This window comes from Macaca thibetana, chromosome 1 (genome assembly GCF_024542745.1).
Source record: "Macaca thibetana thibetana isolate TM-01 chromosome 1, ASM2454274v1, whole genome shotgun sequence".
Lineage (NCBI taxonomy): Eukaryota > Metazoa > Chordata > Mammalia > Primates > Cercopithecidae > Macaca > Macaca thibetana.
The window spans coordinates 82,357,684-82,418,631 of NC_065578.1; the positions used below are offsets into that span (position 1 = coordinate 82,357,684).

At 36.3% G+C, this 60,948-nt stretch overlaps 1 pseudogene; it reads right to left on the minus strand.

The window, feature by feature from the left end:
• Positions 1-48,244: 48,244 nt before the first annotated feature.
• On the minus strand, positions 48,245-49,070 carry LOC126943837 (60S ribosomal protein L21-like; annotated as a pseudogene).
• Between the last annotated feature and the right edge of the window lie 11,878 nt (positions 49,071-60,948).

The window sequence follows — 60,948 nt, forward strand, 5'->3', positions numbered from 1 at the left end:
TCTCCTTTTATGAGGTGACTGAGTTGTGTCCTGGAAATTCTATTAGATGATAGCCAGTGGACATGGATTCCAGTTTCCCCAAAGAGTAATCTGCCTGTAAAAGGAGGTTTTATGAATTTTCTCCTTTACATGTCTAACTTCTTCACTCTCACATTTTGTTTCCTTTGCCAGTTATTAATTTATTGCTGCCTCTCAACTCCAAATCTACCCTTTATTTCCTGCTCTATGATAACGAAGCTGGACTCTATAAAATTTCTCCCTCCACTAGCTGGCACAATGTTAAGCTTTCTCAGTAAAGGTTGGTGGAGAGAGAAAGAGAGAGAGAGAGAGAGAGGAGAGAGAGACACTCTGAGGAGGCCATGAGTTTTCTCCTGATTTCAGCGTGTCCCTCTAGGCAAGCTACAGCAGCACAGGAAGCTTGTACACACCTGGCAGCTGCCTCTCCATGAGCAGCTTCTCTTGGCACACTCTTCAGGTGGTTTTGAGGCATGGTGCCTCCAGCACAGCACCTTCCATGAATGATTTCCATGCCAGTCCCTATAACAACTTCAGAGTAAAGTGACATTGGCACCCCTCTATGGGGATGACCTCCCTTTGTTCTGCTTGGGGCACCTACACAACCTCAATGAACACATTGAACCAGAGTTGCATCCTCTTCATTAAGGTCTGGACCTTAGCCCTGGTGAGAGGGGTGTGTGTGTGTGTGTGTGATGCAGGAGCAGTGGCCCTCTACTGGAAGACATTCTATGGCACTCTATCTCAGCCTTTGAGATAGCTCCTTCTCCTTATATCTTCTATTCCTATGTTCTTTGTCTAAAGATAGTTATGAGCATTAACTTATAACTGATTAAAACAAAGCAATGATGTAAGGAATTATGTAATAGCTGAAAGTCAATTATAGCAATAGGGATTAGGAGATAAAAGAAGCAGCAGAGTAACAGGATTGAGTCTGAATACACCGATTTAGACCAGAGAAATGATATAAAGAAGTGGGTAAAGAGCAAGTATCTCTTTACTCCTCACTAGCTAGTCTCTTACTCCAATCTCATAGTTAATACTTCTTAATATGAAATCTTCAGATATGGTTTGGATCTGTGTCTCTGCCCAAATCTCATGCTGGATAGTAATCCCCAAGGTTGGAGGTCGGGACTGCTGGGAGGTGATTAGATCATTGGGGCGATTTCTTATGAATGGTTTAGAACCATCCCTTTGGTGCTATTCTTGAGATAGAGTTCTTGTGAGATCTGGTTGTTTAAAGGTCTGTAGCACCTTCCCCCTACTCTGGCCATTTGAAGTCCCACACCCTTTATTTGTCTCCCATCATGATTAGAAGCTTCCTGAGGTTCAACAGAAGAAGCTGTACAGCCCGCCAAACTTCTTTTCTTCCTTTCTTCCTTTTTCCTTCCTTTCTTTCTTCTTTCCTTTCTTCCTTTCTCCCCTCCCCTCCCCTCCCTTTCTTTCTTTCTTTCTTTCTTTCTTTCTTTCTTTCTTTCTTTCTTTCTTTCTTTCTTTCTTTCTTTCTTTCTTTCTTTCTTTCTTTCTTTCTCTCTCTCTCTCTCTCTCTCTCTCTCTCTCTCTCTCTCTCTCTCTCTCTCTCTCTCTCAGAAGGGTCTCACTCTGTTGCCTAGACTGGAGTACAATGGTGTGATTACAGCTCACTGCAGCCTCCATCTCTCTGGGCCTGGCTGATCCTCCCACCTCAGCTCTCAGAGTAGTTGGGACTACATGCGTGCACCAACACACCTGGCTAATTTTTTTAAATATTTCTTGTAGAAACAGGATTTCACCATGTTGCCCAGGCTGGCCTCAAACTCCTGGGCCCAAGTGATCCACCTACTTCAGCCTCCCAAACTGCTGGGATTATAGGAGTGAGCCATTGCATCAGGCCTAAACCTCTTTTCTTTATAAATTACCCAGTCTCCAGCATTTCTTTATAGCTGTGCAAGAACAGACTAATATATCTTCCATGTTCAAATTTCTGGGTAGTTCCTATGTCCTAACTGGGCCCAGATTTATACATCCCCCATTATTTGCATCCAGATCTCTGTCTTAGGGTTTACTTTTAGGGGAATCCAAATTAAAACTGTTGGTTTCAGTAGAGGCATTAGAAAAGACTCTCTCGATGATAATCTGGAGTTGGATTGCCTGCTGATCAGATAGAAACAAGGATCCTATTTCCAGTGAGAACTGGAATATTATCATCCAGGTGTGATGTGGCATCATAATCATATAGATTCTCGTCTCTGGTGAATTGGGATGAGGGACAGGGAAGAGAAAGCTCTGGCTTTTAATAGCTCTAACACACTGGTTCCCAAAGTGTGGTGTCTGAACCACCAGCATTACCATCATGTGAGAACTTGGTAGAAATGACAATTCTCAAACACCATCCCAGACTTGCTGAATCAGAAACTCATGGGTTGAGGTACAGAAATCTGTGTTTTAAAAATCCCTTCAGATGATTCTGACGCATTGTAAAGCTTAACAGTCAATTCTCCCTAACTTAAAAATATGAGAACAAATATAAAAATTGTCCAACAGATTGACTTTTTATAACTGACATAAAAGCCTTGCAGAAAAAGAATGACAGCTTAGGTCAAACAACTGTCTACTCAGGGCTGTAAATGCAGAAAGCTTTCGTGGCAGTGGTTGAGACCCTCTACTGCAGCTGAAGTATAACATGTGCTAAAAATTAGGCCCACCATTTGATTACAAGAAAGGTGCAATTACTAACACATCTAAATTCATAACTCCAGAAAACCTATGCCAAAGTCAGGGCCATAATAGAGAAGTGAGACTTTGGGACCTCAGCTGAGACATTTAACATGTAGATATGCTGTAGAACTTTCAGTCCCTATGTTATGTGTTGAATGTTTGTGTCCTCACCAAATTCATGGGTGAAGCCCAAATCCCCACTGTAATGGCATGTTGAGGTAGGGCCTTTGGGAGACAATTAGGTCATGAGGGAGAGCCCTCATGAATGTGATTAGTGTCCTTAGAAGAAGAGATGGGACAGCTTTCTCTAACTTTCTGCTCTCTGCCATGTAATGATAAAATGAGAAGAGCCTGCAAACCAGGAAGAGTGACCTCACTAGACACTGGATCTTCCAGAGCCTTAATCTTGGACTTACCACTTTCCAGAGCTGTGATAAATAGATGTTTGTTGTTTAAGCCACCCAGTCTATGATATTTTTGTTCTAGAAGTCCAAGCTGACTGCCTACGTCTCTCAAGATTGCAAGAGGAGAGCATTGACCTCCTTGCTTGGAAACCACTCCGAAGTCTCATCTGAGGTCAGTGTGTGACAGAGGATGTTTATCCTCTTCAGGCTCTGTGTACTTGCCTCCCCCTAGTAATTCTGGATCTAGCATCAAGTCTTATCCTGGCCTAACTGGTATGAATTATTCACCAAAAAAGCTGAAGCATTTATAGTATTTAATGACACTTAATAAGATAACATTTATGTTATCGTATGAAGGTGATCCTAGAGTGTGGCACTGAGAAGCATTTGAGATACAAGGCAAGATAGGGAGAATTTCTTAAAAATAGGGCAGACTTCTGTGATTTAGGATTTAATATCCTCACAGGAACATGGAGTGGCTCTTTGAAGTTCAGTGGCACAGATAGCCTATAATAAGTGAGGTAAAATGCCAGAATTACATTGACTGAGAGTTGAGACAGAGAATAGAAGACTTAGACATGGACCTCTAGGCACAGGCACTATGCCTACAGATCTTTGTGTCTTACATCAATGCTCACTAGAGTGCTCACTACAGAAGACCTGCTGGAAAACCAACTGGACAGAATGATTCAGCCAGTACATGTAAGCCAGCTTCTGTCATTAGCCATGTTGGTGCTTGCACAATGGGCCCATGAACAGAATAAATATGGTGGAAGGAGGCTATCTGTGAACCCAAGGGCTTGCCCTTCCTTTCACTAAGCCTGATGAATATCAGAGACCGTCACTGAGTCTTTAATAGTACCTTTAAGGGAACCATTTCTTAAAGACACCAACCAGTTCTTTGGTAGCAAGTTAATTACTTCAAAACTTATGGAGAAAGCAACCTAGACCAGTAAAAGTGTAGTTTGAGAATGAGGGTATCCAAAATATTAGTAGAAGAAGGAAATAATGAGCCCTTATTATTGCCTTGGGATGAAATGCAGCAATAGGAAGTGTACCAAACTTTCTGCACTAACCCTCCTACTGTGGAATATGAAGCTCAGAATACAGAGAGTCCTAAGTGCCAGAACAAGAAATTGGTATTTTATTTCTGGATGAATTTTTTAAAAAAGCACCAGATGATAAGATAATCAGATGTGCAATTTGTATCGATAAACTTCACCCCCCAAAAAAGATATTCCAAAATACACACACATGCACAACAAACATAAGTACATGCATGATAAACATAAGTACATACACACACACAAATGTATGATGGAATGTCAGAGACTAAAATTTAATGAATCAATGTATAAGGTAACCTTTCCTGAATAATTGCAATAATCAAATTTTTTTCTATCTTAAATTTCCTGGAGTATAATAAAATTTACAAATTTTAGGGCTCCTGGCTAAAATAATCCTATGAAAATAATGTTAACATAGTTTGAATGCTTACTATAGTCTAGACTCAGTGCTAATACATTAATAACATTATCATTTGCAGTACTACAAATGTTTCTGTGAGTTAAATAATACTATTTCTATTTTACAGAGAAGAGAACAAAGGCTTAGAGAGGTTAAGGTTTGTGCAAGATCAGTTAGGAAGAAGCAAAGTTACAGATTCAACTCAAGTTCTACTTAACTCTGAAATTCATGCTTCTAACAATGGTGCCACATTAGTCATCAACACTTTTCCCAAAAGAAGTGGGGGAAAAACACAGTACGTTGATAATTTTACTCTAATTTTCTATGTTGTCTTTTGAAGTGGCAAGACTCAGACTATGAGCACTGGTACTTTGATTTGAAAAGGGTCACAAAGGGAAAGCCTTATTTCTGTTATCCTATCTACAGTGTTGCAGGTAATTGCCAATAATCCAAATTGAAGTTCTTGGCTGCTGCAGCTTATACTAATGATTAAATGAAGTATAATAAACACAAATTTAGTAGTCTATAGTGTTTGAGGGATAATGAAAGATATTATATTGCTTGTAAAGCAAAGGATCTACAATACAGTATTGCAAACCAAAATGTTAATTTATTTTTATGAAGAGGTTTAGGCTTAGAAGTAGGAAAATGTTTCAACGAACCATAGGAGAGTTCATTTATAATAAGAGAACTGTCAAGTTTATAGTTAGGCTGCCTATATAATGTAAATCAAGAGTTGAAAAGTATTTTATTTTAAATTGCTTTTTAAGTCTGTTGAACTCCTGTTGGTTTATACACAAGATTTATGCCAACATGTTCTTTCCATCTCCATTTTCTGTGAAGGGAATATTAATCTTTGATTACCTCCATATTCATGGGAGAAGGAATAGTTTTCTGGGGTATGCAGCTAATCTTTGATTGTTCATCCTACCAACAAACACACTTCTACATTTTAAAAGCCTTGCATTTACCTTATGTTAGAACTACAGAGAGCAGAGAGACATGGACTCTGCGGGATATTGGTGGTGGTCAACCATATTCAGACAAGCTGTCTTATCTTCTCTGTTCTCTACTTCTCAAATCTAGGACCATCATATGTAATTCAGGTTGATCAAATTTCCGTCGGCTCTAGTTTTTCTCCTATTATCCCTCAAACAAAAGTCAATCATTGCCTAATTTTCTTTATTTTGTAAAAACTTATTATATTATTGGCAACTATTTAAGTAAAAAAGCATACAACAATAATTCATCTGAATTTGATTACAGTCTGTTCTCTCCAAGACTGGTTGGTACTTCTAACCAAGAAGCATAGTTCATATACTCTTAACTATAGAGAAATTATCTTATTTAAAGCATGATGGTGGCTTTACACAATAAATATTTGTTTTTCAATCATATACATTCCAATTCTGGTAGTGGTTTTTCCTAGACTTTTGTAATCCAAATGCTACTAGTGATTGTGATCCCAATAGCTTAGGGATCAGCTTAGGGATTAGAGTGCTCCCATCAATTAGAACAATACAAATAACGTGATATAGAGAAATCTTGGAGGGCATGTATTTTAGCCAGAAAGACCATTTTCACTACACAATATTTGAGCTTTAAGAAAGAAAGGTTTATTCCCTGACCTCTTTCCCAAAATGGAAGAGAGATACTTTCATTTTCATCTCTGATGTGTAAAGAGTGTGGAAGTTGTCACTCTTGTCCTTACAGCAACAACAAAAAAGATGATCAAACTGAAAATTAACAACTTGTCTTGAACTCGTAGAAACTTGAAGTTGCAAAGCAAAATACCCTAAATCTGGAGACGTATGAATCCAGACAGTAAGAGCCAAGATTTGTCAACGTGAAGTGGAAGCCTCTGGGGCCATAAATTGGTATAAACATTTATATGGCAATTTTAACAATTTGCTGGAGTCTGAGTGTGAACTAGCTTCAGAGTGAGAAACTATTGGAGGCCACAGTGTCGGCAGAAAACACTTCTATAGATTTTACCACTGGAAAACCAGCCCCTTCATCCTTATCCCCAGATTTTCACAGTGCAGATTCAAGAAAATACCCTTCTACTGTTAGCAGCAAAAGAAGATTACTCATCGTGAAGTATACTTAGAGATTTCTCCATAACAAAGGCCTGCTATCAAGTGGGAGCAGGAGACAACTGGTAAATAATGATGTACTTGATTAGCCAATTTTATTCCTCCCTCTTTATATTATGCTAATCTTTTTTTTAGATTCATGGGACCTTATATTTTACTATGCCATATTCAAAAAGGAACTCATGAAACTTCTTCACCAAGCTATGAACTTTGATGTTCATAATAGAAAGATACTAGTAAACAAATGAAGAAACTATTTGGAAAACAACAACAGCAGTGCCATATAGGAACTTCAGTGTGATGGATATAACTAAAATCGGTGAATTTTTAAAAGTAATGGAAGAATTTATAAAATAAATTTTGATAAATGTTTGGAAGAGTAAGGAGTCTGTCTTCTATAGGAAAAAAAAAGCAAGCATTTACATAATTCCGTTTCCAAAGTTCCTAATCTAATCATGAACTTCAGTAACATTTGTCATTTAGTAGTAGAGGGCACAATTAATCAATTAGTTGAATTTTAAAAAATAAAAGTACTAGATTGCTGAAATGTATTTTCAATTTTTGTTTTCAAATGTAAGTGAAAGGAAACCTGTCTGAAAATGATTACATAACATTATATTTTAAAAGTGAAATATTAGAAAACATACTTATTGCCAAATGGTTGAAATGAGGATTCTCTTCTCAAATTAATTCTTAAAGTAATAGGATTTTAATATTATGAGCTTTTTGGGGAAACTAGAAGGAAACACTTCAAGGTCATTATATTCAATAAGTGAAATGGGATCTGAAAAGTGAAATCAGAAAACTTCATTGTAAATTAAATAATCTTAAAGCCTGAGGATCAATCTTAGTCTGGGAGTCAAATTCAAAAAACTATAGCAATTCAATCAAAGAAAATCTATAAAGTTTTCAGATTCTGCGGGCAAGGAAGCCAACATTTGGATCACAAATGCTGTCTAATGAGTCTGTATCAGGGATGTGTCAAGCCAGGTAAAAAATCTTACTGGTCCAGATTAAATACACTCTCTAAAATACACACGCATACACATGTGTGCACGCAGTGAAGACAATATTCATTTACCAAAAATCTTTATGTTATGGGGCTTATGCCTGTGATTATCAAGTATTTTCTTAGGAATTTTGTGAATTGCTGTAAGTCAGAGGTCAGCATCCTTTTTCTGTAAAGCTTTGTGGACCATGTGCCTGTGGTTTCTGTCAAAGCAGCCATAGACAATGCATGAACAAGCAAAGTGTGTCTGTGGCAATAAAGCTTTTATTTATAGACACTGAAATTTGAATTTTATGTAATTCTCATGTTTTATAAAATATTTTTTTCTTTTGACTTTTTTCAACTTTTAACAAATATACAAACCATTCTTAGTGTGACAGCCACACGAAAGCTGGAGTTGGACCAGATTTGACATACAGGGAAATTTTGTAGACCACTATACTCTACCACCTTTCTTATCAGAGCTGTATGTTTGTGTGTGTATGTGTGTGTGTGTGTGTATGACCACTGTAATGCACTATATTGCTATGGTTGCTATTGTCCTGTATTCACCGTCCATTGATTTTAGACTCTTTTATGTGGATGAGCAAGATTCAGTTATTTGGCATCAATAAGAAGAAAAATAGGAGGAGTTTACTGTATGAGCCCACGAATGGTTCATTCCCTGCTCCAATATTGTCTTTTCTCTCATACAGAAAACTCTTAAACCAAGACCTCACTTGAGAAACAAATATATATTGCTAACTTGGAAGAGTTAGAAGGAAGTGTATTTTAGCATTATTCTTTAGTGTTACAGTTGCCACAGAATATTTCACTTCTCCTTTTTTTCTGATGTTGCCTCTGATGTCTGGCATAGAATGAGAGGTTTCTACATAAGACTCAGGAGACATATCAGAGACTTAGACCTGATTGAGTTGACTTAATCAAAGTGTCTGGTTATCTAGATTCACATACATAGGAACTTCTTAAGGGCATAAAAGTAAGCCTCATTTGATACTTTAACCTAAAATGCCATTGTTAAATTGTGTGGTTTTTTATTAAGTATTTTACTAAAAATAAGGTTCAGAAATGCTCTTCACTTCCTTGAAATTATCACTGCCTTCTTCTGAATTGTGACAGCGATCCCTGTAGGGATATGTGGTAAAATTATCAAGTTTTTACATAGAATGAAAATCTGACCATAAGGGGTGCACACATGCTTGGTGATGCATGGGAAATCTAGTGTTAATTAGAGCTCATTTTTCAACTCCTTCTAGGATTCCTAGATAGTAAAGTAATAATGATACAAATAACATCATTTAACATAAAAATAATGTTTTATTTGGATTGTAGTTGGCAACAATATACCTTAAAATATTAAAATGTTACATGTTTACAGGGGTGGGGGGAAATATGAGAAAGAAGGAGACTATAACTAGGAAAAATAATTTTAAAATGTGCACTCCTGTGGGACAAAAGGTAATGAGATTTCCTGTGATAGATTGTATTATTGCTAAGAAAATAAAGTTTGCTATCCCTTCCTGGGAATATTATACATTCCATTTCCATTTATGTCAGGCTAGGCCACAAAACTTACTTTGCCCAATGAAAGGTTAGAATCTGAGAAGATGTAAGAACCAATGCATGGATAACAAAACATTTTTTTCCTTTTCCTGCTAAGATGACAAGCAATAGTAGCCAGAATCCTGGAGTGAATAGACATGGAGCAGAGCTGCATTTTCTTCTCAACTGACAGGTCATGTGGGTAAGAAATGAACCTACTTTTGTTGTAAGCCAATACAATTTTGGGGTTATTACTGCAGCCTAACTTACCCTTTACTTAGTGATAGACTTTCTACAAGGTGCAACAGGTTTCATCCCTGTTTTTAAAGCAACAACTAGATGATCAATGTTCTAAATACTACATAAGGGGTTTTTTGAAAGGATCCCTTGGTTAAACAGTTAATAGTATCCGCACTCTACAAGGGTACAGTCAATAGTTTCTTTAGTTGAGGCTAGAAAATCTTGGCTACAATGGACAAATAAGGTCTGTCCTGTCCATGTGACAATGTAAAGTTGTAACAATAAAGAAAACAATATACACTACAGAATGAAAAGTGCATATAGCTAAATGATCAAGGTATTTAAAACATAATCATATAAACTAGAACATGATGTAGCAAGGTTCAGATATTAATTTTTTATTTTCCTCACTAAACAATTCATGATGTTTTTTGTTTGGTTCGCTTTTTATTTGTTATTACAGCTTGGGTTTCTCCCAGTCTTTCATTGTTTGGGTTCTGTAGATATTCTTCATGATGTTGTATACCATTTTTTTCTATAAGTTTCTATTCCAATATATAACTTTTTTTTTCTTTGCGGAAAATTCTGCATCTTTCTATTTAGAATTGCTCAAAGTGAACTTTAAATTTAATGATTATCATCTATATTGAAGGTTGTTTTCTTTTCAAATGTTCTTAAAATTACCAGATGCTGGTTCTTGTCACTAAGAAATAGCTTCTCTTGTCATGAAGTGAAGCTCTGCTTAATAATAAAAGTGATGATGATAACAATGATGATAATGACTGCCATTTATATTGACCCACTGTCTCAGGAAGTAGAAAATATTTGGTATTTTATAAAAATTATCTCATTTAGGCCTCACAAAAGTCATACAAAATAGTTGCTATTTTCACTTTAAATTTAAGTAAACTGACATGAAAATTTGCTTGCCCAGTGTCCCAAAACAAGTTTCAAAGTCCCTTGTTCTTCTGCTAAGCTACATTATCTTCTCACACTATTCTGTGCATCTGTCAGTCATCTATCTCTCTATTGCATCCTGTGCTCTAGCAATGGAAAATCTCTAATGAGAATGCTTCTTTAAAGCAAAATGTAATTATTGCTTGGCATCTGAGTGGAAAAAGATTACTTCTACTGAGTAGTAATATGCTCATCGAGATAAGACCGTTAAACACCTTCCTGATTATATCAACCTTAATTTTATTATGTCATGCCCAGTATAATACAAGAGGAACCACACTCATCAACAGGCTTAGAGAAATGACGAAGAAGCGGGAATAAAGCCAGCCAGAGTTAAGGTCTGGCCTCCAGGGAGAGGTAGCAACTCAGCTCTCTCTTAGTCAGCTGTTTTTAATAGGATTATTTCTGATGGGTGGGGTAGAGGATCTGTAAGCAAAGTGAGATGAGTAATAGAGCAATGCTTCTATCACCATTAAACTGGGTTGAAGGAAATCCCAAGCTATTGGCTAGTGTTATGTAGATCCGGGTATAATTTGTTGAGAAAGGGGGAAAAGTATATGCCAGAATAGGTGAGGCTCCAACCAAAAGAATAGAGCAGAGCCCCAAGGGCAGCAGCATAAATTGAACATCACTTAGTAAACAACATAGGGTCATTGGTGACAAATAAAGCTCAGTAGACATGTGAAAGCCAAATGACCCACACTCTGTGCACCCACCAGGATGAGAACTATTAGACTAACTTCAGGTCATGAATGACTCCTAAAATCATTGGTTAGCAAAGATTCAAGGTTTATGGTGGGACGTAACTATAGGATAAAGATTTTGATTAGAAATCCCAGATCTGCCTTTCACACACTGTGATCATGGGCAAGTTACTTAATTACTCTAGGTCTCAATTTCCTCAATTTCAAAATGGTGATAATATTAGTACACACCTCATGAATTTCTTCTTTTTATTATTGTATAATAAACTGTTTGCTATTGAGTAAAGAAAAAAATACTAATAGATAACAATTGGTTTAAATTACTTGCACTAACCCTTTAAACACTAAGAAACTCTGTAGAAGTTAAATTACTAGAGGGCATTTCCTGGAACTACAATGAGCTCAGAGGAGCCATTAGAATTCTTTTTCTAACCCTCTATTCCCACCATCACCACTACAGTTAAGTCTAATATTACCGTCTGTCAATTGGATATATTTACATACATAGTGTGCCTTGAATAACCTTACTCTCATACTTGCATCTCCTTTCACTGGTCTAATATTGTTCATAGGGACACATGCTCATATGCATCAAAGTTTAGAACCACTATTTCTTCCACTTCTATGTCTAATTTATTTCCAAGTCTTACTCATTCTACCTCTATATTATTTCTCATATCTTTTCTCTTTTGTTTATTTAACTATTGGACCCCCTAATTACCATTTGGGTAGTCTGTTATAACATGTTATTTGTTTGACTTCTTTTTATCTAAATTACTTCCCTATGATCCATCCTGTGTGCCATCTTTATCTTATAAAAGCACATAAAATCAAGCATTTTCCTTACCTAAATATTATCAATGGTTCTTCATTTCCTGTTGAATAAAGTATGTATGCTACCCTGTATTCATGGTCTTTCTTAAATTGGCCTCAATATATGGTTCATTCTAATCTTATTCTTATTACTCTCTTTCTTGCATTATATTTCTGGGCTAACTATTCTATGTATTTTGAACACAGTTTCTCATGCATTTTTACCTTTGACTTTATTCATGCTGTTTTTTTCTCTCACCAAATGTGAAATATTCATAAAATCTTATTCATTCTTTAAAATTCAATTGAAATACTTTTATTACTATATTTCTTAATGGCCCTCATTGCTTTTACTTTGAATTATAGCTGAGTATGTTGTATAGATTGAATTGTGTCCTCATCTATTTCCCCAGTTCATGTGTTGAAGCCATAGCCCCCAGTGTGACTATATCTGGAGACAGGGTCTTTAGGAGATAATTTAGATTAATTGAGAAATGAGATTATCTGATAGGACTGTGGCCTTATAGGAAGGGAAAGATCTCTCTCCCTCTCGATCTCTCTCTCTCTCTCTCTCTCTCTCTCTGCTATATGAGAACATGGTAAGAAGGCAGCTGTCTGCAAGCCCAGGAGAGACCCCTCACCAGAAACTGAATCCCACCAGAATCATTAACTTGAATTTTCCAGCCTCCACACTGTGAGAAAATGAATTTTGTTGTTTAAACCACCCAGCATATGGTATTTTGTTATGGCAGCCCAAGCAGACTCATACACATGTCCATGGCCTAATAACTTAAACTGTAAGCTCCTAAATGAGAATTCCTGCACCTTAATAACCTTTGTATTTTTCAATTTGTATATCATAATTTACTGTGCAAATTCTGTTTGATAAATGTTAAATTAATAAAAAATGAATAAAGAAATATATAAATCCAGGACATGGAAAATGAAATGCCTTCTGAAAAAAATGGGTAATTACAGGAAGAAATGCTTCAAGGATGATTTTTTTAAGGCCACAGCTGCATATTGTTTTATTTACTGGCTTGAGTATTTATCACATAAACTATTCTCCACATTTAGGAATAGTTTTAAATAATTATGTAAAAGCACACATTGTTTTGTTTTTTTATCTGATAGAAATCTTTTCCTTTCCAGACACCCACACACTAAGGATGAAAAGTCTTATAAAACTGAAGATCAAAACTTCAACAATTTCAGAGGAAATTCAAAACTTTTTGGGGAAACAAGTGCAGTTTCTCTGCAGCTAAATTTTTGCCAAGTATATATCGGTATTTGTGATCTGGATAGTTGGAGTGTTTTTGTTTGGAAAACACTGAAGTTATTATGAATTTAGGAATGAGTAGGAAGGAAGTGTGCTGAATTAGCATATGCATGTTAACATCTGCTGGAGAGACTACTGAGAATGCTCAAAATATCACACCCTTACAAGGGTGAAGGAAAGGAAAGGAAATGAAAGAAAATGGAGATATAGGAAAAGGAGAAATGCAAGCCTTGAATCATCTATAGCTTTTTGAAGCAAAGTTCTGTATTTTTCTCAGTTGTTCTCTACAGAGCTAACCTCACTACTTGAATTCAACAAATCCTAAATAACAATAATTATAATACTATAATTTGTTATTATGTAGTTTGTCTTCAAGATATAGTCAACCTAAACACAATAATTAGGGGAATATTAGCAACTTTATATTTAAGTATTACCATATTTAAAGAACACAAATGACATGGCTAAGGTAATCATTTCTAACCATTCCCATCACCATTTATCTCAAAGAGAAGAAAGACCTATCTTAGTTTGTGCTGCTATAACAGAATATCACCAACTAGGTAATTTACAGAGATCGGAAATTTATTTATCACAGTTCTGGAGGCCGGGAAGTCCAAGATCAGGGCACTGGCATTAGTATCTGGTAAGGGGCCCATTCCCTCCTTCTCAGATCGTGCCTTGTGACTATGTCCTACAGCAGAGGCAAATGCTGTGTCCTTACATGGTGGAAGATGGAAGGGCAAGAAAGAATTAACTTTCTGTGAATTCTCATTTATAAGGACACTAATGATTTCATGGAGGCCCTCAATCACTTCCCCAAAGGTTAGACCTCTTAATACCACTACAATGAGGATTGAGTTTCAACAAGAATTTTGAACACACAAATTCAAACCATAGCAAGTCCTTTGTAATTTCACACAATGTAAGAATCTTAGACATAGTGCGATAGGACAAAGAAAGCTATTGGTTCTGCTACCTTTTGACACATTAGGAAAAAGTGTATTGTTATTTGAGTGTTACATTTAAATGAACTACTACTGAGAAGTGCTCTTTCACAGCCTCGTTTATTTATGAAATGATTACTTATTAAGCTTTTGCAATATGTGGGGCATAAGACAGCAGACAAGACAGGTAAGCTTTTTACCTTCATGCAGCTTACATTTAAATAAGAAAAAGAGAAAGGAAGGAAGAAAGAGAGGAGATATTTGGAGATTGTGATACATACTGTCAAGCAAATCAACAGTGAATGTGACAGAGTATTATTGCAATGGTTGAGAGCCAAGGTTCTACTATAGAAAGAGTGGTCAGAGAAGTCAAGAGTATCATTTGGGACCTAAAGTGTGAGAAGTAGCCAGCCAGGCACAGAGCAAGAGTAGGGGAAAAAACATTGCCGACACAGAAAAACAAATTAGAGACTCTGTAAAAGGAAATATGCTGGAATGTATGACATGAAAGGAGGCCAGTGTGGCTGTAGCATGCAGAAAAAGGCTGACAGTGACATGAGACAGAGCTGGAGAGGTAGGCAGGAGGTAGCATGTGTAAGACCTTACAGGTCTAAGAATTAGGTTGATTTTTTTTCCTGAGTTCAATGGAAAATGATGTAACTACCTTAAGCAAGGTAGCAATCATTATAACCACTCTAGCTGCTGTGAAGAAAATGGAATAGAAGTAGAAAAGAGTGAACATATGAATACAGAGGCTTTTGCAGTAACTCAGCAGCAAGATGATGAGGGTTTAGGATTGAAGGTAGAGATGAAGAAAATGAAAGTATTTAAGACATTTTATAGACATACAAGTAACAGCAATTGCTGATGGATTATACAGAGCACAGAGGTAAAGAAGAGATAGAAATTAAGCATAACTCTTAGGTTTTTAGTTGAAAGAATTAGGTGTATGATGGCCCCACTTTCTGAGATAGAAAAGACTAGGGATTAATTTTTATTGTCCTCCTAAATATGTGAAGCTTACTATCCATTAGCCAATGAGACATAAAGTCAGTAAGAAAATTAAGCTTTTGGTGCTACAAAACTCAAACTCAGAAGATAGATACAGGCTGAAGATACAAATTCAGAATTTTCTTAGATGGTTCTTCCATTTAATGACAGAATAGAGGCAGAAATGTTTGTCAAAAGGATTATGGATGGTCAGTAAAGTAAAACTTCAAGAAAACAAAGGAATTATGCATTCCATAATTCCAAAAAGAGAACATGAAAAGTAGCATGTGGTCCAGCATGTCAACAATTGGCCAAAAGTAGCATGCAATACGACAAAGAGGTTTTTATCAACTTGCAATTTATTTTGATTAGCCAGCATAATTAGAATATAAGTTCTAAATTAACACTTGGTTTTCTAGGATATCTAACTGGCTTTTTAAATTCCAATTCGAAATGATAGAATTCTGCAATTCTTATTAATTAATTTGTTCATTTGATCAATAACAGGTGTTACACTCTTTGCTGGACACTGTTGGAAATACTTTGTCCTCTCCTAATTTTTTTTATTGCAACCAAAACTTCATCTCTATAATTTAAGACCAATCTGTTTTAGAATAGTCTAATTCCAACTTATATAATAAATTCTAGACCAATTACTTTTAGATCCCAATTCCATTTAAATTTCCTTTCGCAATGATAAAAATTATCCCGGCCACCTACCATTTCCCAAGAGTGTAGCATTTCATAAACTTCTATTTCTCCTACCATTGATATGGCCATGAAATCACAATTAGACTGGAACAGACTTAGGAAAATAGAATCATTAAATTAGAACTTAATGAAAGTCAGGCGATTTTTTCTCACCTAAATGCGTAACGGAAAGGAGCTTCTCTGAAAGAAGAAAAAGACAGGTGATCATATGAAAACATAAAACAACAACCAAAAACAAACAAACAAAAAAACTAATGACCTGATTAGACATATTATTCTAATTTCTTGTTTTAGTGGTTTCATTTTTCTATCATTTTTTTTCATGGAGATTAGGAGATTGGACTAAGGCCATTGCAGAGAAACAACAGTAGAATCTCCTGTGGTGGCATTGAGCCAAACGTCTCATATTATGAGTTTTGGCACAAGGTGTTACTTTGAAAGTGCAGACCTCTTTCTATGTATATCAGGCAAATCCACACTGCATTCTTTATAAGGCATGGTCTTTATTAGTGCTTGGTCTTTTACATTATACATGGTTCACATATTGGCACAGCTTCTCAAGGGTTTTACTAAGTGAAATTCTACATGTTATTTGCAGGCACGGTGTTTATTAGTGACATAATTATCCATCCCAGACCCAAATTATAGAAATTGGAAATTTTAAAGTTCTGCGTTTTACACATTATGAAAAGAAAAAAAAGATCCTCTGGTGGCCTGTTCGTGAAAATGTTATGCATATGATATATTGATCTTTAGTTCAAAAATACTTACTGTGCAGATCTTAATAGAAAATCTAGGGTTTTACCTTCATAGTGATATTTGTCACTTAATTGGGTGAGAAAAATAATATGAAAGCATTCTCACATGAGGGTCATAGTACAATAACTGAAGGAGACACAGAAGAGGACAATAAAAGTGAAAAATCCCATATGATGAACTGTTCAGATGTGTCAGTGGGAAAGAATAAGTTCTTTAAATGCTTATTTTAGTATTATTGCTATTTTGTTATTAATATTAATAAATATTAATATTTAAGTGGAGGCTACTTTTGGAAATCAATAACTTGATTTTCATTATCATTTAAAGAACATAAGGCCATTTATTGATTTAAGGTGACTGAATTTAAGTTTGGGCCTTCCTTCCTTGCCCCTTTAGCCTTGATGAGTGATACCGGGATAAATAGGATTACATAGCATTGCCTCAAAGTAAAAAGAACAGGTGGAAGCTGTGGTTGTGTTTTCTTCTTTTTTCCCCCAAGAGCAGTTTGAACTTCTGCTTGTTAGCAAATTACAGCCTCTTGTATTCGCTTTCCAAAATAGAAATGGAAAACTGAGATAAAAAGAAATAACAACAAAACACATAATACCACTATTACCAACACCAACACAAGCTTACTTTCTATCATCTATTGGCTGTTTTCAACGAGAAAGATGAAAATCCCACCATTTTAATGTGTGAGGATCCTCAGTGGTTTAGGGTGAGAACTAGAGATCTTAAAATCTTTTATTTTTGTCTTTATAAAGAATTCTGTTATTAATAAAACAAATTATTTTTTATGTTGTTTGCTCTACTGCCATTTTACGGGCACTATTGCTTGTTTGTGGGCAGAGGTGTAGTTGACTGTCTTAAAAACAGTGGGCTGGAGCAGTAGTTCCTAAATTTTAATGCGCATATGAATCACTTGGGAATGTTGTTAAAATGTAGATTCCAACTTGGTTGGTGTAGGGTGGAGCCTGAGATTCTGCACTTCTACCAAGTCCCAAGGTAGTAAGATATTGCTGGCCCACGAACCACACTTTGAGTAGCAAGGGGTTGGAAAACTGGAGGGAGACACCTCTGACTTATCTTTCTGAGCAAGACACATATATAGTGTATCCATAGAAAGGAAGTTTTAAAATTCCTTTTTTTAGGTTTAAATATAATGGAACTTATTCTGTGGTTTTATCTGGATTAGTCAAAAACTTTATTGAGAAAGGTAGGTTCCGGAATATGATACATGGAGTGGACTAACATGACATTCCTTTTCCTTGTATAAATTTTACATTGCCAAGAGTAATCACAAGTTTGTAGTTGTTCCTAGAATAAATTTATTTTTTAAAGTAGGAAAGCTTTTGGCTATGTCTGTTTCTAAATTGCTGTAATTTGTGGTGTCTTTATTAACCAATAGCATTCCTGTTACAAGATGTGTATTTTGAGGCTTCCCAAAGGATTAACCTGATCACATAACAAGAGTGTAAACACTTGTGGCTGACCGCTGATCCTTTTAACATTGATCTAACTCCTTTGGCAAGTTAGAAGCAAAAGAAGTAAGCCAGTGGTTTTCTACAAAAGTTGAATTAGTTGTAGCCATGGTGGGGATCAGAATCATCTGGAGAACTTTTAAAAATTATACAATTCTCCCTCCCCAACTCACATGCCTTTTCAAATATTAAGATCTCGTGGTGGGAACATGGCTATTTTAATTTGAAAAAAATGACCCAGGTGGTTCCGATTTGCCTCCTCCATCCCGCCCAAATTAAGAACTGCTGAAATAAATTAATGACATACTTTTAGTCTCACCTTTCATTCCGAATTTTAAAGTCGAAGCCATAAAATGTCTAAACTGTTTTGTGTACTTTTATTTTTTCAAACAGTTATATAATATAAAGGTTCTGAGTTAAAATGTTCTCACAAGACCAAGTTGCTACAGCAAACTTACATGGCGGCATATTCCATTGCACAGGCCAGGGGTTCTCAATCCTGGCTGTAACCCTGGAATAACATGGGAAATGTTTTAAAACACCAGGCATAAGCCCCACCCCAGACCAATTAAGTCAAACTCTGAGGCATAGAGTTTGACATCATTATTTTTCAAGCTCCCCAGGTAATTCTTACACGCAGTCAGAGTTGAGAACCACTGATACGGGCCAAAGACCCAGAAACCCTTTGTCTGTAGAGCAATCTAGAATAAGTTCTTTTTATGTTAAGTAAAAAAATTGAGTTTCAGAATATTCAATCAATAACAGGAACTTCCATTCTTCTCATGGAATTATTCAAGACTTTTTATTCCTGAGTATATGGGATCCTTTGGAATACTAAGAAACAGATCATCATACATTTTACCTTTTCTGAAAATAAGCGGCAATTATAATATCAAGCAATATGTATTCACTAATCTCAATATATATCTCAAGGTATGTAGAAGTGAATGAATTCAGTTTAATAAATTTAGTGCTAATGGCATTTGAGTATATAGTATGTACATTATTAGGTCCTTTCACTTAAGGATCTGCACTTTTTGTTGTTTGTTTTGTTTGCAATCCAATTGTATGTTAAAAAAAAATAAACAAAACCCAAAACTATCTTACAGAGGAAATTAATCCCTTGAGGACAGTGAAGAAATAACTTTGAGATCACCTTCCCATCCTTCTGATTTCTTCAATGAAAGCTTAAATGGATTTTTAAAAAATATACAGTTTAGATTACAGGAAGTGAAATTCGCCCTTTTTAGTGTGCAGTACTGAGAGATAATTCTCCATGGGTCACTCACATTTTTGCATTTGTTGTGAGCAGAGGCACTGACTGTCCTTTCTTCTGGACTATCTTTTAAGGATGTTTGTTTAGCAAGTAGCCTTGGAAGATTGTTCCCCACTGAAATAAGCAGGCATTTTATGAGTCACCAAGTAAAGTTTCCTGAGACTATATGGGCAGATTATTTTTTGTCTTGTTTTGTTTTGTTTGAGATGAAGTCTCGCTCTGTCCTCCAGGTTGGAGTTCAGTGGCGCTATCTCGGCTCACTGCAACCTCCATATATGGGCAGATTCTTAATGTCAGTTTCCTAGCAGTCAAAGAAAAAAATATTGCTTCAGCTTTCTACCACCAAAATGAGGCCCTGCACCTTACTGAACTGTTTGACTATTAGGGACAGTGTATTTCTACCTGGGGCATTCTACTGGGTCTATTATATTGTCTAAGCCACAAATCAGCATGTTTTGTGTGGGGTCCAAATTAACAGATTGTCTAGGAAGTTGTGGTACACTCTACATTTGGGGCCCCACACTCAAAAAAAAAAAAAAAAAAAAAAAAAAAAAAAAAAACAACCCTTAGGAACAATCATAATAGGAAATTCAAATTCAAATTCAAAGTATGATATTCTGGAACCCTCTTTTCTCAATGAAGATTTTTATTAACCCAAATAAAGCCACAAAATAAGTTCCTTTACATTGAAAGTCTCTGTGACTTGGCTTTGTCACGTATCCTATCAGAGGAAAAAATCCTCTCTTTAGGGGAGCTTCTTATGGTTTGGACTCATTGCTTCTGTGATACAGCTACCACCCTTTCTGAGAAGCAAGTATTGGCTCGCTCCTGGGGTCTTGCCAAAACTGAACTCCTGGCCCACGGATGACTTGTAACGCTACTGCTGGGTGTTTCCATTTGAGTGTGTGTCAACTCAGACTCAGTAACTACCAGGATGGGAAGTTACTGAGTTATCAACCAGCCTTGCTTTTCCCATGCTAATGATATTTTTTAAGAACTCCCCTGACCTCAGAGGTATCTTGGCTTTACAAGAATAGCTCACAGTTATCCGTCTGTGGGAAACTTTATCTCCACTCTTTTTATGTAAAGAAAAGTTGGCCCCAAAGGGTCCTCGATTCACAGATGTTCCCTAAAAGCTTTGACTGGGTTCATTGATAGTTTAGCTAAGCTAAAGCTTAATGTTATCCATTGGACTACTATAGCCATTCAACTTCAGTATCCGCTATACAGAATGAAAAATGGATGGGATCGGTCCATTCAGTGGGCAAAACTCAATGCTCTTCTCACAGCTCTGGCTACTACTCCTTTGATGAACTGCTATATTTTTACTGACTTTTTGCCAATGGACTAGCAATTGTAGAAAACCACAAACTGGCAAATTGAAGATAGCCCTTTTTGGAGCTGTGAATAATGGATATAAATAATGGCAAGGGTGCAATTCTTCACTCATGTAGATGCCCATGGTAAGATCTCATTCTCTGAGAAGACTGAGTAGAATCAAACCTGAACACTCCCAATTGTCACCATTGTTGCCCAGATCCATCATGCTACTAGACACAGCACCATACCTGTTATTATAGACTAGGAACAAAGTAAGGGACTCTCTATCTCTGATGCAGAAGTTACGAATCCATGTCAGAAGCTGTGAATCCTGCCAAAGTTGACCAGTGTTTTAGTAGTGAAGGAGGCCACAACACATGAGGCATGGCTTTTATTCATTCCTGGAAAACTGACTCAGTTGAAACTTTTACTAACTGTTCTGGGCTAAAGTGTTGCCTCACTGCTGTCAATGCCTTTTCAGGTCATGGTGTTGCTCTTCCAGTCCAATCAGCCAACTCTGGCCACACTGCCATGGTTCTTTGATCCTAATCTGTGTCATGTTTTCAGCTGTCTGCTGTTAGAGAGCTGCTGGTCAAGGTATTCAATGGGCTCCCATTCTCTGTAACATCCACAGGCACCTGGTCAGTTTGAGCATTGAAAGGATCTCCCCAAAAATCAACATAGGAAAATTTCCAACTCTACTCTTCTCACCTCTTCCTTAATAAGGCAGTTTGGTCACTGAATGTGGCTGTCTCTGAAAGAGATCATTCCCTTTGGCTGCTTGCTGGGTAATAATCAAGATGAAAGGAGTGGCAACTATATAGATCATCTAGGATTCTGCCTTGACCATTCCTAGGCATGATTCTTCTTTCATTCCCTTGATAGCAGGGTTTTGAAAGCCTGGTTCTTAACTCTCTTGGTGGCAGCCTAGCCAAAAGATGGTCTAGGTAATTCAAATTTAATTTTGGATCAGCTACTTACATTCTCTTGTTTGATTGACATGATTCTGTATCATAAGGATAATAACAACTTTGCTGATGACCTTTCTCTCCAACTTCCCTTACAGTAGCCGACATATACCCAAAGTGGGGGACATGATGGGTCTTTGTCATTTTTGTAAAATTGTCCTGCCTCATTTACACATAAACCTTCTGAAAAAAGGTCTGCATGAAAATAGAAGATGATTGCCTAAAGACACAATGATGACTGCAGGAATAGGAAACACCAATTTTTGTGTAGTGGAGGGAAAGCCAAACCTTGGCACCTGCTATGGTTTAAATGTCTTTCCCAAAACTCATGTTGAGATTTGATTGCTTTGTGACAGTATTAAGTTGAGAGGTGATTATGTTATACAGTCTATGCCTTCATGAATGGATTAATGGATTATTGCTGTTAATTTGGGAGTGAGTTATTTATCACAAGACTAGGTCTGTTATAAAAGGTAGTTCTGCCCCCTTTCTTTCTCTCTGTCTTGTGTACTCACTTGGCCTTCTGCCTTCTGCCTTCTGCCTTCTGCCATGGAATAACACAGCCTGAAGGCCCTCACAAGAAGCCTAGTCTCCAGAACCATGAGCCAAATAAATCTCTTTTCCTTGTATATTCTGTATTCCTTGTATATTCCTCTTGTATTCCTTGTATATTCTGTTATGACAACAGAAAATAAGACAGCACCTATGGAGAGAATGCCTCAGACTCAAAGAGTTATGGGAGAAGAAGCTATATTAATGATTTTTTTTTCCAAACATAAGGACTAGTTTCAATTATTCACACTGAACTGCAAATACTAAAGTTTACTAGCCAGCCAGTCATGAGGCTAATTTGGAGGCAATGCCAACCCATGCCTTCTATATTAGTCACGGTTCTCTAGAGGGACAGAACTAACGTATGTATGTATATCTATATAGATAGAGATATAAAGATATACGTATATATAAAGACATATATGTATTCATAAAGAGGAGTTTATTAACTAGTATTACCTCACACGATCACAAGATCCTATAATAGGCGGTCTCCAAGCTGAGGAGCAAGGAAGCCAGTCCAAATTCTACAGCTGAAAAAACTTGGAGTCTGATGTTTGAGGGCAGGAAGCATCCAGCACAGGAGAAAGATGTAGGCTGGGGGTCTAGGCCAGTCTAGCCTTTTCATGTTTTTCTGCCTGCTTTATATTCACTGGCAGCTGATTAGATGGTGCCCACCCAGATAAAGGGTGGGTCTGCCTTCCGCAGCCCACTGACTCAAATGTTGATTTCCTTTGGCAACACCCTCACAGAAAAATATGGTATTTGGTAAGTTTAAAATTACAAATTAACCTATCAACACAACAGCAAATATCTAGTTTAGGTAAATACAGTAAGTATTTTATTGGAAAGATTAGATGGGCATAGTAGACAATTAAAATCGCCAGATTTAGCAAATAAAAATATATGATGCTGTGTTTAGTTTGATTTTCAGATAAAAAACAAATATTGTTTTTGGTATAAGTATGCCTAAATTATGTCATGGGACATACTCATATTAAATAATTTATTTGTGGGTTACCTGAAATTCCAATTTAACACAGCATTCTGTATTTTATCTAGTAACATTACACTCAATTAATGTTCTTTATAATCCCTACAATTGTTCTCAGTTCTAATCTTTAAAAACCTTAGGTATTTCCTCACCCCCTATTTCATGCCAAAGGAATAGCACAAATCCAAGGGAACCTCCTTAGAAACTTGGGGAATCTCTAACACCAAAGCCCTGGAATTAGTCCCACCCATCTGGGATATCCTGAAACTAAAGCCAAGCCAAAGTGAAGGGATTGTTTTGTGGTTCTGTGTTCATAACAATTTTAATCAGCAGCTACGTTCCTTGTGAGGCCTTGGAACAATCTTCTGACCTTAATGGAGACAAAAATTTTTCTTTAAAATTTATTGCCTCTTAAGACCCATACTTTACTCTAAAGGGACTGCCCAATACCTGGCATTGCTACCCTGTAGTCAATAAAACCAAGATCAAGGTCATCAGCTCGTGTTTCTTTTACTCCATAGTGAATCTCTAAATCAGTGGCTCTCACATTTAGCTGCATTAGAATTACCTGGAGCATTTGATAAACACAGAGTGCCCGGCCCCACCCCGAGGTTCTGATTCAGTAGGTCTGGGGAAAGGCTCAAAGTTCTCTGACGACACTGACACTGCTGGTCTAGGGACCACATTTTGAGAATTACTTGTCTAATTTAGAATTCCTAAAAGGACAATAAACATTACAGTTGATTAACTGAGTGTGCTATTCATTTGGTATCTCTCAAAAGTGAGAAAGTGTTGGAGACAAATTAAGTTTATAATATTGACCATGTGACATTTTAGTCTTTAAATTCTTTCTGAATCATTAAAGAGAGATTGCAATATGTGAAGTCTAAAGCTTAAAGTTTTTCCTGTTCTAATTTTTTGAAAATTGATAATATATGTTGGTATACATGATACCTCTCATGTCTAAAAATGCCAAATAATAAGGACATGCTATATTTTATAAAGCTGATTTTAAGAACATATTCCCAGTACACATAAAATTATATTTAGATGTGGACTATTAGCATTTGTAAAAATATACAAGAATAAAGAACAAAATCCTTCAAGTACAGTACGAGATTTTTTTATACTTACAGTACTATTGAAGGAAAGAGGATGGGAAGAGGACAACATTCAATGAGTAAAATTATAAGCAATTCAGTTTTTGTTATTTCTCTAAATAACATACTTCCTCTTAGGCATTGAAGACATTTTAATAACTTTAACTTCGCTTTTTCTGTGAAGTGGCTAATCAGCAAGCACTTCCAAGTGTAATTTAATGAAACGTGAAAAAGTAGTTAAAGAATTTATTAAGCCCAGTATTTTAAAATCTTCAAAAAAAAATCTATGTTGGACCAGCTGGCTCAAATAAGTACAGCTAACACATCAATTTCAGCAAATACGTATCAATGAATTTTGAAATTAGAATATAAAAATGTCAGCACTTAAAAATTTTAATCACAGAGTGTCACTTGCAACTCAAATTGACAGAATGAATGGCAGCATAGAGACTGGTTTTACAGAATATAAAAAAAGAGAACCCCTGTAAGCACTTAGAGTTTGTATCACCACTTAAGATGCTATTGCTGTACCCTTCAGCCCATTATCTAATGATACACCAACTGACATATAGAAAATTACATTAAGAAGGCTGGCATGTTTTAGAAGAAGCCTGTATATAATAATCAGTCCTCAGATCTCAAACCAAAATAAAGCGTTAAAAATAGTAGGTAATGTACAAACTTCTTAATAAGGCTTTAAATTTTGGGAAATCCTAAGTAAGTGTATCTTCATTTTTCATTAGCAGTACTTATCCTTAGATTAAATAATGCACATTCTTAATTTATTAATAATTATGATAAGTATTTATGAAGCTCCTACTATGTTTCAGGTCTTATTCTAAGTAGTTGGCATATTTAATCTCACTTTTTCCTCAAAAAAATATAAAATGAATCAAGGCAAAATTTTCAGATATGTGCAAGGTAGAAGGCATTCTTGGCCATGCACTTGAATTTATAAACACTCCTTTCTAACCTCTGTCAATAAATACAGACTTATCACATAACTGATTTAAAAAAATGCGGAACAACCACAGCATATGCAGTATATTTCCACAACTCACCTACACCACAATACCAATTGGTTAATCCTTCTCCATCCTAAAGTTTAAACAAGAGACACATAATGATCCTATGTATTATTGTAATTCAGCTCTTCTCTTGGGATGCCAAAACAGTGAGGTGAGACAAGGTCTATGCTTTTCCTTCCAACATCCCTGTTCTCCACCACCTCCAAAGGCCTACCCAAATCAGAGATGCCCAACTTTTTATTTTTTCTCTTTTATGATTAGTGTGCTGTTTTAGTGAGAAAAGAAGAAAAGCCAGAGGTTGAGTCTGCTTTGGATTCACTTTTAGAATGATTTTTATCTAGGAAAAAGCATGTCTGCACAAATGGATGCCTAGTTCATGGGAACTATATATTGCAGTTTAGGGCTATAATCTTGGAATAATATTAATTTGTAAACATTATCTTTGGCACATATATTTGCCTTTGTGGGGTGAAGTTGATGGCGTTAAGATAGTACTGGAGTATCCCAAGTTCTTTTAACCAAATACAATTTTAATATCAACCTTTTAATGCTTTGCTAAAAGCTGTACAAGAGAATTAAAATATCCCAAAGCTGTCTTGGATTGCATCCAAAAACGGGTTAGCTACCTTAGATATAAAAATATATCACTGTCACATAATCACATATGTTGGAGGGTAAGGACAAAACTATTACATGACATTCAATATTGTTATGTTGGGAAAAACAGAAATAGAATCTTCTCAGAGGGTCGTTGGCTCCTTTACCATTAACTCTCACCTCATTACTTGGTGTTCATATTTAGCAATTAAAAGTTCTGATTTTCTGATCTTGAGATGAGAGTGCCCTGGAACCAGAAAATAATGTAATCTAAAATACAAAATCTCACCAAAAATAAGTACAACTTTCCTAGATATAGATTATAATATTTCATTTTTTAACAAAGAATAACCATTTAAGCAAAATAGTAAAAACATTATTTTTTTTTAATATTAACATTTAAAGTGATATTTCTTTAGGTACAATTGCACACTTAAATATTCTTATTTATTTTCAATTATCTCTATCTATGTCTTTTGTTATTGCCCAATTTAAGCAATATACTTCTCTTTAATTGATACTCTATCTTATCTTGCAACCTAGTTTTTCTGTCCTTTCATATTAGGGTACTTTTACCTTAAAAACTCAAATATTTGCTCTACTTGAATTTAGAAAATTATTCCAGCAACTACTCCTTAAATAGCTTAAGTAATTATCACTAGATCTTACCTTCATCTTTTCCATGAGAGAAAAGAGAGTGACAGTTCTCAAATTTGGAAAGTGATTCTAGTCTTCATGCTTATCCTATTACTTGCAAGCCAGTCAAAAGGAAGTGCAGTGGATGAAACAAGGAGAAATTCATGGGGCCTAAACGACTGACATTTACCAAGCATCTTACCAAATGTAACTTCAACAACTCTCTACCGTTACATAAGATTTACTTGTTTTCATTCATAGAGTGATTGGACAAAAAGTTGAAACAAGTTCATATCCTAAGCATGATGAATAAGCCATGGCAGCTTCCACAAACTTGAAGGTCAAATGGGCCAGCACAAACGAGTTCAGGCTTTTTTGAAGTGGGTGGTTTGACCCTCTTTATTGTGGAAGCAAAGCAAACAGCCCCAAACCATCAGGTAAGTGAAGCTGGAATACTTGGTATGGTAGGCACTAGGGCTATTTATGTATAATACAGACCTTCTCCTCCAGGCAAATGAGAGATTGTACTTCTCTTCCTTCTTTGAAATTAGGCATGGTCATGAGGTCTGCTCTGGCCTGTGAAAAAATGGGTGGAAGTGATGCATGTCTCACCTAGGTGGAAGCCACAAGAGCCAATGTGAGATGTGCCATGCAACCTTCCACTAAGCACACAATTGCGGCAGTATGGATTGAGCTGAAGCATCTATGAGATGGAGGTCCCTTGGATTGCTATAATGAACAGAGTCCTATTGCTGACCTGTTTTGTTCACATAGCCCGAGTAGAAAATCTATTTATTGTGTCAGATCATTGAGCTTTTGGACTTGTTACCACAGCAAAACCTAGCCTACCCTGACAGATACACAAGCCACCCTCTATTTAGGAAAAGTCACGTTAGGTCACTTAATAGATTTTCCATTTATCTTTGAAGCTCAACATATACCACAAAGTTGCAGAGAAACATATTTGACCCTGAGGAAACCATACAGTTGGTGACCTGAGTAACTGGAGGTGAACAGGGAGTAATTTTCCACTTTACTAATTTCATTTCAAAACAACACAACTCTTAGTAATGCGTTAACCATAGCTTAGCAACCCAGCAACTTTTACAAATTACTAGTAAAAGAATTCTTTAGGAAATGATTTCTGAATATTCCCTATGTCTCTTATACAGAGGAAGTTTACTTAACAAAATTTATACAAGAATTGTAAGTAGAGATTTAAATTGCTTTCACATAGAAAAAAAAATCAGCTTCTTCTGTGGTTATCAAGACTGAGAAGCAGGGATTGCAGATAAGAAAGTTATCATATAACCAGAATGATGCTTTGATTTAGAAAAGAAAGAGAACACATTTTCCAGTGTCTGGCACTATTCAGTTCATTCACCGAGACCATGAAACACAGTTCAATCCTTCGACCTCAGTTTCTTCTTTATGAAAGGGGCAATGGTGCTCACTATAAGAGGACTATAACAGTTCATTGCCATTATTATTGTTGTTGGCTGAGAGATAGGTGTAAGAAAATTTACCAGTCAAAGCTTTAAAATATGGGAGTTGAATGCTTTGTGATTTAGATATTTTTCTTCTTCTTATCTTTCTGTCAAACCCTATCCACTGAAGTTTTGAATGCTTAACTTACGTGATTATTAAAATACTGAAGTCCAGCACAAACAACTCTATCATAATGCAAATCCAGTTTCTATTATCATCTAATAAAATTGTGTGTTAGAGAGAGCAGTATTTGAAGATTTTCCCTTAAAAAAGCACTTGGGCCTGAGCTCTAATAACACAACCCAGATTCCCCATGGTTACAAGCCAAATAGGGGTCTGTGCTTTCATCAGGTACCTCCTTTCTCTTCCTCTCTCTTCTTTCGTATGTTACATTCTGGAGTGATAGTCCTTCATGAAGAAATAAGGGAATGGTGTAGTGTGCCTGCTTTCTCAATAAGTGTGAGGGGATTGTGAAAAGTGGAGATTTTTAAAATATTCTTTTTGACTTTTACATTCAGGGGGTACATGCACAGATTTGTTACATGGTTACATTGTGTGTTGCTGTGGTTTGGTGTACAAATGATTTCGTCACCCAGGTAGTGAGCATAGTACTTGAAAGGTACCTGATAGTTTTGCTACTAAATAGTAGGAAACATTCTCTCCCTCCTCCCACCTGCAATGTTTGGTTTTCAGTTCCTGCATTTATTTGCCTATGATAATCGGCTCCAGCTGCATTCATGTTGCTGCAAAGAACATGATTTCATTTTTTCCTGGATGCATAGTATTCCATGGTGTATATGTACCACATTTTCTTTAGCCATCCACCACTGATGGGCATCTAGGTTGATTCCATGTCTTTGCTATTGTGAATAATGCTGCGATGACCATGTGTGCACGTGCCTGTTTGGTAGAATGATTTCTATTCCTTTGGGTACATACCCAGTGATGGGATTGGTAGATTGTGGCACTTCTGCTTTAAGTTTTTCGAGAATCTCCAAACTGCTTTCCATAGTGGCTGAACTCACTTACATTGCTGCTAAATGGCTTCATTGCATTTGAATCCACATCACTGACTGGACCCTAAGTATTTTTAAGTGTCGGGCCAAAGACAGTCTGCTCAGGCTCCTCTCTATCTTAACAAATCCTTGAATTAAAAATGTTGTGCCTAACAGCAAACTTTTCTTGGGCTATTTTAAGGACCATAAAGGAAAAGAAAACTAAACATTTTTGAGTCTACTATGTGTTGGGTGCTTTTCTAACAGTATCACATTTGACCCTACCAATTCATTGAGTTGGATATTATTAATCCAATTTTTCAAACGAGAAAACTGCTTTTTTGGAGAAGTAGAAAAAAATTCACCAAATTTATCTGTTGTTAGTTCTCTCTTATGTCCAGACTCATGATCTCTCTATGATACCATACAGCTTTCTTTAAGGAAATTACAATTTAAATAAGTCAAGCAATTTACCCTACCTCTACAAACCTCAGTTATGTCCTTTGGAACATAATGATAATTATAATTCATAAAATCGGGGAAAAGTAAATAGAGGAACAAACAGGATTAATTGTACAATGAAAAATGCACATAGGCTGTTCTGTAAGATAAGAGTAAAGGAATATGATAGGAGTGTTTGTGTAGAAATGAAGTAGGATGGAAACTTCAAGGTGAAGTGTGGTCAAGTTCCTTTTACTCTAGAATTTCAGAATTTTGTATTTTACTATATGATAAATGATGAATGATTGATTAGTTATTAGGTGAGGTACAAGGTAGTAGACAAATATGAAACCTGAACATTATCTGTATAATGTATTTTGACATGATTATTTCTTCAAGGATCTGCTGTTATCACTAGCGGACTTATTGCCCAGAATGTGGACCAATGGTTAGAAGACTTCACATTGGAATCCTGGGTCTGCCATTAAATAATAAGGAATAAGCACTACCTCATAAGCTCTTACTCTCATCATTTATAAAGTGATGATTTAAAAATAAGTCTTTCCTATGTTGTGATTCTAAGGATGCAATGTAATAAAGCATTTAAGATCATAGGACTTTGGGGGCAAAAGAAACTGGCCTACATAGTCCTCTTTTAGTTATGTTTTAGCTCTTTTATCTGAGAAAAAATAAAATCTCTTTAAATCTCAGTTTCAATAACTGGAGAATAGGGAAAATAATAATTCATTCCTCATACGGTTGTTGAGAGCATTAACAATAGATGAAATTCTGCATATATATAATTCAAGGCTTGGCATACAGATTGTTTTAAAAAAATATGTAATTATAGTGAGTAATACACTCATAGGCATTCCACAAGGAGACATCCAAGTGTGGTGTCAGTCTTTCTAAGTTTGACAAACAAGTAAGCTGTTTAAAGCCTTTTACCCTCTAGAATGAGAGGTTGGGATTACTGTGGACTACAAAGATGTGTGGCAAACAATATTTTATATTCTTCTTGGATGTTCTCCTCTTCTCAATTGCCCAGAATATAAATTCATATTTTGGGGGGACTGTTTGTGTTTTGACTATTAAAAACATAAGCTGATTTAGGGCATGCAGTGAGGAGTACTGAAGGCAAAAAACCCATGATGAGACCCCTTTCAACAGCCTCTCATCTAGGGAAAAAGGCACACGCTGCGTGTCAGCCCAGCCCACCCTGGGAGAGGAAAAGATTACTAGTGGAGTAGTAATGTTAAAGAGAATAAAACGTGAGTGTTTTTTTTTTTGGGGGGAGGGACCATTAACACTTTTCAAAAATACACAAAACCAACTTGAAGTTCAATTAAGGGCTGCAAAAGGGAGAAGAGTGTGCTGTATCTTCAGCATCTGGACCCGAACCCGAACTAGTACATGAAGTAATACATATCTGTCACTGACAGCTTTCTTGGCTATTTTTAATTCAGTCTAATTAGTCATGTCTTCTCCTGCAAGTATAAGAATCAGTCAGAATGTGGATAAGAGTTGTGAAACTACCTTTTGGAGAACTCCTTTGCATATTATTGTAGAAGACAACCATAAAGTCCTATAAATGATAGTCCCCATAAATGTCAACCCAGATAATTTGACTGATGTCAAGAAGCAGAGGTTGGATGAGCTGTCATAGATATTGGGGTTGAATATAGCACATGACATCAAAATCATGGCTTTGTAAACATTTCCCTCTTTGCATGCAGATTTAATTATCTTGCACCCCAGAGAAGAGCAAAACTGGGACCAGCATCATTTCAAAGGAAAGAAAAATGTGTTCCTATTTTTACAGCCTTGTAAAAGCAAGGAAATGTCTGAAGAGAAGAAAAAATAGTTTCGAAGAAGAATGCAATATGCCCCAACCCAAACTTATTCAAGATGTCATTCCTGGATAGAATTCTACACTCTCAGCATTAGACAGACTGCTTAAGCCAAGGCGGGTTCTACATAGACTGTCATCTGAACATGATATTGATGGATCGTTTTTACAAACAGGCTGGACTGCAATGAAAAGCCTTGTGAATGTGCTAAGACCACTTTAAGAAGTCACTGGAGACCAAAGTGCCTGAAGGAGAGGATCTAAGCCAAGTCCTATGAACAGTTCATAATATATGAATAATGAAGCACTTCAGGAAAAAAAAAAACATATATATATAAGATGAAGATATTCCCAAAGACATTTCTTGTGTCACTAATATTTTCGAGAACCCTCCTAGCTGCAACCTTATTAGGTGTTTCAGGATATGCAGTACGTTTTCTTCATGACACTCTGATCCACAGTTCTTTTTTTTTTTCTCTCAAGTCACATAGAACAGGTTTCCATTGTACTAAAGCAGGTAGAAGTCTTGTCTGAAATAAGCTTGAGACAATATAATGAATCAACTCAATGTAGAAACATTATACACACACGTGTAACTAGAACTGTTGGCACCTTTCAGGGGCAATAAGGAAAGAGAGGATATTGATGAAATAAAAAATCTGCCTTCTTGCAAATGGAAAACCTGCAACTATTGCAAACAATCCTACCCAGGACCTAATTTCAACACAAAACGTATGACTCAGACCAAAAGGCATTTGGTCATTTTTTGCTCACTCACCTGCCCAATTATAATTTTTCTTGGAGCTTTAATATTCAATTGCAAGTTCTTGAATGGAAATGTAAGGCTTTGGCAATATATTAACATAAATTATTATCTAGTTTACTAATGTATCATCACTTAAATTAGGTTTTATAAGAGGAGTTTGTCATTGTTCACTCCCAGAGATTTTAAGTTCAAAAGAAATGAACTGAAATGGCTATATTTAAATTGCAGATGACTATTTAAAAAGATTCTGGTTAGAGCATGTTCAGATAAAATATAAAGACAGGGTATCACCATTTTTCAAATATAATCTTCAGCTGTAGTTACCAACATATGCTTGCCATTGGATTATAGAAAGGAAAAGTAGGAAGAAGTTTAAGTGGTCATCCTGTCCATTTTTTTGGCATTTAAGTCTTTATTTAAAACAAACAAACAAAGCAAACAAACAAAAAACGAAACATAAGACAGAACTTCCATATACCCTCTTGGCAAGTTCTTTTAGAACATTTGAAAGCCTATTCCTTTAGTCGTATGTTCACTGAATATTAAACATCACTGTTTACCATTCTTATAAGTAGCCATTTGCATGGTTAAGACTTAATTGTATTTATTTATAGACGGTTTTTCAGTTGCTGAGTCACATTCTTATATGCCGACTTTGATCTTCCTACAAAATTCTTTTGTGATAGACAGGGCAGGTCAACCCTCAGGCGCAAGGGCAGAGTTTATATTTTTCATCACTGATGCCAAACATATAGAATGTGCTTATTGGTATTTCTTGAATAAATGGTCCCATTTTACAGGTAAGGAAACGGTGAGGAAGAGGTTATATGATTGCATTCAGGTCTTAGGTCTTAATCTCAGATTGTCTGCCTCCGCAGAATGTTGACTGTGACACTGTACATTTATCCATTTTGATTCCTATTTTGAATGGTGACCCTTTTAAGCCTTGTTGCATTTGTCTAACTATAATTCTTTTTTTTTTTTTTTTTTTTTTTTTTTTTACTGAGAATTTCAGGGTAAAAAAGACACTTGCCAAAAAACCTAAGGGAATGCAGAGAATGACCATATGAAACTGAACAGTGCTGACTTCTATACTGTACTATTTGGCAGGGTTATTGAATGAGTATGGGAATGGGTGCCTATCCAGGAGAGGTATCTGTAGAAAAGAGCCACTAGAAGTCATTCGGATTAAAATATCTCTTCTCATATAAATATTTGAGCACTTAGAAATTAATTTGGACTAGCAAACTCCTCCTTTTAAAAGCAAATATCCTGGGAAGATCACATCTCTAAGTCATAGTGACAATTATTTTAATAATCACATGAATATCAAGCTGAAAATAAGTAATTCAGGAAATGGGGGTTTTGCTAGGCAGAGGAAGAAGAGATCATTTGAGAGCATTGAGGATATTAAGCACCAGTGGTAAGGGAAGAACTTTGTACAGCTAGAAAGCATTAGAAAGGCTGTGAATATTCAGAAAGTTGAAGGCAAATAGGAGGTCAATAGGTAATTGTACACTAGAGGTGACTTATGCACTGGGCCCTGGATAGCAGCCGTGTGTTACTGAAAATTATCTTCTGTACATGGCTGTTAACTTTGGATATTTAGATTCCAAATAATTTTTAGGGATACAGATATATGTCTCCTTAAGTCAGCTCTGTGTCTCTGCAGTAAGTCACTGCTACATTAAAGCCAGAGCTGTCCTAATCGGTTGCTATAATGTACAGGCACACACACATACATGCACACATACACACATACACATACACACAAGCAGGCACTAATAAGAAAGATGAGAAGAAAGGGCTAATTTCCAGACACTTGTCAATTCTAATTTTAAAAGATCTAACACTCCCTCTCTTAAGATCCTTTCCTTTTTGTCTTTCTCAACTTCCCTTCTCATTCATCCATTCAACTAGTATTTTCTATGCTCAAATTATCTGCAAAGTATTGTGTTGAATCTTAGAGATTTTGTAATGAACCAACCGACTCCTGCATCAAGGAGCTCAAATTCCAGTGTGGTGCTGTAATGAGAATATAGATAGAATGGTATGGGAGCAAGAAAAGTGTAGTCCTTACTGAGCTGGAGTGTTAGGAAATCGTTAGGAGATCATGTTAGTTGAGTCTTTCTTTTCAGGTGGGGTTCACATTTCTGCAAGTTATCAACTCATTTGTTTCTGAGGCTCTGTTAAGTTCTTGCTAAACCCAAATTCTCCCTACAGGAAAAATCCTACAGAGGCTGATAAATCTAATTATCATTTAGGCATTGAATTTTAGCCATCAAACCACTATACCATTTCAGGGAAATCTACAGCCATTTTTCTTCACCTAATGACAAAGGTATACATGAAGTTAGTCAATAGCGGTCAACATATTCCTCTAACGAAAGAAAAAAGATAGGTTTTTAAATGTTGAATTATCCAAACTTTTTCATAATTTCAGTTCTCATGTTTCAAATTCATTTAAATATGGATTTATCACTCTGACCCTTGCAGTTCTTTATTTGGTAAATACATACAAATGCAAGCTCTGCATAATGATTTAATGAATGAAAGACCAACAGCGTGACCTTAACTGGTTTTTTATTTTTCTTAGTAGTCTACCTCTTGATAGAAGAGTAAAACAGGATCTGCTTTACATAATCAGTTTCAGGCCATTAATATTTGAAAGATTTTTCTAGGCGTTTGTTGGAAAACACTTTTACATTATAAGCACTTTGTGGTATGGTCACTTTTTAAGGTTTAGGAACTGTCTGTCTATGTCTAAGAATTACTTAGAGATATTATTAAGACTTAAGCTGCCAAGTCACTTATATGCAAGTTGGGTGGGGAGTGTGTGGGAGGGAGAAAAACGTTGAATTGTTTTGTTGCTGTTAGTTCAATAAAGTGAAGAAACAAAAATGGGGATGATCTCCTGGATTTGTAGAAACAATGAGATACAGCATATGATAGAATGAGGGAGTCCAAGGAGGGGGGCTGAATGGTTCCCAGCCCCAACAAATGTGTGTAATGGGCCCTAAATTTAAAAGGAAAATAAAAACTTCCTAGGTGACTAATGTAGTCAAAATGAAAAATTAAAGCAGGTTAACAAGCTGCAGAGTGCATTCTTATTCAGCCAGCAGAAATCAGTCATTGGAGCTTTCAAGAGATAAGAGAAACTATTGACAGGCTTGAGGAGAGCAGCTGAAATTACACAGTCACTCCACACTCTTTATACATTTGTCACTAGTGGATGTAAATATTTATGGCTCAGATGACAAACGACTTACCTTATTTGGTGATTTGAGGCTCTGGTGCAATTCCAGGGTCACCAGAGTGGTGTTAAGTTTCCGCTGAGATCTGGGCTGGATTAAGGCTAGGGAGTCGTAGCAGCTGCAAATGAAAATGTGTCATAACCCATTCCCACCCCTATAATCCTCCAACTTTCACACATGTCCCCAAACCAACCCCCTGCCCCCCACCAGAAAAAAAAAATAAGAAAATCTGTGCCTTGGGTTGTAAGGGGAAACTCCAATATCTGGAATTTAAAAGAATGTGGAGTGCAGAGAAGGAGCTAAACTAAGCACGTTCAGAGTGCATAAAATTAAAACACACCAACCTCATCTGTTGAACAGCATGGTGCTCTGGCAGTTCATAAGCAAATGTTTAATAATATTTATAGTTCAGCTAAATAAGGAATTAATAAAGAAAAAAGTGGATTGTCCTGGATGAGATCAACTCGGTATGCTCTCCCAGATGTTGATTTTAGGTTTAGGTAGCATAGAATCACCTATGCTCACCAAAGAGTGCAGGAGAGTTCGGTAAAGGAGCTCAGCCCAGGGAAGGCCTTTAAAGAGATATTATTTACCTGCTTTCCTATGCTTCGACAAAATTCTGTGCCACTGGTCAGGCAAACAACACTCCTTCCTTTTGTTTTCCAACTGTGATCCTTGGTTACACCCACAAGGATGTGCAGAAAAATCTACTTAAAGTGGTCTTTTAGGGGTAGAACTTACACCAGATAAGTTATAATTACAGAATATTAGAGACCCTTCTGTCCTAGATACTGGGTCTTGAAACTATTAATACCTTAAGTGGATTTTTAACCCCCTGAAGTTGACTACACTGCTGTGTATCCAGACTTAAAGCTGCCCTGAGGTTCTCTTGAAGGTACATTTTCTCAACTGACAGCTCCCAGGTTTGAGGAAATAAGTCTATAGTCATGAATACATACATCTATTCTATGATCAAGGCATTTTTATACTACTACTTGGGGGAAAATGACTAGAAAGCCTTCTTTTATAAAGAAAAACATTATAAACATTTCAAGAATTACGTGGAAATTACGATAAATTTTCCTTTAAATTATCTTTTGTGCATCAAGAGATCCACCTTTATATGCAACTTTTTTCTACCCAACACAGGTAAGTACAACAGAAATTGAAGTTGTGGTGGCCATGGTGATTCCCTATGTAGATCCCCTTTTGAGAAAGAACTTGCTGTTTAAGTTCCCCTTCAAGAGAGACTTGTCCCAGCTGCTAAGGTTGCTGTTGGCAGGCAAGTGTCAGCTGGCAGCCCCTTCAGGGATGGCTTCAGCTGCAGAGAACTTTCTTGCCTAAGGCAATGCCCTTAAGAAAGCAGCCCGCTTCAAATGACTGATGGAGTGTTTATACAAATGCCAGGTCATTTCAGCCAACACATGACAACATTAAGATATGGTTTTAGCTCTAAAGTATCTCCACGAGGCTGGTCATTGGGCTGAGGCTGTCATTAGGCCAGCATCACTCCTTCCAGAACCACTTCCTTCTTCTCCCTTCTATAGTTGTTGATTCACCTCATGGTCTATCTCAGTTTCCTTTTCAGAAAACCCAACCTATGACACATGGTCATAGACAAAGGTCAAGATGTTGGCTCCAGCTTTAGGGGAGAAAGGAACTTGCGCGCTGACTTGGCCTCCCGGTAGAGATAATGATCTGCTTGTAGAATTTCTCCATCAAAGAGTTAGGCAATGGATGACTGTCTCTCTAAATCAGGGACAGATCATTTAGAACTAAGGATGGCATAGAAGTCCTAATCTTGATTTTCTTATTTCTCAATCTCAGCAAGCTGTTGTTGCTCTAGGATTTAAATATGTGGAAGCTATCTGTAGAATTCACCTGAGCCAAATAAACTTTGGTAAAGACAATAATTTTAAAAGAATGAACATGCATATATCCTATCCTAGCTTTGCTTGGCAATTTTGGTGTGCTCAGTTTATTCATCTTTGTCTTTAGATATGTTCGCTGCGTTTCTTTATCTCAAGCTCCAGAATCAATCCTCGTCCCCAAAATGGATGATTTAAACGCCTCTAAACCACTGACTAAGCAGGATAAGCCTTTGTATGGTTCAACTTGGGTCTTAAGTGCCCTGATTTCTTTGAGACTCAGCTTTTAATTTGTTTTCTTGAGAGTAAATCTCAAAAATGTAGCCTAAAATATATACCAGGAATAAACGCTCTACTGCTACATGACAATCTCTGCCTATGAAATCCTAGTTCCTCTTTTGTACCTCCCCACTGGCTATCAGTGACCTGTAGAGTTTCTTGAAGATCAGGTGAGAGTATCAGTCAAAGAAAATCGTTACCCAAAGGCCAAGGAACTTGCATTCTTATCCCTGAATGGCCTAATTATATTAGTAGAATAAAATTTCCATTTCTACTCATAAATAATTTCTAAGGGAAAAAAGGCCATAGCTTGATAAAATTAAAGGTTTATGGGTCAAGCCACCTTTAAACTCAGCTACTATTTTTCACAGCGTAGGTCTTTATTCCTCCCTTTCCCGTATCTAACCCCTACCCCATTACCGATTTGATCAAGCACAAAGAAGAAACAGATTCAAGTTCAATTGGCCTAGTCTGGCTGAAAATAATCTGGGGAGAAAAAAAAGGTCAAGACCATAGCAAAGTTCTTTTCATTAAGAAGATGTAATAAGCAGAGCATAAACACTCTGTGATCGCTAAGAGCATGGAATAATATTCACATTGACAGAATCTTAGCATAAATAAAAGAGTTTCATTAAATTGAAATGAAAAAGTTCAGTGACCCTTACCACATCCAAGGATATTCCTGGAATTTAGCAAAAAGGAGAAAAATATATATATATATATAAAGAGAATGTTTTCAAGACTTCTTTCTAAAATGATTGTGGCAATTACAGGCACAATCTGGCAGGAGGTGCCATGGATCTTGCCACCCAGGCAAGATTCATCTCATTGGTCACCTCTTTGCTCCATCTCTGAGATTTCCTCTTTCATTTCTTAAAAATGATGCTATGTTTCTCTCTTGCTTACATCTATCAAACCTAATTTTTGGAACTTTTCTTCCTGTGCTGTACTTGATTAAATGGAGTCTTAACCCCTTTTATCTTGTTGGAATTATATCATATGGCCAGACATTTCTCTTTCTGCCTGGAGTCTTAATGGCTGGCTCATTCCTTATATGTTTTTTTCACTAACCTTTTACCATCATCAATATTGGCAGAAGAATGTACTTAATACGAATACATTTACAAATATAAAATATATTTATTTTTTCTCAAACTCAAACTTCACAATTCTGGGAAAGAACACAAACTGTCAGGGAGCCTTGAGCTAAGCGGCTTCCATGGAGTTAGATATCCTGGCTTTCTTTACACAGGGGGCAATGACAGGGGAGGAAAGCTGGGGGACAAACGAAGGAGGGGTCTTCCTAAAACATACTCTCAATTGCATGCAGTGATTTTTTGATGCATGAAAACTCTTTAGGCATTTAACTTTTGTTGTCAGATAAATTTCTGGCAATATAAAGATGACGCAGACCTCTTGAGAATTAATATCTAAAAATAAGTTTCTGGCCCCAAACCTCAGTTCAGTAGTTTAAAAAAAAAAAAAAAAAATCATCTGGCCTGCCATGGTGACTCACGCAAAGTGCTGTAATCCCAGCACTTTGGGAGGCCGAGGTGGGCAGATCATTTGAGGTCAGGAATTCGAGACCAGCCTGACCAACATGGAGAAACCCCGTCCCTACTAAAAAAATTACAAAGTTAGCCGGGCGTGGAGGTGCATGCCTGTGATCCTAGCTACTCAGGAAGCTGAGACAGGAGAATTGCTTGAACCCGGGAGGCAGAGGTTGCCATGAGTCGAGATTGCACCATTGCACTCCAGCCTGGACAACAAGAGTAAAACTCCATCTCAAAAAAAAAAAAAAAAAATCATCTGACCCTATAGGTGTAAGTTTGTGAATAGTTAAAAGAACAGCCTTAGCTGCTGTTTCATTTTTTATCTGGCATTATTGCAACTCTGTCACTGAACATCTTGAGTTTGTTTTGCATATCATCAACTGTATGAGATGAAGATTTTTTTTTTATCCTTTATTAACTATATAATCAAAGTCTCAGGCCCTGCGTGATTCCCCAAAATCTGTGGTTTTCAGATCAGCAGTGCCCTAGTTCAAGAAGAAAATTGCTTTCAGCCAGTATTATTCAAAGAGTCTTGTTTCCATTTTATCTTTTATTTAACACTGCTGTGTCATCTAGGGGCCCGTTCACAAGGACTCCAATTATTTGATAGGCAGCAGCCAGTGACATTTTTCTCTCGTTTTCTCATCTGATAGGCACAAGTTAAAAATTATTTTTATTAAAAAATTAGGCACCTGCTTAGAGGTTGGGGAAGTTTACATGAGGGCCACAAAGATTTCACTGTGAAGCAAATTCTTGAAAAAAGAAAAGGTCTCTCTGAAATGAAGAATTCTGCACAATTACCTGAAGGGAGCCCATAGCCAAGGCTTAAACCACCTAACTTTTATCTCTCTCTTGATCCCTTGATGACTGACAGATTGATAGCAACCTAATATACCTAGTGTTTGAACAAAGGCCCTCAGTTACTTCTTGGCAAAAGTACAAATAAGCCACTGGCTTTTCTTTTGTCTTGAATTTTCCTCAGTCAACTTCATTCAGGCACTGGTTATAAAAGCCAATCCAAAAGTTGTTTTTAAAAGTTACTAGATGATTGTCCTTTAAGAATGGATAATCTTTCATAAAATGTCGAAGCATGCCTCTGCTTTTTGGCACACCTCTAACCGGGTCTACACCTTGATGATGATGACATTTTTAAGTCAAATGTGGGCCGAACACGCAGTTTATAGGAATCATTTATTCCCTGCCATAACCCTATGAAGTAGGCCTTATCATTCCTACCTTAGAGAAAGTAAACAGGCACTATCATTCCCATCTTATAAGAAATTGAGGTGTGAGATGTTAAGTAACTTGCACAAACTTGTATATATAGTAGTTAGTAAATCCAGAGTTAGACTCGAGAAAGTCAAAACTACAAAAGCTATGCTCATGAACACTTCGCCCCACTGCATTTTCTACTTATCCTCATCTACTTATCTAACCATCTATTTATGTTTTTGTGAAATACATGATCATGGTAAAAATACCAATAACACTAAAAAATAAAATATTTGTTTATTTTCCCTCAGTCAAAGGCAGAAGCTTATCTTGACTATCACTTAAAGCCTCATTTATTCTCTTCCAGAATTCACATTTTCTTTTTCTCATTCATTCACTCTTTGTCATTTTATATCCTACTTTTTAATTTAACATTATACATGAGCCTTTTATGTCATTAAACATAATATTCTTTAAAAAACTGATCTTAATGGTAACACAATATTCTATTAAATGGCCATATTTGACATATATTTTATGTTGAGAAATAAGATCTTTTCCTTCTGGGAAGTACACATTACTTATTCTCTTTCCTTTCCCACAGAGTCCAGGTGTGAGCACATAACTCAGGCCTGGTCAATCAAAATGCCATATATTTTAACCACTTTTCCTTTTTTTTTTTTTTTTTTTTTTTGAGATTGGCATGTAACTCAAAGTGTTTTAATATGAACTCTCAAAAATATTTACTAGATCTGTTGGAAAGACGCTCTTTTTGTTAATGTTCCTAAGTTGACAAGTCTAGAGTTTCTGGTGAGTGGCTCTCTGAGAATGGAGCTATCACTGCAGAGAGCTGGTTAAAGTCCTAAGAGCTAAGTTCTGCATTGTGTTGCCAGATAGCTAGATTGAGCCTTACCTGATGTTAGCTTTCATCCTGAACTTTCACTTTTTTGTATAAACAGCAAGTGCCAAGATCATGAAATAGGAGCCTGCTTTCATGCCTGAAGAATAGAGAGAGGCCAGTGTGGTGTGTGAGGCAAGGAAAATGGCAAGAGATAAGCACAGAGAGAGCACAGGACCAGGGCCAATCATACAGTGTCTTCTACTCTCTGATTCTGTGGATTTGACTGCATTAGATACTTTATATAAATGAAATGATTATCTGTCCTATATCTGTCTTATTTCATTTAGCATAATGTCCTCAAGGTTCATCCATATTGGTACATATTGTAAAATTTTATTCATTTTTAAGGCTGGATAGATAATGTCACCAATCATTAGAGAAATGCAAATCAAAGCCATCATGAAATCCCTCATAATTTATCTTTGAATTCGTGATTTGTAAGTGAAGTCCAATAGGATATTGGAGCATATACTTGGGTCTAGGAACCTCAGTTTATATGTGATTTGCCTCTCTCAGCTTCTCTGCCTCCTTGCAAGGTATTCTCAGCTGTCGCTAACCCACCACCACCGAAGAACTGGTGCCTCTGTTGCCCTGCCTGCTGTGGGGTCCTGGGTGCAGCTACAGGGAAGGTGGAAGTCAGGCACATGCCCTGTGTAGTGAATCTCAGTGAATCTGAGCACATGGAAGGGTCTGCACTTGCCTATGACTATCCCTATGCCCAAGAGAGGTGATATTCAATGGCAAATAAATTCAATGGCTTTATGAAGGGTTACAAGAGATTCCTAGGATTAGAAAAAAAGAAATCTTTTTCCCGCTTTGTGAATAAAGGGCTTCACAAATTTTGTGACCAGCCGTATATAAAAAGTTCATTTCAATAGTTTAAGGAATCAGTGCATAGTTAGGATATAAAAAGGGCCAGACTAAGCTGTTCTCTTATGTAAAGGAGGATTTTGAAGGGAGACTAGAATTGATGTATACTTTTTAGTGTTTCTTTGTTGGAGGAGAATGGATTAATCTGAGCATTTTTGAATGTCAGTGGGCAGGAATCAGCGGAGAGGGAGGTAATAAGAGGGAAGTAATGAATCATGGAACAAAGCACTGGGGAGACTAGAGAAGATAGAAGGGTCTCACCATATCAGAACCCTTCAAGCAGAATCGTGAGCACATTTAACACTGAAATAAGTAACCAATGAATAGATTGGCTGAACATCTCTCATCCGAGTGCTAGGCATTCCCTGTGGGGGGCCTGACTGACTACAAACAGGAAACAAGAGGAGAAAAGCCCCATCGTCAGAAAATGGATGTTAAAGTTTGAAAAAGAAAGTAAAGGTAGGTGGTACCTCTGAAGCCTGAGAGTGAACACAAGAGCTTATGACATGTGGCCTGAATATATTCAGTCATTTGAAAGGCAAGGTCATCATAAGAGAAAATAAGCAAAGGAAGTGAACAGGGATGTAAAGAGAGAAGACACCATTTAGAGAGATGATTATGAGCATTTCCAACCAATGGAAAGGTTCCATATGAGGTCACATGGCATGCGTTTGTAGTAGGCCAGTACTTTGCTCATAGCAGACATTTAGCAAATGTTTGTTGAACAAATCCTGGATAGGATTGGCCTCATTGTGGATCCCCATCAAAACAGTTTTATGTGACTGCACAAGACTAAAGATGACTGGTGTGAGCAGAGGTTCAGGGCTGCCAAATAGCATGGCCAAAAATCGCAGGCCTCTGCCCATTTCTTCAGCCTCCAAGCCTGTGATTCCTATCTTACAATCTCCTCGCCAGATACTGAATACCACTCACTATTTCTCAAAAGCACTTCTCGCCCCTCTTCCTTTGCACATGCTATTTCTTCTGCAGGTAATTCCTTCATAGCTTGAAGAGCTCCTATTGGGCTCAAAGTCCAAATCCAGATTCTGTGAAGCCTTCTCTGATGGCCTCCTGCATAGTCACGCTGCCACAATATCTTGTACATAACCCCATAATTAGAACTTATACATTATGTTTTAATTAAAGTTTATATTTCTTCTTCCCACTACAGTAAGAATTCCTTAAGAGTGGAAATGTGTTATTGTAGCCCTACTATATAATACCAGTCTTAAACAAGGTGCTCAATAATTGTTTGTGGACTGATTGACTACTTGACTAAGTGAATAACAGGCCAACTAATCATTAATAAGGAGTATGATGATGAAACTCAAAAGATAAAATATTACAGAGGAACTAGAGTGACACAGGGGCAGCGGTCGACATTTGCTATTTATTATCACTCAGTATCCATTTCTCCCTTCTCTTACTGCTGGAAAGTTTTTTTTTTTTTTTTTTTTTTTTTTTTTTTGAGACAGAGTCTCGCTCTTGTGCCCAGGCTGGAGTGCAGTGGCCTGATCTCAGCTCACTGCAAGCTCCGCCTCCCGGGTTTACGTCATTCTCCTGCCTCAGCCTCCCGAGTAGCTGGGACTACAGGCGCCCACCACTTCGCCCGGCTAGTTTTTTGTATTTTTAGTAGAGACGGGGTTTCACCGTGTTAGCCAGGATGGTCTCGATCTCCTGACCTCGTGATCCGCCTGTCTCGGCCTCCCAAAGTGCTGGGATTACAGGCTTGAGCCACCACGCCCGGCCTGGAAACTTTTCTTTAATATTAATAGTATCTACATTTTCCCATGGCCTCTATGCATTTCTAAGGCCATCACAAACTTCCTTGGCTGTGAAAGAGAAAGCCTGTGGTCCAGCCAGTCACTGGCAGCCATCTTGTAGAGAAATCCTGGGACAGTAGAGCCAAGCAATGCAGAGAAGGATTCATCTACATTGTTAGGGTAGCCAGATAGATCCTCTCTGAAGCTAGTATTTCCTCTGAACTTTGTAAATCACATGCATCAATTCTTAATTGCTGAAGGTATTTGGTATTGAGTCTTCTATTATCTAGAGCCCCAAAAATCCTAGTTGAATCACAATCATAAAGGTCATCTCCACTGGGTTTGAAGTCGGGGAGAGTCTTGGCTCTGTGGATTAGGGACAAGTAACACATTTGATGAGGTGGAAATAAGTCCAGTGAGCAATAGAATGCCATGACAATGATTGCAATAGTCTTTTGACCCTTCTGCAGCAGGACCCTCAATATTCAACAGCTTGGTGTAAGACTTATGCTTGTGTTGATAAGGGTCTTTTAGTCATGACCCTACGGTTCTCTAACTGAATACACTGGCACATTCAGAGTCTGTTATCTTTTTGTTTCATGTATTATTCTCACTTAAAAAATGTCTGAGAGAACCTTGGCCAGTGTGTGTGTGTGTGTGTGTGTGTGTGTGTGTGTTTAGCACTGACCCATGGCAATGAACAGAGATATATTATGCATTTCCCATGCATAATTTCAGAATACCTGTGCCTTCCAAAAATAAACCATCCTATGGCTCTTGGAAGTGTTTAAATAAATCAAACTGACTCACACAGCTTCCAAACCTTCAGCTGAGCTTCTCTGTTTGGACACAGAATACAGTGCATGCACCCCTGGCTGGTTCTTTGTTGCTGAGTCCAGGCTCCATGTCTTGTATCCTTTACCATGTCATATATCATAGGCTGCCACCCTCTTGTCTGAGCTCTGTTCACCTTGCCTCCTGCTCATGCTGAAACAGTGCCAAGGGTGGGTCGTGGCTGTCTCCCTTCAGTGCCTTCCACTTTACTACTGACTCCCCCAACCGACTCGTCCTCTCTCTGCATTTCCCTGAAGCTTCCTGGAATCTCTCTCACCAAGAAAATCAAGAAGCCCAGGCTTAAGGGTATTGTTTATGACATTTCAGAAGGGAGAAAAGAGCTGCAAAAACATTTGCAGCTCTTTTTGCCTGTCCCTCAAGAGAGAACACTGGTGGAACCTTTGAAACAGTAAATACACTTGAAATTTTCATGTGTTCAAAGGCTCTCTGGCTAGTCACAGAAGCATGCCCCCTGGAACAGCTTGCTTAGAGGAAGGTTCAACTATCTCCTCAGGCAAGTCCTGAGTAATTCCCTACTTTAAGAGCAGTAAACCCTTCTTCTTCTCCTCCCTCAACAGAGAATTTCTTCCTGGATGTAATAACCTTTGGCCCAGACTGGAGCATAACATGATTCCCTTCTGAAAGGGTCCTTGGAAGTCTCTTTGCTATGGGGAATGCCTAATAGCCCTGTGCAGCATGATTGACAGCTATTTTGCCATCAAACTTAATACCATTTGTCTAAAACAGGTACTGTTTTTTTTTTTTTTTTTTTCTGATGAAGAAAATTGGCATATCCAATGTTGGCAGCTTTTAAAAATTTTAATGTGAAGGGAAAATTAAGAAGAGTATTAAAAGGAACTCTGATATCCATCCTCCCCAAATGTTATTGTAGTAGCTCTCACCCTTCCAAACACTGTCACATATCCATTATGCTGTCATGGATCAGTGTACAATTGACAGGGAATAAGACTGAGACAGTCCATCAATCTAATGTCACACTGTGTAATAAAAGTCTACAGAAACCCTGTAAATGCTACTTACACTGCCAGATACAGCTCCAAAGTGCCGATTGGTACAAAATGTTCTAAACGGCTATAAATAGGTAATATGGCCTAAGGAAAATCTGACTCTTTAGTGGTATTGAAAAGAGAAAATAGCAGAAATTACGGATTATTACCAATGGAAATAAGACCAGAGGGCACTCGCATGAGGAGATGGGTCTAGGGAGATAAATGAAAAGGAGATAACCCCATGTCAAACAATCTTTCCTATTCACTATTTATAATGGTCTATATGCTTAAGGCCTTTTTGAGTACATGGGAAAAATTGCAATCTTTACTGAAATTGCAAGAATTTAAAATCTTATCTGTCTAGTCCAAACTTTGCTTAGAGGAGCTTTGGTATTTGATGAAAAGGTGGCTCACAATTATGGTATTGTATTTACTAATTTCTTAAGAGGTAAAATTAATTTAATTACACAAAAGCATTAGAGTATTTAGTCACTATTCTATAACCTTTTATGAATGACTTTTTAATCCTTTGAAAATGGACATGCTGAAGCATTTGTTTATGTTCATTATTCAGTCATTGTCAAACTTATGAGCATTTTCAAAATCTCATAAGAAACCATAGTTCTTATAAAACCATAATTTGGCATTTGTGGGGATACCAGAAATGGTTCTGTTAACAAATGTGTGCTACCACTTTGAGTGCCCAGACAATGGCTGGAAGGAGTATTGACAATATAATGTCTATCAAGAGCATCAACTTCCAGTGTCTGTGACCAAAATACAAGATGTTAGAATTATAACAAAAGAATGCAATCAGTATATTTGTTCCATGAATATACATATTTATATATTCATCACTGAATATAATTTAAATACATGCTTAATGATCTGTTTAGCCTAGAAATGTTATAAAAGACAGACTACATTTTAAAGTTAGGTAATGTATCAGCAGGGTTCTCCAGAGAAACAGAAACTAGATAGATAGATAGATAGATAGATAGATAGATAGATAGATAGGTAGATAGATGATAGATACAAGATAGACAGAATATAGACATAATATATATAGTTTCTATATAACCATATATATATGTTTTTTTGTTTCTTTTTATTTTTTAAGGAAATGGTTTGCATATATCTTTATGTGTGTGTCTGTTTTTAAAGGAATTCTTCATGTGATTGTGGAGGCTGGCAACTCCAAAATCTGTAGAGCAGGCTGGACAGCTGGAAATTTGAGCAGGAATAATGCTGCAGTCCTGAGGCAGAATTTCTTTTCCAGGACACCTCAATGTTTGCTGTTAAGCCTTTCAACTGATTGGATGAGGCCCATCAAACTGACTGAGTGTAATCTCCTTTACTTAAAGTTAACTGATAGTAGATAGTAACCATATCTACAAAATACAGTATTTTCTCCCTTATCTGTGGATTTGCTTCCCTCAGTTTCAGCTACCCACGGTTCAAAACTATAAAATGAAAAACTGCAGAAACAAATAATTCATAAGTTTTAAATTGTGCAACCTTCTGAGTAGCACCATAAAATTGTAAGTTGTCTCACTCAGTTCCACCTGGGATGGGAATCCTTCCTTTGTCCAGCATCTCCACACTCCCTACCCTCCCATCCCTCAGTCACTCAGTAGCCTTCTCAGTTACCAAATCTACTGTCATGGTACCACAGTGCTTGTGTTCAAGTCACTCTTATTTTACTTAATAATGACCCCAGATTGCAAGGGTAGTGATACTGGAAATTCAGATAGGCCGAAGAAATTCTGTCAGGTGTTTCCTTGAGATGAAAAGGTCAAAGTTATTGACTCAATTAAAAAAAAAAAAAAAAAAGAACAATTTGTATGTTGAGGTTGCTAAGATCTACAATAATAATGAGTTTTCTATCAATGAGATTGTGAAGAAGGAAACAGAAATTTGTGCTAGTTTTGATGTAGAACTTCAAATTGAAAACGTTATGGCCATGGTACATGGTAAGTACTAGCTAAAGATGGAAAAGGCATTAAATTTGTGGCTGTGAGACAGGAAAAGAAACACATTCCAATTTACAGCAATTGGGTTCAGTACTATTCAGGGTTTCAGGCATCCCCTAGGGGTCTTGGAATGTATCCTCCACAGATAAAGAGGGAGTGTTGTACCTTCACAGCAATATTTAGATTTGTGTTTAACTAAATAACTAGGTACTATGACCTTGCCAAATTGAAACATGAAATTAACCATCACAAGTAATGAGAAGGATGCTAGTTTAAGGTGTAGTGTTACTGTAGCTATATTACCTTCCTTAACTAAGAACACATCTAGGAAGTCACCTCTAATTTCTGTTTGTATATCGGTTCTGAGAAGGGGTCTAAATGGTTCATTACTTAGCTATTTCTCAGTTTATCAAAGAAAGCTGAAAATTTTGAACTGATGATTTCTTCAAAATTTTAAGTCTTGCTGTAAGTCACAAAATAAATTTTGTATGTTTTATATCTTTTAAAAAAAAGACACTTATGTACACTCAGTCGTATTGAATTAGGGCTCACCCTGACTGCCTTATTTTTTTTATTTATTTTTTTTTAGCCCAGAGGTCTTTTATTTATTTATTTATTTTAACACCTATTATGACATGAATTCACAGGGAATAGGTTCCAGCAGCTCAGGCTCCTTCCCATTGGTTCTCACAAAGTGTGCTTCTCTAGGTGGAGCAGGCTGGAGCTTCAGTTGAACCCAGGTACCTTTCTTTTTGGCTTCTTTCTTTTTCTGATCATTTTCCTTCACACGTTTCAGGAAGCCATCTCAGCTCTTAGAGTGCTTAATGTGCTCAATACGCACATTAATTCTCTTGGCAAGAATCTTGCCCTTAACTTGTTTGTTTACAACAATGCCAACAGCATGCTGGATAACATTGTAGACTCTTCCAGTTTTGCCATGGTAATACTTGTGGGGCATTCCTTTTTGAACAGTACCCATTCCCTTGATGTCTACGATATCACCTTTCTTATAGATTCGCATATACGTGGCCAAAGGAACAACTCCATGTTTTCTTTTTTCTTTCTTTTTTTTTTTTTTTTTTGAGACGGAGTCTCGCTCTGTCGCCCAGGCTGGAGTGCAGTGGCCCAATCTCGGCTCACTGCAAGCTCCGCCTCCCGGGTTCATGCCATTCTCCTGCCTCAGCCTCCCGAGTAGCTGGGACTACAGGCGCCTGCCACCACGCCCGGCTGATTTTTTGTAATTTTAGTAGAGACAGGGTTTCACCGTGTTAACCAGGATGGTCTTGATTTCCTGACCTCGTGATCCGCCCGTCTCGGCCTCCCAAAGTGCTGGGATTACAGGCGTGAGCCACCGCGCCGGCCAACTCCCTGTTTTCTAAAAGGCCTAGAAAACATATTGGGTGCCTCTCCTCTTTCCCTTTGTGTTGGTCATTTTGGCGAATTACTGAAGATGGCAGTTCTGGCCGAAAAGGTGACTGCCTTATTTTTAACTTAATTATCTGCAAAGACTCTATTTCCAAATAAGGTCATATTTTGAGGTACTAGAGTTTAGCACTTCAACATATGGAGTTTGCAGGGCTACAGTTCAATTCATAAGGCATTTCAGAAGTCATGTATTAATTCTAGATTTTAAATTAGACCACATAATGTCAACAGAGTGCAGATGCCCTTATTTTAGCTCTAGTTCTGCAGTATTATCTTATATGCCAAATATCCTGACTATGTGCATTCTCAGTTGTTTTTTAAATTAAAATATAGCACATTTTGGGCTAAAATTTTTATCCATACTTCGGAACTTCTTCATTTAGTGCATTTATGAAGTGTGAGTGTGCGTGTGTGTCTGTGTGTGTGAGAGTTTTCATTTATAGCCTCAGTTCTCTCTTTTAGATTACTGCATGAGTTCCCACTTGCCAACAGCTCTTCACATTATATGAATCTGAACTACTCACATTGTGAAATCCCTTTCATTCCTACAGCTTATAGAGTAATTGCCTGCCAGTATCCCTTTTTTTGTAATTCACTTTTAACCATAAAGGAAAGCCTTATTTTAATTCTCTTGAATGCCAAATCATTCAGTACAGAACGTATCATTTCAGTGTGCTGTATAATATCACTCAAGGCAAAAAAATGGTCCATTCTGAACCTTGATTTAAGGGACTCTACTGCTTAGATCATCCAATCTCTAAAAGAAAATATTTGAAACTTTAACCCAGCACAAGGTGCTTAGATATCACCATTGGTACTAGGGTTAGTGATGATATGAGTCAGGCCACAGCTGGGGCATTTATTTGTGGGGGTTAATGCTGTGGATTGCAAAGAGCAGTAAAGAATCAGGAGACTTCTAAAGGACTAGTCCTACCATGCCCCAACTTTACCCTGTAGACTTTCATTTCTTCATTCATTAATTCCCCTTTGTCTAGATTCTGCATTAGGTACCAAGAGCATAGATGTGATTAAGATATGGCAAAAGACAGATTAAATAGACATTAGAAATAAATGGCAATGCAGAGTAATTACATCTACAGTAAAGAAAATATAGTGTGTATTATGTGCAGAGCAAGCTGCTAAGATGAGACTTAAAAGTACAGTTACGCAGTTTGGGCCAGAGGAGCAAAATGTGGCTTCCATTCATGGGTCCTTGGTGGCTGCTTTAGTTCTCATTATATTCCCACCACAGAAAAGAGGGAAAGAGGCAGAGGTATATATCTATATTTCGCTTCAGGGGTACAATTCAGAAGTGGCATACATCAGTCCTGTTCACAACTCAGAGATAGAAATTAATTACCTGTCCACACTGAGCTGAAAGGAGGCTAGGAAATCTGTCCCTAGCTGGATTCCCATACTTGTAGCTAAAATATGAGGACTCTGCTAATAAAATTATATCCATTAATGATGAATATCTATGGAAAAAATAGCAATCCCTGTTCTGAACTGTAATGGGAATATTGAGCAGGTGGTTGGTGTGGTGGGTGTGATATCCCTTACTGAGAAAAAAATCCCCAAAATATTCTAAAGAAATAATAGCAAACCTAAGGAAGATGCTGATTGTGCTTAATGGTTAGAGACTAGAGGCGTTCAAGCATTTCAGACAAGGAAAACACTTATGCAAAAATCTGGAAACACTAAAAAGCCTGGGACAGAAAGGAACAGAAAAGTAAGGAACAGAAAAATAAGTTAAGATTGATATGAGAGTGTTTTGCCAGAGGAAGAGTGCAAAGGATGGGCCTGGAAATGTAAGTAAGGGTCAAACTGTAGAACAATTTTGGTCTTCATCCTATGAACTACAAGGAGGCATTAAAGAATGTGTACATGGGAAATGTTCAGGAGATTTTCACTTGTAAAGGGTTAATGTTTGAATAAGGATGGAAAATGAATGGGGAAAGGCTGAATGGAGCTAGGGAGAGCAGTTACGTGGTTTCGCAGGTAATCCAAGTAGAACATTTGTGGCTAGATTCTGGTGTTAATCCTAGGAATGGAGCTGAGTGGACACAGGCAATCTGAAGTCTAAGAGACAGAGCTTAGTGGTGATAGGATGTTGGTTCCAAGGGACAAGAATTATTCAAGGATGACTCCTGGGACTCTAAACTTAGCAACTCTATGGTGGTGACCATTTGGTCAGCTGAGGAAACTTAGGAGTAACTTTAAAGGGCAAAAGACAGTGAAAGAAGACTTCAGTTTGAAATCATCAACTCTGAGGTACTTTGAGATTTAAATAGCCATTTCAGAAGTCTGTTGGATAGACTTGTCAGGAGCTGGTGAGATAAGCCCAAGTAGAAAGCGTAGATCTCGGAGACACGGAAGTGGGTGAGATTTCCTTTGGATGTCAGTCAGAATGAAAACAGAAGGAATAGATATGACTGTAAAGAACATCAACATTTTAGGATATTGCAAAGTGAATGGTAAAAAGAGAAACCCCAGAGGGGCAGGAGTAAAATAAGATAAGGACATGGACATCAAGTGAAAAGAATTAGTTTATTGTATGAGTGCTGTTGCTACAGATAATTTTCAAGCAACCAAAGATGGATTGGTAACAAGTAGGTTAAGGAGAATAAGGACTGAACTATGTCTAATATATATATATGTGTATATATAATGTATGTATAGCTATATACATAGTGAGAATATTTTTATTATGGTCATATTGTCATATTCTCACTATATATATATTTTTAAAAAGACACTTTTATGTACACTCAGTCATATTGAATTAGGGCTAGATTGAATTAATATATAATATATATGTTATAAATGGATATATTATATATATTCTCACTATATATTTATAACTATAGTCTCATTATATAGCGAGCTATATATATAGTGAGAATATTTTTATTATAGTCATATTGTTATTGCTTGAGAGGGTGCTTAAACAATGACAATATGACTATAACCAAAATGTACAATCACATTGTGAAAATCAATGTGACATCCAGGTTTAATTATTTAAAGATATGTGACTGCAAAGAGCAGGAGATATATAGTGCAGTGTCAAGAGAAGATTGTGATGAAGTTTTTTTGTTAGTTTTAAAATTATGTAGGATTATCTGACAAAGCTTTCAAAGGATAAGGCTGTGATGACTTATGTACAACTGTGTATTCAAAGCCTTAAGAATGACAAGTCTCTGAACTTTTGCATGTGCTATTTTTTTTGTCTTAAGTGTTTTTTCTCTTTACCTCCACTTCCTGCCTGTCCCATTTCACATAAAAATGGAAGATAAATTTTTCTTAAAAGAGACATTGTGGTTTATATCCTCCTTAGATGACTCTTTTATATATAAAATAATAGTAGCGACATTAAGTAAATGCTAATTAATTTGCTGGACACTGAACAAAACATTTTTCAAGTATTACCTCCTTTAAGCTTCATAACATTACTATGAAATGTGGGGGTTTTTTGTTTCATTTATTTATTTATTTATTTACTTTCATCTTACAGTTGAGAAGTTGTAGGCAGTCATATAGCTAAGTAAATGGTGCATCAAAATTTGAGCCCAGGTAGTCTGAATACAAAATCTGTATTACTCTAAACTTGCATGATAGAATCATGAATTAATTCATAAATATTGTGCTTGCATCAAGTTTGATTTTGGTTTAAGAATAGTTTTCACACCTAGAATAAAAAACATTTCCTCCTCAAGTGGAATATCACTCTTTGGTTTTAGCCATCTTTCATCAGAATAGAACTAAAATTAACATGATGAACTTGCTCTATGATTATGACAAATTTTAACCGTGATTTTTTTCAGATTTAAAATTTGATAAAATTTTTTCTGACTGATTTTGACCATTTAAAAGCAAAGCCAGAAGTTCTGTGAACATTCATGACAGAAAGGGGGTTTTGTTTATTATATTACTACATGAAAATTTATGTTTACACAATTAGGAAAGTTTCAAAAATTTAAAGGTTTGAATATGATACATTACAATAATTGCAATTGAAAATTTTGTAATGACCAGGTGACACCTTTTATGGGAAATTGAGAATAAATTCTGATCCCTATTGTGCAGGGAAACAGAAGAGAGCATTGTTTTTCATCAGGGTGAAATTGGGGCAAATAGGAAGGGTGAATGATGAGGCAGACAGAAAGAGACAGAGACTCCAAACTGCTTGACAATAAGCTCATTTTTAAATGTATGTAATAAAGTTACCGCAATAATGTTGTAGCTCAGTAATGCAGTCTTAAAATGCAGCAAGCCAATTATACTTTCATTTGAAATTTCATGTCCTTATAATAAGGTTTGTTCTTTATTTTAGGGTTTTATTGTAAGTAGAGATGAGTTGGTTTTTTTATTACCTGCGTCCATCTCTGGCTGTAATAAAAAGCTTTGTGTGTGTGTGTGCGCGCGCGCATGCATGCACGCGCAGTGGATGCATGTGTTCCAAAAGAACTCACTACTTATGATAAGTCCTTGTTCTAATCATTTTCCCAGAGATTACCTATTTTAGGAAGAAGAAAAGATTTTAAAAATAACATTTATCAGGATGTTATCTAATCTATCATTTCTTCCACATGCCTGTATTATTTCTTTCTCATGCCACGTATCATTACATTCCATGCAATTTTTATCATTTATTTTTCTTAAACGCGTTCAATAGCCACCAGACTGAAGTTTGACTGCTTTTTTTTTTTTTTTTCCCAAAATGCATTCCCTTGGTTCTTTTGGAGATAAATATAATGATGGGCTTGAAACACATCCAAAATTAGGTTATCAGTAATATTCCAAATTAGAGCACTATGTAGAAACTGATGCCATTTGGGAGCTATAATTCTACCGTATGGTCTCTGCATATATTCATTATGAAGACATTTACATCTTCCTCTATTTTCTCTCCATGATGAATTTTAGGATAAAAAGTTACGAAAACAATGTCAATCACATCCCTTTCTTATTTTTATCAACCTGCCATATTAATCATATTAGAATAATTTTCTCCCTCATATAATGAGACTCTCTTTCTTACCATGGATCCAAATCTAGAAGGAATACCATTATCATCATGTCTAAATAAAAGATTCATTCTTGTCTCTTTTTCTGTTTCCCATCCTATTAAGAAGACTTGTGATTTTTCTGCATGTTCCCAGGGAGGTCCTCTTGGTATTGCTGAATGTCATCTTAGGTAATTCAAAACCTTTCATTTTAATTACCTATGTCCATTATTCGTTTCGCACACTTTCCACAGAAGAGTGAAAAGAGACTTCTAAATGTTTCCATCTTGGCTGTTCCAAAGGACATCTTGTTTAATTAAAACAGTATTGTCAAAAAAAAAAACATTCCCTAGGTGTTTGAAGGTGCGTCAGCTTTGGTGATTACCTGTCTGTCATACATTTATTTTAATGTAATAAAAATTATTTAAAAAGAACTGTATTTGTTTTAAAATAAGACCTCTTGAAATACATGTAATTAAATCACACCAGCAGACATGTAAGTCAGGAAGTAATCTAGTAATGTTTCAGAATTTACTTGTGCAATCATTATTTTTAAATTTATGTTTTTGAGAAAGAAAGAAATTCACATAGTTCAAGAACAAAATTCACAGATATATAAAATATATATGTATTTTTCTCATAGCTGTCTGCCATTGATCTAGTTTTCAGTCTCCACTCACAGCCCGCCTTCAGTTATTAGTTATTATTATTAATAGCCTCTTATACATTCTTTCAGAATTTCTTTAGGTAAATAAAATAAATATGAAGATATGTTATTCTCTCTCTTTTCTGCAAAATAATATCTTTTTTTTATTCTGTTCATATCTGTTATGATTTTCCCCCAAGGACAATAATATCTATATTTTATTTGTCTTTTTTGTTTGTTAGTTTATGAATGATTTATCTGTATTATAAACTTTCTCAAGTACAAACTTATTTATTTATCTATTTATGTATTAACTGTACTGTTTTTCTGTTGGTTAACATTGATTATTGTTATATTTTGGTATTTGAAATCACAAAACTTAGAAGCTTAAAACAAAACTCATTTAATGTCACATAGTTCTGTGGATCAGAAATGCAGACAGACTCAACTGAGTTCTCTGCTTAGGGTCTCACTGGCTAAAGCAAAGGGGTCAATTGAGCTGGGATGGACTCTTTCTGGGAGGCTTTGGGATAGAATCACCATATAGGCTTATTCAGGTTGTTAGCAGAATTCAGTTCCTTACGGTTATAAAACTGAGGTTCCTATTTACTTATTTTCTGTTAACTAGGGTCATTTTCAGTTCCTAGAGAGCCCTCTGAAGTCCATTCCAAGTGTCTCTTTCCACTTTCAAAGACACCAAAAGCACATGGAATCACTCTTGTGCCTTAACTCTCTGAGTTTCCCTTTTGCTATCAGATAGAAAAAACTCTCTGCTTTTAAAGGTCTCATGAGATTAGGATAGGTACACCCAAATAAACTCTCTATTGATTAACTCAAAGTCAACGAATTACTCTCCTAAGTACATCTGCAAAAGAAGAAAAAATCTTTTTGATATGTAACATGATATAATCAGGGAATGACAGTGCATCATGTTCACGGTCTCAGAGTTTAGGATAGAAAGTCTGGGGAGCCCATTTTAGAATTGTGCCTGCCCCAACCTGTCTTAGACTATTCAGGCTGCTGTAATGAAATATCAGACTGGGTGGCTTCTACGTGACGGTAATTTATTTCTCACAGTTCTGGAGGCTGGAAGCCTGAGATCAAAGTGCCTATAAATTCAGTGTCTGGTGAGGGCCTGATTTCTGGTTTATAGATAGCCACCTTCTTGTTGTGACTTCACATAGTGGAAGGGGCAAGAAAGCTTTCTGTGGTCTTTTCTATGAGGTCACTGCTACCATTCATAAGACTCTACCCTCATGCCCTATCTACCATCCAAAGGCCCTATCTCTTCAAACCATCACATCGAGGTTTAAGATTTCAACACATGAATTTAGGTGGTGGGGTAGGAACATTCAATCCATAACACTTCCATAATCTTTCCTTTTTATTTGTTTCATTGTTCTTTTTCCAAAATTTTTAAATTAATGTTAAATTCATTTCTTTTTTCCTTTGATATTAGTTTTTATTGCTATGATTTTTCCTCTGTAAGTGCTTTTAGTAGTACATGTGTAGTAGTAGCATATGTATTGAACATATGCATGTAGTAATGCAGTTTTTAATATAATTTCTTTAACTTCATTTCAAACTTCCCTTTTACTCAAGAATTGTTATAGAGTTTTATTTGTCAGTATTTACCAGAGAACAGAACCAATAGGATATAAAGAGTGATATATGAGAGGGGATTTATTATGGAGATTGGCTTACATGATTATGGAAGCTGAGGAATTCCATCAAATGCTGTCTGCAAGTGGAAAAACCAGGGAAGCTGGTAGCATGGCTCAGTCCAAGTCCAAAAGCCTGAGACCCTGGGGGTGAGGGGAGGTGACTGGTATAAATCCTGGAGTCCTAAGGCTGGAGGACCTGGAATTCTGATGTGCAAGTGTGGGAGAAGATGGATGTCCCAGCTCCAAAAGAGAGAGAGAGAGAACACATTTGCCTTTTTTTTTTCTGTTTTTCTGTTGTGTCTGAGTCCTCAGCCAATTGGATAGTGCCCACCCACACTGAGTGAGAGCTGGTCTTTCTTACCTAGTTCACTGATTCAGATGCAAATCTCTTCTGGGAAACCTTGGACATTCCTCAAAATAAAGCTTTACCAGCTCTCTGGGTATCCCTTAATCCACACAAGTTGACACCTGACATTAACCATCACAGAGATACTTTTTACATTTATAGGCTGAGTAGCTTTTTGGGTTTATTTTCATGTTTTCTTAATAATTTCTGTTTGTTCTTTTGTATTGTGGTGAAAGAATGTTGTCTGTTTTATTTCTATTTGTAGAAACTTATTGATGGTATACTGAACCACAAATAAAAATCTCAATAAGTTTGAACCTTCAAAGAGACACGGATGTGAGGACTTGTTTTCTTGAGACAGACGCCAGATGCTATGCAAGGCTGTAAGAATAATTCAATTAAAGTTTTAATGAATTTCTAAAGGCTAGCATAAACATGAATTAGTATAAAAGTACCAAACCCTTCAGGTCTGTACAGAGGGTAATTTTTACTTACTAGCAAGCTCTTATCAATGGACCACAGTGAGGTATCCATGAGAAATATTTGGAGCAGGGAAAAATACCTGAAAAAGTTTCTATTCGGTTTCAGGCTGAAGGGAAAACAAAACTGCTCTAGTGGAAAAGATACAAAACCCTGTCAAGATCCTACTCCCTTTTCTTACCTACAAACACAAGCCTTACCCTGTTCAAATAAGGGGTATCAACCACAGGTGAGGACTCACTGCATCTAGGGGTAAAGAATAGAAATAAAATAAAATCTATCCATATCTACCCTTAAGGAGAGACAGGAATACTTCTTGGGCCCAGACCATTTGAGGTCTTCTGTAAGGGATACACAAGATCACTGAGAAGGCCCCAACCACTGAGATCAGTGACATAGTACATACCTGAGAACAAGGCTAAACGAGAACAACAGAGAATAACCCTCTTATATCACAGTACAGAATGAAGTGGTCCCACTTTCACACATATAAGCTATGCACCACAGTTTCCACTATACTACATAGCATGTCCAGCTCTGAACAAAATGTTCCAAGACACACAAAAAAGAAGAAAAAAAACCTCTGCCAAGAGATGAAGCAATTGACAAAACCAGACTCAGATATGACAAAGACATTTAAACTATAAAACAGAATTTAAAATAATTATGATTAATATGCTTAAGTCTTGAGTGAAAATGGTGGATGAAATGCATCATTAGATAGGTAACTTCAATAGAAAGATGAAACTTTGAAGGAGAGCTTAATAAAAATATTATACAGAGAAAATACAATAACAGAGAAGAAAAATGCCTTCAAAACGCTCATAAGTAGACTTGAAACAGCTAAAGAATCAGTGAACTTGAAGATAGGTTAATAAAAAATGAGCCAAAAAAGTGCAATTAGAAAAGAAAGTGTTTTTGTTTTTGTTTTAAAAGGAACAGAACATGCAAGAGTTGCAGGATAATATGAAATGACTTAACATAAGTGTAGTGGCAATTCCCACAGATGAAAGAAAACCGAGAGAAAGAATGATGGAGAAGAGATAGTCCAAGAATTTTCAACTTGAAAAAGTACCCAAGTGATCCAAGACACTCAGAGAATAACAATCAAGATAAATAGCAAAATAAAACAATAAAAACAGAAACACATAGACATCTAATATTGCAACTGCTGAAAACAAAAAAATAAAAACACATTGCTTAAAGTAGCTAGATGAAAATGGCACATCCTATACAAAGGAAAAGAGAATTACAGCATACTTCTCTACAGAAAATATGCAATCTGAAAGAAAAATGGAATTAGGTTGTTAAAAGTCTGAAACAAATTGTCAACACAGAACTCAGTTCCTAAAAGAGCTACTTTTCAAAAGGGAAGGAAAATTAAGAGATTTTCAGAAATACGAAACAAAGAATTTCTTGACAGCAGCTCCATAAACAAGAAATATTTAAGGATGACTTCAGGCAGAAAAAATATATTAGTTATAAACTAACTTGGATCTAAGTAAACAACAACAACAACAACAACAAAACAAGGTAATGAAATGGCATATGAAAGCAAATACATGAAGGCCATTTTTTTTTTTCTTATTTCTAATTACTCTGAAATATAAATGGCTGCCTAAAGCGAAAGAGTAGTAACGTATTGACTTTTAGAGCAAACATAAAAGTAACCTGTGTGATGACATTACCAAAAAAATAAATAAATAAAATGAATAGATTGAATGTATGCATTTGTAAGATTTTTAACTATACAAAAAGTAGTATAATATTCTTTAAAAGCAGACAGATTAGTTAAATGTGTATTTTAAATGTATATTGCAAACCCTATGAGAATTACTAGCTTTTTAAAAAGTAATATAAATAATAAATCAATATTATAGATAAAATTAAAAAGTCAATTAATATAAAATATATAACAGAAATGGGAAGAAAAGAAATAGTAAGTGAAAAACAATAGCAAAAATAAAAATACTAAATATTAACCATATCAATAATTTCATTAACTATAAGTAGTTTAAACGAGCCCATTAAAAGGCAAAGAGTGTCAGATTGAATTAAGAAGCAAGACTCAAGTATAAACTGTCTACAAGAAATTCAATTTAAAACTAAGACAGCTTAAAAGTGAGAGGATAGAAAAACTATATCATGCAAACACTAGTCAAGCTAAAGTGGTTATATTAATATTAGACAATATTATCATTACGTAATGATAAACAGATCAATTCATAAAAAGACATAACAATCCTAAGCATATATCCACTTCTCAACAGATCTACAAAATGCTGTGCATAAAACAGAAACTGACAGAACTGAAAGTAGAAATAAACAGAATGTGGACTTGTAGTTAGAGACTTTAACCCTCTTCTCTCAGTAATTGATAAAACAAAAAGACAGTAAATTAATAAGAATATGGAAGATCAGAGAAATACTACCAAACAATTTGCCTAATTAGTATTTATAGCATGGCATCTACCACAGAATACACATTATTTTCATGTACAAATGGAACATTCATCATGATCGATCATATCACGAGCCACAAAACAACCCTCAACAAATCTTAAAAAATTAAAATAACGAATGTAGTAAGATGTCTACATTACCCCCAACTAATCTATAAATGCAACAAAATTCCAACAAAAAATCCATGTGGGTATTTTTAGGAATTAGCAAGCTAATACATTAGAATGTCTGCGGCAAAGGAACTAAAATAACCAAAACAATTTTGAACTGGAAGAATGAACTTGAAGGATTCATGTTACCTGATTTCAGAATTTTCTATAAAACTACAGTAATCAAGACAGTATGGTGTTGAAAAGGATATAGGTACAAATGCATAGAAGAGAACAATGAATACAATAGACTCAGACATACAGTCTGTTGGTGTTCAACAAAGGTATAGAGGTAGTTCAATGGAGAATGAAACAGCCTTCTCAGCAAAGTTGCTCTAAAAATTTAGATATTCTATGCACAAAATAAACTTTAATCTGTACCTCACTCCCTTCATAAACTCAAAATGGCTTGTATACCTAAATCTGAAACTTAAAACTACAAAAATTCTAGAAGGTAACATGGGACAAAGCCTATGTGACCTGGAGTTAAACAAATTTTTTTTTTGATCACACAAAATCACAATTCATAAAGAAAAAAAGGAGGTAAATTGACTTCCCCAAAATTGATACTTTTTGTTCTTTAAAATACACTGCTAAGAGACTGAAAAGACAAGCCACAGATTGGGATAAAATATTTGCATATCGAGTTTATGATAAAAGACTTGCATCCAGATTCTAATAAGTATTCTAAAATCTAAGGAAGGAAGGAAACAAACAATTCAATTAAAAAATTGACAAACGGCTTGAACAAACACTTCACCAAAGATGATTGGTATACAGATGGCAAATAAACACCTAAAAAGATACTCAATATCATTAGGAAATAGAGAAATGCAAACTAAAACCATAAAGAAATGTCTCTACATACCTACCAGAATGACTTAAAATGAAACAAACAAAGTCTGACAACACCAAGCATTGGTGAGAGTTTGGAGCTACTGGAACTTTTACACATTTCTGGTGGTAACTCAAAATGGTTTAGACCCTGTATTAAAAAAATTGGCATTTCTTATAAAGATATAAATTTACTTAACATGACTCAGGAATTCTACCTTTAGTTACTTATGTAAGTGAAATAAAAATGTATGTCCATATACAAAGCTGTATGTGAATGTTTTATAGTGACATTTT